The sequence below is a fragment of the Diceros bicornis genome, chromosome 35 (assembly GCF_020826845.1).
Source record: "Diceros bicornis minor isolate mBicDic1 chromosome 35, mDicBic1.mat.cur, whole genome shotgun sequence".
Classification (NCBI taxonomy): Eukaryota; Metazoa; Chordata; class Mammalia; order Perissodactyla; family Rhinocerotidae; genus Diceros; species Diceros bicornis.
The window spans coordinates 23,894,208-23,963,231 of record NC_080774.1 but is presented as its reverse complement, the minus strand read 5'-3'; the positions used below and the strand labels follow the sequence as shown (position 1 = coordinate 23,963,231).

The window sequence follows — 69,024 nt, the reverse complement described above, 5'->3', positions numbered from 1 at the left end:
GCTATCTATCTACAAATCAATGAAGTTGGACCCTTACATCACATCATATGCAAAACTTAACTAAAAATTGGTCAAACCCACATCTAACATCATATTCAACGGTGAAAGACTGAGAGGTTTTCCTCTAAACTCAGGAACACGATGAGGATGCCCTCTTTTGTCACGTCTATTCAACATAGTATTGGAAGTTCCAGCCAGAGCAATTAGTCAAGAAAAAGAGTAATAAAATGCATCCAAATTGGAAAGGAAGTAGTAAAATTATCTCTGTTCAGAGATGTAATGATCTTAAATGTAGAAAGCCCTAAAGATTCTACCAAACAAAGTTAGAATTAATGAATTCAGCAAAGTTGCAGAAAACAAAATCAACACACAAAAATCACCTGCATTTCTACACAGTAACAAAAATGAACAATCTGAAAAGGAAATTAAGAAAATAATTCCATTTACAATACCATCAAAAAATATTTAGGAATAAACTTAACCAAGGATGCAAAAGACTTGTAAAACATCTTTTCACAAGTCTGCAAAACTACAAACTACAAAACGTAGCTGAAAGAAATTAAAGAAGACATAAATAATTGGAAAGAAATTCCATGTTCAAGGATTGGAAGATGTAATATTGTTAGGCTGTCAATACCACCCAACAATATCTACAGATTCAATGTATTTTCTAACAAAATCCCAATGACTTTTATGTGGAAATAGAAAAAACCATCTTAAAATTTATGTGAAATCTCAAGGGATCTCAAATAGCCAAAACAATCTTGAAAAAGAAGAACAAAGTTGGAGGTCTCACAGTATCTATTGATAGATGAATGGATAAACAAAATGTGGTGTATATGTATATAATGGAATATTATTCAATCTTAAAAAGAAATGAAATTCTGATATGTGCTACAACATGGATGAACCCTGAAGACATTAAACCAAGTAAAATAAGCCAGACACAAATGGACAAATACTGTATGATTCCACTTATATAAGGTACCTAGAGTAGTCGAATTCATAAAGACAGAAAGCAGAACGGTGGTTGCCAGGGCCGGGGGAGGCGGAATGGGGAGTTTGTGTTTAATGGTACCGAGTTTCAGTTGTGGAAGATGAAAAAGTTCTGGAGATGTTTGGTGGTGATGGTTGCATAACAATGTGAATGTACTCAATGCCACTGAACTACATCGCTCTTAAAAATGGTTGAAATGGTAAATTTTGTTAAATATATTTTACCACAATAAAAAAAGTTAGATAAACAAACAAAAAAAGGATCAAAGACCTTAATATAAGAGTTAAAACCTTATATAAAATTCTTAGAAGAAAACATGGAGGTAAATCTTCATGACCTTGGATTTGGCAATGCTTTCTTAGAAATGACACCAAAAGCACAAGCAACAAAAGAAAAAGTAGATAAGTCAGACTTCATCAAAATTTAGAACTTTTGTGCATCAAAGGACACTAAAGAAAGTGAAAAGACAACCCACAGAATGGAAGAAAATATTTGCAAATTGTATAGTATCTGATAAGGGATTAACATCCAGAACATATAAAGAATTCTTACAGGTAACAATAAAAAGACAAAGAACCCAATTTAGAATTGAGTAGACATTTAAAATTTGAATAGACATTTCTCCACAGAAGATAGACAAATAGCCAATATGCACATGAAAAGATGTTTAACATCTTTAGCCATTAGAGAAATGCAATTCAAAACTGCAATGAGATACCACTTGACATCCACTAGGATGGCTATAATAATAAAAAAAAGGAAACAAGAAATAAATGTTGGTGAGGGTGTGAAGAAATTGGAACCCTCACACATAGCTAGCGGGAATGTAAAATGATGCAGCCAAGGAAAACAGTTTGGCGGTGCCTCAAAAGGTTAAATGTAGAATTACTATGTGATCCAGCAATCCCACTCCTAAGGATATACCCAAGAGAATTGAAAACATGTTTCCACAAAATCTTGTACAAAAAATGTTCATAGCACAGACATTTTTCCAAAGAAGATATACAGGTGGCCAACAGGCACATGAAAAGGTGTTCAACATCATCAGTTGTTAGGGGAATGCAAACCAAAACTGCAATAAGATACCACCTCACACCCATCAGAATGGCTATAATTAACAAGACAAGAAATAGCAAGAGTTGGAGAGGACGTGCAGAAAAGGGAACCCTCATATACTGCTGTGGGAATGCAAACTGGTGCAGCCACTATGGAAAACAACATGGAGATTCCTCAAAAAATAAAAATACCATATGACCCAGCTAACCCACTACTGGGTATTTATCTGAAGAGCACAAAATCAACAATTAAAAGAGATTTATGCATCCCTATCTTCATCACAGCATTATTCACAATAGCCAAGATGTGGAAGCAACCCAAGTGCCCGTCAATGGATGAATGGATAAAGAAGATGTGGTATATATATATACAATGGAATACTACTCAGCCATAAAAAAGATAGAATTGTGCCATTTGTGGCACCATCGATGGACCTTGAGGGTATTATGCTAAGCGAAATAAGTCAGACAGAGAAAGAGAAATAGCCTACAATTTCACTCATATGTGGAAGCTAAACAAACACACACATGGATAAGGAGAACAGATTAGTGGTTACCAGAGGAGAAGAGAGTGGGGGGAGGGCAAAAGGGGTAAAGGGGCACATACGTATGGTGACAGATAAAAACTAGACTATTGGTGGTGAACATGATGCAGTCTATACAGAAACTGAAACATAAGAATGTACACCTGAAATTTACACAATGTTATAAGCCAATATGACCTCAATAAAATAATTTAAAAAAAAATATGTACCAAGCAATCAAGAACACCATCTTGTCATTGACTTAGGGATAACTAGATACAGTTTTCAGTTGAAAGGATATTTTGCTTTATTAAAATCTTAATTATTAAAAAAAAATGTTCAGGAGCCCACCCTGATGGCCTAGCAGTTAAAGTTTGCGTGCTCCACTTCAGTGGCCCGGGTTCAGTTCCTGGGCGCAGAACCACACTGCTTGTCTCCAGTTGCCATGCTGTGGCAGTAGCTCACACAGAAGAACTAGAAGAATTTACAACTATACACAACTGTGTACTGGGGCTTTAGGGGGGAAAAAAAGGAAGAAAAAGGAGGAAAGTTGGCAACAGATGTTAGCTTAGGGTGAATCTTCCCCTGCAAAAAAAAAAAAAAATGTTCATAGCAGCATGATTCATAATAGCCAAAAAGTGGAAACACCAAATGTCCATCAACTGATGAATGGATAAACAAAACATAATATGTCCATACAAAATAATATTATTCAGCTATAAAAAAGAATGAAGTATGGACACACTACAACATGGATGGACCTTGAAAACATGCTGAGTGAAAGAAGCCCGTCACAAAGACCACACACCCACTGTATGATTCTCTTCATATGAAATATCCAGAATAAGGAAATCACAAGAAATGAGGGGAGACTGCTAATGGGTACAAGGAATTTGGGGGACAACGAAAATGTTCTGCAATTAGATGGTGGTGATGGTTGCACAACCTTGTGAATATACTAAAAATCACTGAATTGTACACCTTAAGAATGGTGAATTTATGGTATGTGAATTATATCACACTTGAAAAATATTTTTTTATTTTCAAAAAGGAGAGGAAACTGCCCAAGAGTAAAGATGGAAGCTAGACTGTCCCGGGGTGCTGCCCAGAGCACCACTGGGATTCTGGTGAGGCACCCCCAATTCCCTCTCCATCTCCCCTTGTTAGGCCACCCCATCTCACCTTACTGTGGTCTGCCCCCGCCCTTGTGTCTTCCCAGCAACGCTCACCCCATGGGGAGGTTCCTCCTGGGCCCCTCTGTACTCACCCGACTGGTTCTGGTAGGACCCATCCAGAGGAGGTGGACAGGAATGTGCCCGGCTTGGGGCCAGAGGGGCAGCCCTTTCACATTTCCTACTAACGGTCTAGAAGGAGGGGTTCCAGGGTGTGACGCAGGCGGCCCTGTTTACCCCCCTGAAGTTGTTTGCTTATGCCCTGGTTGTTGCCATGGTCCCCTGAGAGCTTGGCAAACTAGGAGACAAGCAGTCTGAGGACTTACTTGAAGAAGATGTGTGCTGTGGGTGGGGCTGGGGGTTCCACTTTGCCAGGGCCTTCGTTTCAAAGGAGGGAAGTTAATTCTGCTGGCCTCAAGACACCCTGCAGCCCAAGGGAAGTGGGTCCGGGCTTCCTAACGCACGATGATCATTTAGACCATTTATTCAGCACTTACTACATCCCAGGCACAATGTGAGGCCCTCCGAGAGAAGTCAGCGCTGGGATGTGGTTCTGGCGCAGGTTCCGGATGGGCCTGGGTTCAAGTCCTGCCTCCCCATTTCCTGGCTGTGTGACCTCAGAAAAGTTTCTCAAACTCTTTGACTTTCCATTTCTTTGACTGTAAGATGGGGCTACCTCTACCTACTTCCAAAAGGTTTGATAATGAAGTAAGGCTCTAGCACAGAGGAAATGCTCAACAGATGGGGGACTGTGAGCTCCGTGCAGGAGGGGACCTAATCCATCTTGTTTACTGTACTAGCCACACTCCCTCCGTGCACTTTTCACTGGCCCACCTCCACACCTTCGCCCATGCCATCCCCTCTGCTTGGGGTGCCATTTCCTCCACTAATTGACATCCTCTTTTTCTTGAAGGTCTGGCTCAAATGCCACCTGCGTCCCATTGGGGTCACTTCAGTGCCTTGGGCCTCTCCCTGATTACGGTGGAAGCTCCCAGAGCGGAGACCGTGGGATAGCCCAACCATGCAACAGCAATTACATGGGCTTACCTGCGGATTGGATACTTAACTTCTCTATACCTTAGTTTGCTTGTCTGTAAAATGGGCTTAATGATGGTACCCACCCCACAGGGGTGTTCTGAGGTTTAAATGAGGTAATGCACTTAGAATGGGACCTGGCATGTAATAACCCTTCAGTAAACGTAGTAGACTTGTTCAATACGGTAGACACATGAGGCAATTTAAAGTATGAATAATCAAAATTCAATTAAAGTAAAACTTGAGTTCCTCAGTCTCACCAACCACATTTCATATGTGATTAGTGGCTATCAAATATGTCCAACAGGACAGCCCAGATACAGAACATTTCCATCATCGCAGCAAGTTCTATTGGACGGCGCTATAGACGATGATATGTGCGCACAGTAGCCGCTCTGTGCCTGTTTGTGGTCTGTCAGGAAAAGTGCTTAGGGGTGTCTCTGAAGGCCCACAGCTCCTGGGAGGACCCCCAACCCCTCCCCCTGTCCCTCCCTGCCCAGCCTGTGATGTCTTCGGAAGTAGCTGGGGTGCCTCACATCAGAGGGATTAGGGCGAGAAAGGAGACTGGTGAGAAACGAGCAGGATTAGCGGCTAATGAGAGGGCCATGGAGGAACCCAATCTCCACATACCACCAGCCTGGCGGGAAGTGGGTGTGGATGGCAGCCGGGCCTTTGTAGAAAGAGGCCAGAATGTGAAGTGGGGCGGGACTGGGATGTGGAGAGTTACCTAACCGCTCCTGAGTGCCCGCGGCAGGCGCCCCAGGCGGAGGTAGAGGGCTAAAGATGGCCCCCCCTCCTCCTTCTGGACCCGATTCTATCAGGAGTGCAGAGCAAGGAAAGTGACAGCACTAATGCAGATCAGCAAGCCTAAAGAGGTCCCAAGATAGCCTAGGGAGGAGACCCAGGATTCCCTAGGGGTAGGGGACCTGGGAGAGCCCGGGGCAGAGTGGTTTGGGCTAGCCCAGCTGTTGGGGCCGAGGCTAACCCAAGGGTAGTTTCAGGCCGGGTGGACCTGCTCAAGGCCTAGAAGATGTGGCTGCATGGCTGTGCTGTGTTCTAGAGCAGATGCGTTCCTGGTTTCTTTACAGACAATCATTGACAGCGTGGCCTCTGCCTTCTCAGAGTTTCTGAGAACTGGAGGAGAATAATCCCTTAGACACGCTGACCTGAACAATCTACACATCTCATTAGATCTTCCTCCGACCTCGTAAGGAGGACAGGGCAAACATTGATGCCCCATTCTATAAATGAGACGAGTGACACTCCGAGACATCATCTTAAAAGAGAGGTCTTACGGGGGAGTCGGGAGCAGGGCTGAGCCCCGTAGGCACGTCTAATGGTGGAACATCAGGCAACATGACAGAAATCAAAGGACGGGGGAACCTTCTGGGTTCTCTCATCACCTCACATAGACGGTGGATGCCCCTCACTGATCAGGTGTTTAAAATTTCAGGAAACGCCCTCACCACTCCAAGGCCATCAGCATCCCCTGCCTCTCCCTTCGGGCCCAGGGGATGCAGGATCCTGGACAAGGCCCCTCGCGTCCTCATGACCTTGGTGATGGGAAGGGGGCCACAGGGAGATGATGCTCAGCCCTTCCCCACGTTGAAGGTGGAGGGCCAGCAATGCAAGGTAGAATTTGAAAGACAGGAAAGGTAGCGTTGGCCCTGTGGAAGAAACAGACCTTCGGCAAGGACAGCTTTTGAGTTCTGTTTTTCTGCCCCAGCCTGTCTCTTCTTGAGTAAGGACACTTGTTGCAAAAGGACGTGAGCCTCCCACCCGACAAAGTGAATGAACTGTTTACTAGACTGACCAGTCGCGGACTCCTACCTGTCAGGGCAGGGGGGGTACCTTTGAAGAACCGTAGGTGTGGGGTCTCTTCATTAGTGAGATGGGGAGACTGAAGCTCAGAGAGAAAGGGTGCCTGCAGGGAGCAGTCCTTACTTACCCTGAAGTCCCCCCTTCTCTGGAGGCCTGGGAGCACTGATGGGGATTCTACAGGCACTCAGTCTGGGCTCCCAGGCCATGGGAGGCCAGCCTCATTCCCTCCCAGCCTCTGGCGGCATGCCCTTCCGTGCCCACTTGCCCTCCAGACCTGTGCCAGAGCCAAACACGGGACCTCACTTAATCCCCATTATGTAACGTGCAATCCAACAGTTAGCCAAGGAGGAGGCACCTGAAGCCACGCCCAGGAGTAGGGGCAAAAGGCCCCGGCTAGGTCAGAGCTACAGACCAGGCTTGGCCTCTGCCTGCAGCGGCCCCCACTCCTCCAGCCTCACCCAGCGCCATGAGCGGCCGAGTCGGAGACCTGAGCCCCAAGCAGGCAGAGACCCTGGCCAAGGTGAGAGCCTGTCCCCTGGAGCCCCCGGCAGAGGGGGGGGTGGTGGCGGGAACCCTACCCCACTCCATTGGCTCAGTGTGTCCTTGACACTGTCTCTTTGGTATCACTTCTCCCAGATGTCAGGTCCCACAGTGCCCAGCGACATCAGCCCTGTCCAGGGCAAGGGTTGAGGGACACAGCACCACTTCCAGGCAATAGTGTGGGTGCCAGATCAAGCCTGCCTCCTTCTCATCCAGGAGCCACACCCAGAAAGCTTTATCTGACAGCCAGCCCCTCCCCACTCCCTCCCAGGCTCCTTAGGTGGGAGCTGAAGGATGCTGATGGTCTGCCCTCTGACTCTGTTCCCCCTCCCTCCCCGGGACCCTGAAAGATGAGCTGTCTGTAAGAGCAGGGTATGTTGTCATCCACACAGTCAATGGGGAAGAGGACACGTAATCATTAACTATGTTTTTGTAGAAAATGGGATAAAAAATGGCAGAAGCCTTGGTAGGCTAACACATGGAAAGAACTAAGAATACATCCATACTCCAAGCCGCTTACCCATTCACCCACCCATTTATCCTTTCTTCCATCCATCCTCCCACCCCTACCCACCCATGTATCCTCTCTTCTTCTATCCATTCACCCACCCATCTCTCCTTCTGTCCATCCACCCATTCATTGATTTCTCCTTCTCTTTTTTTTCCATCTATCTACCCACTCATTCATCCTTCCATTCATCCAACCATTCTTCTTACTATCCGTTTACTCACCCATCTATCCTTCCTTCCATTCACCTACCCATCCATCCACCTACCCATCCGATGATCTATATCTCCTTCTATCCATCTGCCCACCCATCCTTTCGTCACTGTGGGCCAGTCTGCATGTGGGAGAGAAGGGAGGATGATGAAAACAATCATTGAGACTGGGGGCCAAGGGTCAGTGTGAAAACCACTTTAACCAGCATCTCTCTTCCCAGTTCCGAGAAAATGTCCAGGACGTGTTGCCTGCCCTGCCCAACCCTGATGACTACTTCCTTCTGCGCTGGCTCCGAGGTGAGGGCAGAGGTAGGGGAGGTCAGGGTGAGGGGTCAGCGAGAGGGGCCTGGTCCCAACTGCTCCAGAACAACCCGTGGCTCTCAGGATCTGACCACATCATCTTGCTTCATGTGTTCAGGTCCAAGAGAGGGGAGGGGGCAGGGAAGGAAGGTCCCACCCAGGCCCCAAGTGCCCTCTGTAGTCCCCTCTGCCCAGGATCAGGACAAGGCAACTGCAAGACAGCCTCTTTCCCCCTCACACCTTTCTTCCGTCTTCCCGCAGCTCGGAATTTCGACCTGCAGAAATCGGAGGCTATGCTCCGCAAGGTGAGACCCATCCCCCCTGGAGATTTGGTGAGGGGCTTTGTGGGGGGCAATCCATGTCTCGAGCCCCTACCTCCATCCCCTCCTCAGGGGTGGTGCGAGCCCAGTGGGGCCTTACTACTACTCATCTCCCTTTCAGTACATGGAGTTCCGGAAGAACATGGACATTGACCACATCCTTGATTGGCAGCCCCCGGAGGTGAGCCAACACTCCCACACACCCCAGTCCTTTACAGACATACCTCCGAAGCAGCCTCTGGATCCCTGGGGTCCCTGAGGGAAAGGCAGCGAGCCTGAGCGGCCTGTGGACTCCCCTGGGCCCACAGGCACCTCTCCTGTAACAATTACGAATATTTTGGGGGGGCTTATGAAGTCCAAGCCTAAGTTAAGACTTGACCTGCCTGAGTTCATTTAATCATTAAGAGGTGGGTACTATTGTCCCCATTTTACAGGTGAGAACACTGAGGCCCAGCAAAGGCTAAGCAGCTTACCCAAAGTCCCACAGCCCCAGGGTGGAGCTGGGATTCAACCTCAGGCCTGTCTATCCCCTGAACCTGGGCTCTTAGCTTGTTCCTCTGAGCCTCACCCCAGGGCCTTGCTCAAAGCATCCCATCTGGGTGGGAAAGAAACTTAGTCCACCAAGGGGTTAGGAACAACAGTCCCACCACTGGCATCTTAGCAAAGCAATGGTCATAATTTCCTTTGTGGACCCTGAGCTCTGGGCCAGACACTGTGCTTTGCCCACATCATCTTGGGGAATTTCTCCAATAGTCCCGTGAGGGAGGGATTATCCAAACCATTTTACAGAAAAGGAGGGGGAATGGGGCTCAGAAAGGTGGCTTCACTTGCTCAAGGATGCACAGCAGGAAAGCAGCAGTGTCTGTATTTGAACCAGGTCTGTTGACCTTCAGCATCCATGTTTTCCATCACTAAGCATCTCTACAGAGAGGGACGTGGGGGACATTGGGGGCAGGACTAAAGAGCCCAGAGGCCTTGAGCCAGACTTTGAGGCCTGGCTTTGCTGTGTACTGCTGTGAGCAAGGCCTCCTCTGCAGGCCCCTCAGTTTTCTCAGCTGGACAATAGGGCCGCCCTCCTGGGGAGGGACAGTGCTTGTACTGTGGTGTGTGTGGGCATGGGCCACCCAGGTCAGCCTGGTGGGATCTCCAGGGAGACGCATGATGCCAAGTTCCGTGTGTCTTTCCACACCCAGGTGATCCAGAAGTACATGCCTGGCGGCCTGTGTGGCTATGACCGTGACGGCTGCCCTGTGTGGTACGACATCATAGGGCCACTTGACCCCAAGGGCCTGCTCTTCTCGGTCACCAAGCAGGACCTGCTCAAGACCAAGATGAGGGACTGCGAGCGCATCCTGCACGAGTGTGACCTGCAGACAGAGCGGGTGAGGCCCAGGCTGAGCGAGGTGGGCGGCCGGGGGCGGATGAGGCTGCCAGGCGACATGGTCCCAGGAACACACCTGTGCTCTCTACTGCCACAGTCAGAGGTTCTGGGGTCATACACCAGCTCCGCCACTTCCCACCTGTGCAACCTTGGAAAGTCACCTTACCTCTCTGAGTCTGTCTCCTCACCCACAAAACAGGGATAATAATAAATAATGGTTGCAAAGTTTAAATGAGATAATGCAAGTCTATGGCCCAGCACACAGGGCCTGATACATATTTCTCACCAGTGTTAATTATTGTTATTGTTATAACAACTCTCATATTGTTATGCTCCTGCTGTTCCTTCTGTCTGGGTAACCCTACCCCCAGCACACACACCTACCTCCCACACTTCCCTTGGCTCTCTCCTATCTGTCATTCAGGTCTCAAACTTAGATGTCACCTTCTCTGGGACCCCCGTCTGGGTTAATGTGTGTTCCCACAGCTCCTGTGCTGCCCCTTTGCAGCACTCCTCTCGGGACTGCGGGGACCTTGTGGCTTGTCAGTCTCCCCAGCCAGACTGTGAAGTCTTTGAGGACAAGAACTGTGGATTATTGAGCATTCCATGTTATGCTCCTAGTGTCTGGCATAAAATAGGTGCTTAATAAATATCAATTGGACAAATGGAGGGATAAATGGATGAATGAATGGATGAGTGAAGTGATGAATGGGTGGGTCAATTAATGGATAGATGGATGGATGGATGATGAATGGATAATGGGTGATGGATGGATCGTGGATGGTTGTTGTTAGTGCCATCAAGTTGATTCCAACTCCGACAGCAGAGTGGAACCCTGCCCAGTCTTTTTGGGCCATCCTCTCACCTTCCAGCGCTATATCAGACCATGCTCCACTGCTATTCATAGGGTTTTCATGGTTCGGAAGTGGGTGGCCAGGTCCTTCTTCCTAGTCTAAGTCTGGAAGCTCCACTGAAACCTGTCCACCATGAGTGACCCTGCTGGTGTTTGAAATACGGGTGGCATAGCTTTCAGCATCACAGCAACACACAGCCACCACAGTATGACAACTGACAGACAAGTGGTGTGGTTCCCTGACCAGGAAACGAACTCAGGCTGTGGCGGTGAGAGCGCCGAATCTTAACCACTAGACCACCAGGGCTGGCTATGGTGGATGGATGGGTGGGTAGAAGCATTCACCGTTTGGTCCGCTCATTTCCCTGAGGACAGTGTAGGGGGTGGGAGAAGCCCTGAGGGGTCATGTGTTACGGCCCCCATGTCCCAAGTTCTGATCCTTGCTCTCATCCTCACAGCTGGGGAGGAAGATTGAGACCATCGTGATGATATTTGACTGCGAGGGCCTGGGACTGAAGCACTTCTGGAAACCTGTGGTGGAAGTATACCAGGAGGTGAGGAGAAGGCCCCTGGTGCCCCCTGCTTGCTTTAAAGACTAGCTTGGCCTGCTGTCACCTGGCTGCTCATTCAGAGCCAAGATCTGGTAAAAGGTGGTGGCCTTCCCAGGCCCCATCACTGCAACTCAAGACCCAAAGATATGTTTTCTGGAAGATTCACAGAACAGGCCTCAGGGACAACACTACTGAGATCATAGGGGCCAGCTTCCACCAAACCCTTCCCAGCCCTGTTGTCTCCAGCTCTGTGACTCTGGCAAGTCACTTCCCCCCTCCGTGCTTTGGTTTCATCATCTACAAAATGGGGATGCTGATAGTCTGTATTTAAAAGCAATGTAGAGCTAATTCAGTGAGCTGGTATGTCAAGTGCATACACAGTGCTTAGCAAATAGTGAAGATTTAATAAACAGCAGTCATTATTATTACTATACCATCATTAGTATGACATTTACTCTAAAAATGATTATTATTATGTACTTATTATTAGGGTGTGGTTGCAATAGTCTAAGGTGAGAAGGTGCCCTCCAGGGAGACCAGGAGGTGATGGAAAGAAGGGAAACACTCCACAGCCCTCTGAACCCTGCAGAGGGGAGATTGCAAAGGCGATGGGGGTTGCAGAAGGTGAGGTGTGGGCTCTGACAGGGTCTTTCTTGGTTCCACAGTTCTTTGGCCTCCTTGAAGAGAATTATCCAGAGACCCTGAAGTTCATGCTCATTGTGAAAGGTGTGTGGCAAGTGACTTCACTTCTCTGTGCCTGTTTCCATATCTGGACCCTGGGGACAATAATAGTGCCTTCTTCCCTGGGTAGCAGGGAGGCAGGTGGTTGCTCGGTTGCATGCAAATCACTTAGAGTGCCTGCAACAGAGTAAGTGCTCCGTAAATGGTGACTTCTGAGGTTGGCCTGACTGCAAGAGGAGGCAGCTCCAACCCCAGCTCTTCCAGGAACCCTCTTACTTCTTCGCCACATTGATCTCTCCCTCCTCAAACTGCCTCTGGCACTGGCGTCTGGTGCAGCCCAGTCTGGCCTTTCTTGTCTGCTGCCTCCCGAGGCCCACCAGTGTCTTGTATCTGTTCGTCCTGTTTTCCTTGCTGAGTTATCTGCTCCTTGAAGCCTAGACCTCTGATTCTCCACTTCTGTTGTATCTCTCACAGGCCTGGGGCCGTGTGGGTGCTCAATGGGTATTTGGGTGGCTGTCGTTTGGGTGAGTGGGTAGGTGAATGAAAGGATGCATGTATGTTTGATGGTTGGCTGGTTGATTGGTTGGTTGGTTGATTCGTTGTTTGGTTGGTTGTCTAATTGACTGGCCAGTAGTTGGCTGTCTAGTTGACTGACTGGTGGTTGGTGGGATAATTGGTTCGTTTGTCGGATAGTTGTTAGCTTGATTGACTGATTGAGTGACTAGCTGGCATTTTGGTTGGTTGGGTGGGTGAGTGGCTAGTTGGCAGATTGGTTAGTTGGCTGGCTGGTTTGTTGTTTGGCTGAATCTTGGACAGTTGACTGCTGATTGTTGGAATGGTTGGATGGTTAGTTGTTTGAGTGGTTGACTGGCTAGAGAGGGCAGCTGGTTGGGCAGTTGGCTGGTTGTTTAATTGATTGACTGGTTTGCTGATTGGCTAATGTGTTGATTGGTTGTTGGACTATTTGGTAGGTTGGCTAATTGGTTGGTAGGCTGATTGATGAGCTGGTTAGAAAGTGAATTGATTGGCTACTTGTTGGCTGGTTTGTCAGCTGTTTGATAGATTAGGTGATTGATTGGATTGTTGGTTAGTTGGCTGCTTGTTGGTTGGTTTACCAGTTGGTTGGATGGTTTGTCAGGTGCAAGGCATTGGAATTTGCCAAGATAATTCATGATTCCTCCATATTGCTGGCTATGACTTATGGAGAGAGTGGCCCAATGGAATTATTTTCTCCCCGTTATACTTTCTTGTTTCTCTCCAGCCACCAAACTGTTCCCTGTGGGCTACAACCTCATGAAGCCCTTCCTGAGTGAGGACACTCGCAGAAAAATTGTAGTCTTGGGAAGTAAGTAGTTCCAGCTCCATCCCCTGAGCTCTGTGCATGAGCCAAAGGAATGAGGTTGGTCCATCACCCCATCCAGAGATCCACACATCATCTAGAGTCAGAGGCTCCTTCTCAAAAGTGAGGTGGGTCTTACACTATAGAATATACCCAGTTACATGTGCCCTATTCCCTGCCATAGCTCTTTGGTGACTAAGGCCTCCACGTCTTCCTCTCTATCAATATCAGTTTGGTTGCTAGTCAACCTCTGAGCTATGGGCCTCAGTTTCCTTTCAACACTCATCACTTCAGCGCTTCTAAAAGCAATTTGGGCTGAGGAGGATGAGGAAGAAGAGCAGGAAGATGAGACAGGCTTCAGAGAAGGGAGGCTCAACAAGAAGGGACTGGATAAGTAAATAACAATGCATCCATTTGATGAATTATTGGACAGCCATGAAAAATGATTTGATGTCTTGGGAAATGTCATCAAGTTAAAAAAAAAAAAGGTAGATTATAAAGTGGTGTGAATAGTATGATCATATATATTGTAAAAACAAAAATATATTTCTAGAAGGAAATACAACAAAATGTTGATTTGTGGATGGCAAGAAATCAGGTGGTTTTTAATTTTATTTTTTGCATTTTTCTGTATTTTCTGTTTTTATAATAAGATGTATTACTTTTATGCGTAGGAAAAAGTGTTATTTTTTAAAATGATAGGGAAAGAGAAAGACAGAGAGAAGAGAAATAGTTCTTAAATTCAAACCAATGACCCTGAACTTGGAGGATAACTTCTCACAGGCAGAATGGTCAGATCATCAAAGCAGGAGATCTGGGGATCTAGGGGGTGAATCTCACAAATCCCTGCTTTCTCTCTTCCTGATACCTGAGTTTCCGCCTCTGCCCAATTCCACTGGGATAGGGAGCTGGGTGGATCACAGGGTAGCCCCCCAAATCCTAGAACCACATGGGTAACTGCCACACTGCAGGCCCAAGTCCAGGCCTCTGCCCCACTTGGTGGTGCATGATGCTCTGTGCATTTGGCCCTGGTGTGCCAGGCATTGTGGTCTTTATTTTTATCCCACTGGTGGCAAGGAATCTCCCATGGCCACAGCGGTAGCGAGGGGGATAGCCTGGATTGGTCACAGGGCTGAGGCCATGGTGACACCCCAGGACCTAGAACACTTAGAGCTTTGCATAGGGCATGAAGAACAGTCATGGCATTATGGTTGTGGTGATTAAGCAGTGGAGAGTGAGAAGGTCCTTTCGAAGGCCCAGGGCTCTCCATCCCCCACCAAGAGGTCTGACTTGGGTAGTGCACTTACACACTGTGTGGGCCCCCAACAAGGTCCTTGACCTCATCAGGCTTTAAGTCTCCTTGAGGGCCGGCCCCGTGGCTTAGCGGTTAAGTGCACGTGCTCCGCTGCTGGCGGCCCGGGTTCAGATCCCATGCACGCACCGACGTACCGCTTCTCTGGCCATGCTGAGGCCGCGTCCCACATACAGCAACTAGAAGGATGTGCAGCTATGACATACAACTGTCTGCTGGGGCTTTGGGGGAAATAATAAATAAACAAATAAAATTAAAGTCTCCTTGAGACAATTAGACAACTCTTATCTTCACTACTCATGACTAAGAGACCCTCAACAATGTGTGAACCCATCAGCCAGGGGAAACATATTTCCATAGCAACATGATGCTGGAAGATACTTCCTGCAGTCCGAGGCCTGGGAGGCTGTAGAATTGGCCCTAGCCGCCTAGCTCCCATAGGGCTTCTCCCCAACTCAAGTCCTCCTGGTGGGAATGGGGGGCTGATGGATCCCCTCCATGCCCGATAACCACCCTTCAACCCTCTGCCACAGACAACTGGAAGGAAGGTTTGCTGAAACTCATCAGTCCTGAGGAACTGCCTGCCCAGTTTGGGGGAACCTTGACTGACCCAGACGGGAACCCCAAATGTTTAACTAAGGTATGAAGAGCCTCAGGGCAGGGGAGGAGAGAGGAATAGGGCTGGGTTCCTTTCTCACCCACTAATTCATTCCACAAATGTCTGTAGAGACCCCTGTGAGCCACGTGTTGGGCTAGGCTGTCCCAGCCCTGCTCTCACCAGGCTCTCAGCAGCTGTGCAGTCAGACAAGGCTTGAGGACATTTCGATCCAGAGGGATGAGCTGGAAAGGGAAGTTCCCAGAGGAGGCCCTGACCCCAGCAGGAAGGTCAGGGAAGTCTCTGCAGGAGGTAGGGAGAACAGAATGAGCAGGGTAGTTCCAGGAGATGGTGGAAGCGTCCCAGGCAGGAGACCAGCATGAACAATGCAACGGCAGGAAGAGGAGAGCAAGCCCTTCCCGCTCTCTGCCTGCAGATCAACTACGGTGGGGAGATCCCCAAGTCCATGTACGTGCGGGACCAGGTGAAGACTCAGTATGAGCACTCCGTGCAGATCAGCCGCGGCTCCTCACACCAGGTGGAGTACGAGATCCTGTTCCCAGGTTGTGTCCTCAGGTAAGGGACAGGCCCCCCACCCACCCACCCACCCCTGGCTGGGCCCTAGCCCCTGGGGGACCAGTCAGACTGAGTAGCAACCTGCCCCCCTCCCCCTACACAGGTGGCAGTTCTCATCTGACGGTGCCGACATCGGCTTCGGGGTTTTCCTGAAGACCAAGATAGGGGAGCGGCAGCGGGCGGGGGAGATGACAGAGGTGCTGCCCAGCCAGCGCTACAACGCCCACATGGTACCCGAGGATGGGAGCCTCACCTGCGCGGAAGCTGGCATCTGTAAGTCTGCCCTGCTGGGCCCCGGCTCTGGAAGTCTAGAGCCACCTGTCTCACGGTTTAGAGGAGGAAACAGAGGGGCAGTGACCGCCTCCCGAGGACACACAGCATAGGTTAGTGCCATTCATTCATACAGTCCCTCCTTCAGTCCACACTCGCATGCACCTACTGTGCGCCAAGAGCCAGAGACATGCAGGCCCTGAGGGGTTAAGAGCACTCGGGCCACAGGACACAGGCAAGGGACAATAGGGCAGGTGCAACTTTCCCCAGGAGGAAACTGGGGCTCAGAGAAGTAAACCAACCTCTCCAGAGCCACACAGCTAAGCGTGGTGCCAGGGTCCTGCTTCAGCCTCGGGGTCACTGCATAACCCTGGACAAAAGTCTCACCAATCTGGACCCTAGGTTTGCTCACCTGTGAAGCAGAGGTTACAACCCCTGCCTCTCGGGGCAGAGGGCGGTTGTGAGGAGGCAGAGGGCATGTGCAGGCCTGGCCCAGCACCTTGCTTCATCCAAAGGGGCTGGGAGGCCTCTGACATTCCCAGCTGCCCCCCTACCACCCCATCATGCAAGTGTCCAGGTATGGAGACAATGGGATGCAGTGACCATTGTTCTCATTGCCAGTTGGTGCAACTAAAGCCAGGCTGGGCATGCACCAGGAGGAGGTCAGTGTCTGTTTACAGGCCCTGCTCAGGGGTGGCAGTTCCCATGGGGAAGGGATCAGGAGTGGTGGGAACTCGGCCCAGCTTGGCACACACAGCAGGTGGTAACACAGCCTGTCCTCTCCCGTGGCCGGGGCAGGGATGCAGGGAGTGTGCAGCCAGGCCCAGCTACAGTCTGTCCGTCTGTCTCCCAGATGTCCTGCGCTTTGACAACACCTACAGCTTTGTCCACGCCAAGAAGGTCAGCTTCACAGTGGAGGTGCTGCTCCCGGACGAGGGCATGCAGAAATACGACAAGGAGCTCACCCCTGTCTAGGCAGCAACCCTACTTCTCAGAGACCCCTGGCCCTCTGCTTTCTCTATATATATCCTACCTTCCCTCCCCACCCTGCCCCCCAAGAAATTGATCATTAGTCCTCTTGACTCTGACATTAGTGAGTAAAGAAAGAGCTGCCTCGGGGAAGACTCATATGCTGTGGTCAGATCAGGAAAGGTATGAGAGGCACAACCTTGGAGGATGCCCAGGTTGCACAAGAGGAAGAAGCAAGGGTAAAAGCTAGAGGTGGGTGTTACTGAAACCCAAGAAATAGGAAAATGCATCCCCTAGCCTTTGGCCTCACTGCTCCTAAGGCATTTGTGCGTGCTTTAGCTCCTTCCCTATCAGGTATGAGCCATTTGCGTTGGAGAGGCATCTAAAGTTTTTACTTCTACCCCTCATATAGTAGATGCTCAGTGTACACTTGAGAAGTTGAATGGAGGTAGGAAGCAGGTGAGTGATGGGTGTGCATGACAAGGAGGAGTCTACCCGGGGCAGATTTCAACACCTTGGACAGGGACAGGGCCGTGGAGGGGATAGATTCTCCTGGAGACCCAGATGATCCAGCTCCCAGATTTCTGGCAGTGGCTGCCCCCTAGGGAGGTAGGAGACGCCTACATAAGGCTTTGTCTGACTGGGAGCCCACAGCTTCCCTAACCCATCCCTCCTACCCTCAACCCCTTCCCTCGGAACCCACAGCTTATGTTTCAAGCAATTAAAGGAACTTTCCTGGAGGCAAACGAAGTCACATCTGGCTCTCGCTGCTGCCCGGCAATAATAATAAAACCCCACAGCAGTCATTCGGGGAGTGCTCTCTGTGTACACAAACGGTGCCAAGTGCTTTATGAGTTGAGCTCACTTCACTCTCACGCCTTCCCTGAGGCCAGTTGTCATGGCCACCATATGGATACGGAAACAAAGGCTCAGAGAGGTGAAGTCATTCACTCAACACCATACAGCAACTAGTGGCAGATCCAACACCCAGGGTTTTTTTGCTTTTTCTTTACTCCAGAGACATTGCTCTTAATTGCCCCATAATACCACCTCCTAAGACCCTACTTTTACAAGGAAGGAGAGAAGGAATTTCTTGTTTGTCCTAGATCTTCCAGTAGAAGTGTCCTGGATGTCACCCCCTCCAATCCCGGTTTGTGAGCAGAGGATGTGTTATGCCCACGGGGCAGCTGGAGCAATGGAGACCCACGATGCTTAAGGAAACTCACAGTAGAGCCGCCAGGGCTTGTGCTTCAGGGGCCAGCATCCTGTCCGCTGCTCACATGGCCTCTGGAAAGCCCTTGACACCACCACGACCCACGTGACTGGGGGAGACGCCAGGGCCCCGAGATGCTCCTGCTCCAAGTCAGGGACACGGAGACACTGGCTTGAGCCCCAGGTCCCAACACAACTCTTGCCAGGAGTAGCCAAATTACCTGGAGGATGTGTGTGGGTAAGAACCAAAGGGCTTGGCTGGTGCTACGAGAGGCTCCTTGGGAACAAGCTGAGGGCCAGGCCTGCTGGGGTGAGCACACCCGTGGGCAGAATAGGAGGCCTGACTTCAAGACTAATCAAGTAAACGTTCAGCAGTGGCTAGGGCTTTCCGTCTGCACTTATGGGTGCGGGATCTTATCTCCGTTTTATAGATGGGAATAAGCTCCTAAAAGGCAGGGGCCTTGTTTCCTTCAGCCCGCGGGTGGCAGAAATAGGACTAGAGCTAAAGCTGCCCTCCTCGCCACCTGCTCATTCCCACCGCTAATTCACACTACTGTAGCAACTTGCCAGAACAGGACAAGACGTCAACTCTCTGAGCTTGATGTTGGGGGGCGGGGGGGGAGGAGCGAGGAGAAGAAGAAAGGGTTGTCAGATTTAGAAGGAAAAAAAGCAATATTTGGGAGAAACTTAAAATTTATTCATTGTTTACCTGAAATTCAAATTTAATTGGGCATCTTGTATTTTACCTGGCCACCCTACAAATGAGGGATGAGGGAGAGTTGGGGGGAGGCAGGGAAAAGGGGATGGGCTCACCCTCTTGGAACATGGTGGCAGCACCTGCAATTCGGGCCAAGGATGTCGTGGGATCCTTGGGAGAGGATGGCTCAGTGTTGGTGGGGCAGGGTAGAGGGACAGGGTGGTCTCACCCTCACCGACTGAGGGAAAGGCCCTCACACTGCAGCAGGGTTGGTGGACGAGGAGGTGGACGCTTTGCACCCTTGGGGCTAAGGCTGCTGTGAGCAGCGCTGTTGCATACCCACCCACATTTGTCTGAGCTCCTCTACTGCAGCTCACAGACCTCACTTTGAGCAGATGGGGGACTTGCTACCAGGAGGCAGGGGCAGCTCAGAAATCCTAGGCCAGGGCTGGAGCTGAGAAGCAGAAAGTGTCCCTTGGCATCTGCTGACGCCCAGCCCTGGCAAACCAGCTCCCACTCCTGTTGACCTTTAAAATAAAACAGCCAGTCATTTTACCAGCAAAATGGGTTTATTTGGGAATAGCAGAGGAATTGCAGTTCAGGACATGCAATCCATGGCAAACCACAGGCAAGTCCAAAGAACAAGGGAGAGAAATTTTTTTATACAGGAAAAAGGGAGGAATTGGGCAGCGCTGTTATAAAGAAAGAGTCCGTTGGAAGAAACTGGGAATTTAAAGTGTAGTGGCTTCTCATTGGCTGAGCTGTGACCATCTTTCATTGGCTGAGCTGTTGCTGAGCAAAGAGAAAACCTTCCTCCTGCTGGGTAGTGAAGTATGCTTCTTTCTGTTGGGGTCTGCAATTGATGAGAAGTGGTAAGGTGTGAGAGCTCCCCCTTCTGGCCTCCAGACTCCATTTTAAATGAGATTGCCTTTATTCAGTTTCACACTCCATATCCACAGCCAGCGGCAAGTAGCTCTCCTCAGCTCCCAGCCTTTAGGTCTCTAGTCTCCCTCAGGGGCCATCCATTTCTGAATGTCCAGGAGGAGGTGTGGGGGAAGGAAAGAGACCCCACTTTGTAGCCTTGGCCAATGGGCACCTGCATTCCAGCAATGGTCAGTGTACAGACAGGAAGACCAAGGCCTGCAGTGAGGCCTTCCCCACTGTGTGTGTGAAGCGAAGTTAAGTTCCAGTTCCCACAGCCCAGAAATGCTGGGGAGGGAAGGCCTCGGCTGCCTTGGGAGGCAAAGGTGGTAGCCGCAGGCTGTTTCCCATAAGAGGGGTCAAGTGTGGCAGCTGAGGCTGCAAGCCTGGGCCACTTACCGTGCAGATCCCAGGCCAGGGCAACCCATGGGTGGAGAATAAGCCAGCTCCATGCTGGTGCTAATTAGGCACCAGATCCCCTGCCTTCCCCCCACCATTGCAGCAGCCTCTCCAGAGAATCCACTTTCACATCACAGTTAAGACGTTCCCCAACACATTGTACCAACACACGAGTGCCAGAGAGAGTTAAGGCAAGACCACAGCACTAGAGAAACAGAAAACTTTATTGTACATATATAAAAAGGTTATTTAGTTTTCTGAAGGGCCCGCTGCCTCCCAGCTTTCCTCGATGGTAGACCGGGACGCTGAATCAATCTCCTCTGCAGACGAGAGTCTTTCCATCGCCCCAACCACTGGCCCCACCTCCTGGGCATCCAGATTGGCCAGGGCCTCCCTCGGCGTGTACCCCAGGCAGCCAGGAGGACAGCACAGCTGGAAGGCCTGGAGCACCTTCTTCAGGGTCAGCAGGAACAGGATCAGCAGCAGAGAGACACAGCGGAGGGCCAGCGGCACCGCTAGCAAGTCCCGTAGCCTCCTGCAGGGGGCTGGGAAGGACGGGCCCGGGAGACCCTCAGGACTGTCCAGAGGCGCTGCCGCCCAGCTAGAGCTGACAGCGAGCCCAGAGTTCTTCACCACGGTGGGAAAAGAGAAGCCAGGAGCACGTGGGGAAGCAGGGTGCGGCTGGGGACGGGACCGAGAACAAGTGTCCATGAGCCTGGACGGTGGTGGAGAAACCAGTTCTTTTAGGGCCTAGGCTGCATCCCAGCCCTGCACTTACCTTGCAACCATGACACCGGTAGCTTCTTGACCCTCAGCGGCCCCACAACCACCATATAGGTGTCCCCTTCCCCCAGGAACTCTATGGAGGGGAAGCTGTTAGCCCTGACGTCTTCCTCCCGCCTAGCTCCTGGCAGAGGCCCAGAGCTGGTTTACTCCCAGAGCTGGTGTGCATTCATCCTAAATGGGGGCAGGGGAAGTGAGGTGTCACCCAGCAGGGTTTAAGAAACAATAACTGAAGAACACAAAGATCCATCCACATAGTACTGGGATTCAATCCAATTCTAGTACCTCCATTCTGTTGATTGTTACACCATCGTAAATGTAAAAGAGAGATCTGACCTACAGAGCTGTCTGTAGCATATTATAGAAGCATGTTATAGAATATCAGAAAAACTGGACCCTTATATTCAGAGGTACAAATAACAAAAGCTGCCTGGATATGGCTACACTAAAATGTTAGTGAACGATAGTCTGAATTGTAGGATTATATCTTTTTGAAGAATCTGAATTGTCTAGGATAGTTATATATTTGCTTGGTAAAGGAGGGCAGGGGAATAAGTTATTAGCACCCCCATCATAGGACCTGGCACTGAGCAGAGCGAGCTTCCTCCTCAAAGCACCCATGGGACAGGAGAGGCAGCTGCAGGTCACCGGCCAGCCCACAGCTGACCCCATCCAAGCCACGATCATTTCATGGCCCCCGCCTCACAGCCCAGAGCCCAAGCCCATGGCAATTTCAGTGACATCTATCCACCCACACAAGCCAAAGGCCCCCAGCGGCCCCTGGACCTGGTCTCGCCCCACCTCACCGTGGTGCCGCCCTCTCTTTGGGTGGGAACAGCCGAAGTCACAGCAGTCACACACCGAGCTTTCCCATTTATCATCTACAAGCTGCCAGCTGCTGACAGTCCAGAGAGAAAGACATGCCCAGTCAGGAGGGCAAGGGGATGACAGTCTGCCCCAAATCCCAATCCCAGCATGGCCATGTTAGCTGTGTGACAGCGGGCAGTCATTTGGCCTCTCTGGACTTTCTTTTCCCTGGCTTGCCTGTACTAAAAAGAGGCCACCTACATTTCCAGGATAAGCACTATCCATGGTGTGGGTGAAGCATCCCGGGACAGAGCCAGCTGAAGCCTCTCACCTCTCCCCATTGCCCGGCTTACAGAACCCAGGACCCACAAGTCATGGTGGCCAATGCTTTCATTTCAGAAATGGGGGCCTCCAAGGCCCAAAATGGGGAAGGAGTTTGCCCAGTGTCCTACGCCTTGAAGCAGGGACTGCTCACCTGCTCGAGGATTTCCGGCCAGGCTCGAAGGGTCTCGGCCAACTCCAGACGCTCGTCCAGCAGATGATCTATACCTGAAAAGACAGACCAAGAGAGAGCCGGGGCCCCAGCCCCAGCTGAGAGGGCTCCTCTCGGGCTCCCATGGGCCCTGACACAGTCACCCGTGTTGAACTACATCAGGCCTCATTTATCCCCCCACCCACGCAGGGAGGAAGCCAGGCCAGCCTGTGACTGTCACAGCCCCAGCCCATAACAGGCCTTAGAGGGTGAGAAAATTCTGATTTTCCCTTATCCACGAGTATTTCCTCACTGCAGCCCTGGTTTAGAACAGGGACACATTGGAACTCTTGGGTAGTATCCTCAATGGGGCACCGGTTAGGTTACAACTTGGCCAGACAGCGGGGTTCTATGTAGCCGTTGACTTGCATAGGAAAATACAATTTCTCCTATGCAGAGAAATGTGGTTGATATAAAGTAAGGGGAAAACAAGTTCTATAATGACACACATAAGCCTATTTTATAAAACACTCACTTAGCATCTGTCAAGTATTGGTGATCTCAGGGTTTTAGGATTTTCATTTTCTGTTCTATATATGAATTAACAAGGAACATTGAGAACAGCTCTTAAAAGGAAGAAGAGTTAAGTGTAGAGTGTGGCTCCTATAAAGAGATATTCAGATTTAGGAAATTCTAGCGCCATCTTGGGACAATCTCCAAGCAGTGCTAGTTGTCTTTTGTACCTTGATATTTCCCGTGAGGACAGTATCTTACTGCAAAGAAAGGAAGCTTCAAGTAGCCCCAGGCTTTCAGCACCCAGAGGGACGGAGGCCATGGTGCCCAGGTTCCCCGACCCATAATCACATCCATCAAGATCTCTCTGGGGTGGGTGGGCCTTCCCAACCCCGCTGTGTGATCTTTGCGCCAGGCCTGATCCCAGGCTCGATCCTGCACATGGAAACATGAGACCCTGAGGGCCTCGCCTCTTGGTCAGAGCTCAGGCCAAACCCAGGGCTGTGGGTTCTGAGTCCCAGCTCCGGGTCTCTGATCCTACTGCCATTCTCAGAGGTTAGGGTTGCCAGATAAAATACAGGACACCCAGTTAAATCTTTAAAAATATAATGTGTCTCATACAATATTTTGGGACATATTTATACTAAAAAATTCATTGTTTATCTGAAATTCAAGTTTAACCGGAAATCCTGTATTTTTATTTGCTAAATCTGGAAGCCCTATCAGGGGATCCAGCACCCCTTTCCTGGGCTGACCCCTAACTCTGCCCAAAATAGCCCTGGGATGGGAAGCAGAGTAACAGGAAGAGAGTCCCCAGTCCTCCAGCTGGGCCTGGGCCTCGCCTCACCTCGTCCTCGTCCACATCGTCATTGAGCGTGACGGCCTCCACGCTGAACTGCAGCGTCTCATTATTCTGTCAGGACCAAGGGCCAGTACTGGGGCCTATTGAGAGGCACCTGGGGGATAGCCAAGAGGGCCAGAGGGACCATCAGCTCAGAGACTGACCAGGACAAGTTTCCTGGGAAGCCACAAAGAGGCTCACAGTACAGGACCTTCTTGTTCCTTAAAGCCACATTAAAGAACATTCGCCCCGTTACTAGAGTCTGGGGACAAATGTGTTTGGCCTGAGCAAAGCACAGAAGTTACAAAATCAGCTATGAGTGACAAGACTCTAAGGCCACTGCAGCCACTCAACAGCTTGCACCCTGGCTGGGAAGGACAGCCCGTCCTCTGCCAAGAGGCTCACAGCTCAGGTGGGCAGGTTCAGACCCAGGCAAGTTCAGACCAGGCACACAAAAAGGTTGGTCACCAACGACCAAGTGCAACAAAACAGACCTCTACACAAGATGACACCAGTGGCCTGGCTAAGTGAGACCCCAGGGTAGGGATGAGCCCTCTGCCCTCCTCTCCTACTCCGCCCACAGCCCATGGACCCTCGGTTGAAGACGAGGGGTATACATCTTCTGGGAGCGGTTCAGGTACTGGCTCTGGGAGCCCACACACTCATCCACGTAGAGCTTCATGGCCCAGTTTGACACAAGCCTTCCACATAGGGAGGTGGCAAGGCATCTGAGGGAAGAGGGTTATTCCTGGTAAGTGGTCACGGCCACCCTCTAACAAGCATCTACTGCCCGCCTGCTAGGTCGTAGCCATAATCCCATTTGCTCCTGAATGGTCCTGGAAGTGTTTATTATGCTCATTTTACAGATGGGGTGATGCAGGCTCAAAGAGATGGTAGACCTTGGGTTCTCTTGCCCTGGTCTCATCTACCAAATGGGTGCACACCTGTCCCACCAGGGGTGGAAGACTGAGGCCAGAAATAGGGTAGTGCATGTGGCCCACATTCTCGCTTCCTCCTTGGGCAGTCCTCCAGGGCCCGCCCTCAGGGGTCCACGCTTCATCTCCCTCCACCCACACACCAGTCCAAGACTCACCATGCAGTACCAGGAGGGCCACCTGCAGGGGCAGCGTGGTGGGGGGTGAGGGCTCCTTGGACGGATCCTTCAGAGGGCAAGGGGGGGTCTGTGAGGGGCTGTCTGCAGCAGAACTGTTTGCCTCCTGTCTCAGGAGCAGCCTGGGCTGGGGGGCTGCAGAGGAAGGGGCACCACAGGTCGAGGGGGTCCAGCGGGTCCCCACAGCCAGACTGGAGGACAGGTTCCCCCAGGGGAGGTAATGGGAGTGAGAGGGCCGGAGGGAAGTTGCTTGAATAAGCTTGACCAGCACTGAGTATCATCATAGCTGCCATGAGGGGCTATTCCACCCACCCTCTGAACTGCGCGACTGCCCCCATTTCACAGATGTACAAACTCGGGCTGGGAAGTCCTGCCACCATCTGCCCATGGTTACACACAGCTGCAGAACTCAGATTCAAACTCCCAAGCAAGGGCTTTTCCAGAAACATTTAAAGGTTGGAGGTGTTATACGGCAAGATTCAGATAATACCAAGCAGTATTAACAGGAAAGCTGAGTTTACTTTTCCCCGCTCCCTACCAGTACCTGCTGTCTGTCCCTGTGAGCAACCGGCCTGTGTGTAGCAGACTCACCCCTGCATGGTCCCCAGCTAATTCTTTTTACCGTTCGGGCTCCTGACTGCCTTGCATGCTGCCTCTAAGAGGGATTATCCTGACCCAGAGGGCCTAGGGCAGACCAAGGACCGGAAAGCAGTTTGGACTTTTTTTAAAAAGGACAAGAATTTAAGGTATTTGTTTAGTGTTTGCTGAACATCTACTGCATGCCAGGCTCTGCCCTAGAGGCCAGGGGTGTAGGGTGGGGGTGGGCCCCTGCCCCCGAGCTTGGCCTGGCTGGGGAGCCCAAACCTCGAGAAGTAGGACTGCCCTGGACTCCAGAGGGTCCTGCTCAGCCTGGGACGAGGCTGAAAGGTTCCCTGGATGCAGGGTGAGGGTCTGGGAAGAGGGACGGGTGACCCAGGGTTCTGGTGTCCTCAGCTCTCAGTGAGGGAAGCAGCAAGGGACTCCAGGGGCAGGGGGCATTGGGAAGCGGGGCTGAGTGTTGGAGGGCACAGGGCAGAGTGACTCACGGGCCATCAGGAAGGAAGTCCCCTCCTCCCAGAATCCCCATGATGCCAAGTCCCACTCCTGTGGTGGCCCAGCTTGGGCGTGGTGGGACGAGTTATCCTCGAGGGGCTCACTGGGTGCACAGCTGGCAGGGGGAGGCTCAGCTCAGGGGCAGAGAGGACAGGAGGAGGACCCCCACCTGCCACCCTACCTCCCAAGGGAACCCCTTGCCCAGACCTTACCTAGCAGCAAGACCAGAGCAACCGGCAGAAGCCCCCTGGATGTGGCCATAATGAAAAGAAACATTCCCTGCCCCCCACAAGCCTTCTTAAATTGGCCCAGAGGCAGCTGGGGAAGGAACAAGCCTCACCTGGAGCCCACAGATGAGTCTAGGGCCTGGCTGAGCAGGGCCAGGCCAAATACCATCCCCTCACCTATGCCCCCCACCTGCCCCCACAATCCCCTCCTGATTTTAGAAAAGGCTCCAAGTCCTCCTCCCACACGTAGGACTGAATGAGGATAGTAAGAGTTAAGGCTTGCTGCACAGTGACTTCAGTTTCTCATCTGTAGGATGATTATGGTGGCACCCACTGCACAGGCCCTTATGGAGGTTACATAACAGAATGTTAGCGCAGCGCCTGGCACATGGTAAGAGCTCCATCTGTGTTCTCTGTGGGTGTCGTTATGAAACCCACATTATGAAACTCTTGTCCAAGGGGAGGGAGGAACGCGATGATGCGGCATGCTGTACGGCGGGATGATTCTGTCTGGGGAAAGGAGCCAAGAACGGTTCATGGAGTGGGTACCATGAGAGATGGACCTTGAAGGCTAGGAACAGAGGGAAATGGAGGCAGGGAGGGCGTTCCTGGCAGATGGCATGGCACAGAGGCTAGATGTGCAGGGCACGCCCAGGGAATGGCAAGGAGTCAACAGAGGTAAGAACATAGGTGCGGGGATGTGCTGTGGTGAGAGATGAGACTGCCAGGGCCTGGAGGCTCTGAATGCCAGGCTGAGGCTCGGACTGGAGTCATGGAAGGTATTAGAACAGAGGAGGCACTAGGGGAGATTCAGCCAGCGTGACCAGATCAGAGAATGCTCCTTTATCACTGAGCAGTTAAGGAGTGCCCAAGATTTGAGTTCGTACAAATAAGACCATGACGATCACTCTCAGACTCACATCTTTGGACAATCATCCAATTATTTCCTCTGAATAAATTCTTAGGATTGGAATCCCTGAACCATATAATTGGCATACTTTATATCTGGGTTGGTCATCAGATGGAACAAGTCAATTATTTGCCCTTGAAGTGGATGTCTCTTGCCACATTAATAATAGCCAATATTTGTGGAGCTGTCTCTGTAAGCCCTGCTCTGGCTGAATGCGTTGTGAGCCATATCTCCTGTAATCCTCGCAGCAGCTTCAGGAGGTCATTACGGAGAATTGTACAGTGAGGAGACCAAGGCTCAGAGAGGTTAGGTAATTTGCCTATGGTCACACAGCCTGTGAGTCAGCTCTGTCCCTGACTGTGTAGAGAGCCATGGGCTGAAAGGCGGTAGGCATGGAATCAGTACTAGGCTGGGGGGAGGGGAATTGGAGAAGTGGGAAGGTAGGGGTAGGGAAGTGGGGGAAGGTCAGGGAATGTAGGGGGTGCTGTGTGAGCTTGGGCCAATGACTCCAACTCCAGGAAACAGGAACCTAACCTTCATGTGGTTGTAAAGGGTAAATGAGGCGCATCACAGGAAGCACTTAGCACAGGACCTGGGGCGCACTAGTAGCGGTTCACTAACAGATATTGTCCTCAGTAACCCTGGAAGCAGTTGGAACCAGCCAACATGGGCACACTGGGAGGTGCTGCCTTCTTGTGGTGATGCTGAGCATTGCGTAAAGGTGGCCACTGGGGGACCCAACTCCCAGCATGCTCTAGGATATAGGCCTAGGGGTGGGAACAGACACCTCCCCCCAATCCCAGCAGGGGTCTGCCCCACCCTCTCAGGTGATGGAGGAAGTGTTGGGCTGAGGAAGAGGGAGCCCAGAGAAGGCTCTCAAGCCAGCCCTACGGGGTCAGAGGCAACTTTGCAGGGGAGGGGGTAGTGAACTGAGGGAGGACTGGCCTGAAGTCAGGGGAGGGTGGGTGGCCTGCAGGAAGGGGTTGGGGAAAGGCTGGAACAGAGTGTCCCAATTGGAGGGAACAGTGTATGAGAAAGCCCAGTCAAGAGAAATGCCAGAACCAAGGAACCAAAATGGACAGAATGGCTGAAATAAAGATTTGGGGTGGGGGAAAGGGTGGGGTCATCCAGATCATGCAGGGCTCTGGAGCCACGGCAAGGAGTCTGGGCTGTGTTCTGAACATTTTAAGAAGTGGTTGGCCAGATAAAAAAGCTTGGAGCGGGGCAAGCCAGAGGCTGCTGCCCCATTTAGGCCTGGAAGGGACAGATAGGAGATGTGGTAGCAGAGGATTGGGGACAGAAGCTACGGGAGTGAGAGGGAGCAGCCAGAGAGCAGAGGGAAGGGCCTGAGCCCCAGCATCAGCTGCTGGGGCAGCAGCCAGAGAGGTGGGAGGGAACCTGGAGCGAGGGCTCCGGACAAGCAGGGGCCACCTTCCCTTCTCCCTACCTGGCTGTTTTGGGAGAGGGAAGAGCAGACCAGGGTTGAGTCTTACCTGTGACCCTACAGGCTGTGAGGCCTCTGCCAGGTCACTTGCCCTCTCTGATCCTTAGAATGTGGGTCTGGAAAGGGGGATGGTGCCAGGGCAGTAGCCTGCTGGTAAATGTCTAACCACTGGCTCCCCGGGCCAGTGATTTGTTGATTTCCATGATGTAAATCTCCCATCATGGCCTATTTCAAGCTACCCAAGTGAAGTCACTGAACACAGAGTTGAGAAGCAATGTGCAATGGTAACACACTATAATAGGGTATATCCACCAAACAGATATGAGAGATGTAAATAACCTTGGCAGCATAGATAATAGTAAAGTCTAGCAAAATAATTAGGAAGCAGTAAGCTTTCAGTATTTACTACCTGGTTTTTTTGCCTGTTTGTTTTTCATTGAGATATAATTGACATATAACACTATATTAGTTTCAGGTATACAACATGAATTGATTCAATATTTGTATGTATTGCAAAATAATCACATAAGTCTAGTTAATATCTGTCGCTATACAGTTACAAATTTTTTTTCTTGTGATGAGAATTTTTTACTACCTTTATTTTCAATATAATGTATTTAAATCTGATTTATCATTTAATTAATTAATTTTTTAATTTTTTTGCTGAGGAAGATTGGCCCTGAGCTAACATCTGCGCCCATCTTCCTCAATTTTGTATGTGGGATGCTGCCACAGCATGGCTTGATAAGTGGTGCACCCAGTCTGTGCCTGGGATTTGAACCTGCAAACCCCGGGCCGCCAAAGTGGAATACGTGAACTTAACCACTATGCCACCAGGCTGGCCCCTATATTGTTTAATTTTTAATCATGGCTGTGTTTAACCACCAGTTCACAAAATTCCTGAAAAGTTAACAAATTGGTTCTAGCCCCTATGAGCGGCTCTCGCACAGCATTCATTGGCCCACAGCAAGCGGATGTGCAACGTAACCCTCCAGATGCGCCCAGGTCTCAGGCATCCAGAAGAGGCCCAGACTCTGCGCTAAGGGGCTGCTGGGCCCCTGAGCAAACATTAAAGGAACAGAAGGAGAGGCCCCCTGAGCCCAGCGCCCCCAGGCAGGCCACAGGTTTGCCCGCCACCCCACACTCCTGCCCAAGTCCACACGGGGCAGGCACAGGCCCTGCTCAGGCCCAGGGCCGTCACCTCACAGGAGGTCTATCACCAGCCCCTGTTCTGGAGGCCTCGTAGCCCCAGCCCCGCCTCAGGAAAATCATGAGCGCTAAAGTTGATGCCGAACATCTCTTTATCAGGAAACTCTGGTAGGCGTTGGGCGCTCCTTAGACCCTGCTGCCTGGGCCTGCAGCTAGACGTGCTGCAAGGCTCTGGGCCTGAGCCAGCAGCAGTGGGTGAAGATGCAGAAGCCCATGCCCAGGGTGGCCGTCAACACCCCCCTGAGCAGAGTCCCTGTCATCAGGGTCAGCGAACTGCAGAGGCTTCCTGGTACAAGAGACAGAGCTGGTCAGGGCCCAGAGAGACAGGAAGTACCCCAGCAGGGACAGGGAAGGGTCTGGGTGATGGCTCCCGCCTCCCAGACCGTGCTGTTGATGTGGGAGAGAGGACAGGAGTACTGGATTCAATGTGTGCCTACGTGACCTCAAGCCTCAGTTTCTTCATCTACAAAATGGAACTGATTGTGTCTACAGCATAGGATTATTGGGAAAATTAGACCAGGTCATCAGAGGCTCCAGAAATGAAGGGACCCGTAAAGGGTTCTTGCTCCCCTGACCTACAGAGGACCACCTAACAACAACTCCCAGAGGGTACCATCTGGGCATCTTTCCCTTCTAGTCCTGGAAAGGCTCTCAGCTCCTGTCCCAGCCTTGCCAGAGACACTACCCATCAAATAGCACCATCCTACCCTGTCCCCGTTCCCTTGGCCCCATGATGCCTGATGAGGCTGTACCGCTCAGAGGCTACTTCCAGATGCTGGCTGGGGCTGGTTACACACTCGTCCACGTACAGCTGGAGGGCTGATGGAAAATTCCACAGGGAGCTCAGAGCCCAGGAAAACAGTGCTGGTGCTGGTGGGGTCTGGAGCCTCCAGCACGGCCCCAGCCTGGGCTGGAAAGAAAACCAGATGGGGAGGACACAAGGCCAAGACATTGAAGGGCTTGCCTTAGGCCACACAGCAAGAGGGGAAGCAGGCAAAGCCAGGTCGCCAGAAGCCCAGTGCCCTTCCTGCCTGCCACCTTGCCCTGCCTCTCTTCCTGCTCTCCCCAGAGGTGGTCCAGCTCAGAACTGGAGGCACAGGAGCCCCTGAGCCAGGGGCCCTTCCCCTTGAGTCACCGTATCTGTTCAGCCCATGTCCCCCATCTGTAGAAAGGGACGACCAGGCCAAAGTCTGGCTGAAGTCCAGACGTCCAACCCCAGCCAGGGAGCCAGTCACCAAGAAGGCAGGGGGCAAGGTGGGGGCTTCCCAGCTGGCAGGGACACAGGAGGGGTTAACGTGAGTCTGGCATGCAAGGGCCCCAGAAAACACACACTGAAGGCCCATGACAAGTCCCTGAGGCAGCCCAGGCAGGCAAGAGGCCAGGAGAATCCAGAGATTCCAAATTCTGACTCGCAGGTGAGGACACCCAGCTCTGTCTCAGGCTCACACCAGGGGGTTCATGGGGCCAGGGCCTGCTGCCCCGCTTGCTGGAGGGGCAGCCCACCCTTCCTCCTCCTGCGGAACCTCCAGGTGGCAGGGCCCAAGGCAGTGCTCACCACTTGGCTGTACAACTGACTCAACGGCGGAAAGCAGCAATGGGGGCTGCTCAGAGCGTCTAGGTGGGGGTGCATTGACCAGGTCGGCCAAGAATTCCACCTTCTTCCCCGAGATCTGGGGGGACACCAGCTCCTTAAGAAGGAGCAGGAAGCCAAGGCAGTACATCCCCAGCTTGGCCCCCACCTCACTGTCGCTCGCCCTCTCTGGGCCTTGGTTTCCTGTCTCGGTCTTGTTCAAGGTCCCTGCCTTGCTCAAAAGCCTGTTTTGCTTTTGAAGAATGATGTGCTAAACTGCACCTGGTGGTAGACAGTGCGGCCTTCCCTTCCGTGAACCTCAGTTTCCTTATCTGGAAAACGGGGGTGACAGTTCTACCTCCTCATGGGGCTGCTGAGGATTCAAGGAACAAACACAAGTCGAGGGCACGTGTAAATACACAGATGATAAACAGAAGTCTGCACCATACCCTCGCCTACCCATTCTGTAGCAGTCCAGGCCTCTGCTGCTTTTAGAGAAACTGAGGCTCAGAGAGGCTGTGACTTGCCCAAGGCAACAGAGCAAGTCAGTATGATCTGAGCGTACCCCTTTCTCCAGCCCAGACACCTCAGCTCTGCCCCATGCCCCCAGAATCTCCCAGGTACCGCCAGGCTCCTGGCAGCCTTGTCCCCATGAGCCTCACCAGCCGGACGAAGCCACAAGCTCTGAATGGGGCAATAAAAACCACACAGCCAGGCATGCCAAGGAGGGCATGCAGGTGCCAAGACACAGGTGGCCGGCATCAAGCTGGGGCTCCCCCTCACTGCCAGGAGAATGTCCCTCTGATTACATTCCTGCAGGAGGCTGTCCCCTGGCAGTGTGGCCTAGGCTGACGTAGCCAGAGAACAGCCTCAGAGAGGACATGGCCAGCAGAGCCTGCCCAGAAACCTCCCCCAACACGCGCCCTTCAACCACTGCATCTCCAGAATGGAGCAGGGAGCGGGGTAAGGTGTGTGTTGGAGGTGAGGGGGTCTCTCCCCACCCAGACAGGCTGTCCACAGACCTTATCCCCACCAGCCTGACCTGAGAATGCCTGTGAGCCCCTCATGGGAGCACCTACTACGTACCGGACATCTGCAAAGGTGCACCCCAGTGCTTCTTCACAAGGCAGGGCCACCAGTGGGGCAGCCAAGGCCAGAGGGGGCCCACAGCAGGGCAGAGCCGAGGGGCAACAACCGAGGGGCACTGGGGCTGGCTGTCCAAGATGCTCAGTGTTAGCCAAGAGGAAAAGGATTTTCAAGGGGGGCCGTGCTTGGAGGCACAGGAGGGTAGGTGAAGGGGAGGGTCACAAGGCTGGGGCAGGGCCAAGAGCTTGGACTGTTTCTGAGAGCACAGAAGCCCAACTCTGGCCTGGGCAGCTCCCAGCTTTAGGGGGAACCTGGAGGGTGGAAGGTGGAGAGCAAGTGAGCAAGGAATTGGTAGCAGAACTCAGATGTCCTAGGGAGGCAGGGGAGGGTGTGGCCAGGCCTCGCTGTGACACTGGGGGGAAATGGGAAGGTGCTGGAGATGGGTGTGGGAGGGGGCCGTGAGAGGGCTGGAGAGTTGAGGGGGGCTCAGAGCATTTCAGGGAGCCGAAAGGAGCGGCAGGAGACTGGGCAGAGGTCATGGGGGGCTTGGGCAAGGGACCCTGCCAGTGAGGGATGAGAAGGGCGGCAGAGAAAGGCCCACCTCTCCCCTCAGGAACCCCCAGCTCTGGGGCAGGCCATCAGACTCATCCTGCAGCTGCAGACACCCCCAGAGCAGGAGCCACAACCCCAGCGCCTCCATTCTGTCTCACTACCAGCCCTGCTCCTCCCGCGGCAGCTACACACCGGGTCCGGAGGCGGGCGGTCTCAAGGGGCGGGGTTAGGCGGCCCCTGGGCTGCGAGGGGCGGGGCCGGGATCTCGGCCGGAACTGAGTTGCGGTTTGGGGCAGGGCTGAGCGCTGGGGCCCCAGGTCCGCTTTTGCCCTGCGCTTCACACCCGCCACGCCTTCCCGCCTCCACCCTCCGGGCTGTTGGCTGCCAAAGAAAGAGGCTTGCCCAGAATCAAGGAGGAATGGTCTCCTTCAGTGCTCCCAGGCCCAGCAGCTCAGGGGAAGCCACCAGGAGAACCGGTCACGCCCTTGGGGGGGGGGAGGCAGGGAAATAGGGTGGGAGACAGCCCTTGGGTCACTGCCCAACAGGCTCTCCTCCCAGAAGTGTGGGTGCTTTAGGAGGCTTACAGAAAGAGGGCAAGGCCTACCCCAAAGGAGGCTGGCAGCCTCGAGGTGGAATCCCAGGCATCTGCAGGGGGCTTTGGTGGGTGTGAAGGTAGCAGACAGGCCCAGCACTAGCTGCTATGAGTGGTATGGCTGGAGAAGTCAGCCTCCACCTCTGAGGGTCTCCAGCCCTGCTCCCCCCTACCTCCCTGTTCCTCCCCAACAGAAAAGAAAAGAAAACTCAATTTCTTGAGGATTTATTGGGCTGGGGGCTCTCCTGCCTTCCAGCCAGGCCCCAGCAGCCCCTGCCCCAGGGACGGGCTGGTGGGAGAATCAGTCCTCAGGATAGTGCCTGCTGCTCCTCTGTCCAGCCACGCTGCCATGGGGTGACACGGCCGAGCTTCTGGGGGTCCTGGGTCCCCAGCTTGCCAAGTGATCTTGGTCATGTTCCTTGCCCTCTCGGGTCCTCAGTCTCCTTATCCTCCATGAGAGGATGTTACTTCCCTGAGAAAAGACAGAGCGGGGCCCACCTGGGGTCCACTCCCACTCAGGATCATGGATTCTGTGGAAGCAGACAGGGTGCAGGTCCCACCCTTGACTGTGATGCATTGTGGCTGCCGCTCCTTGAGGCCTTTGTCTCTCAGTTGCTGTCCAGCTCAAACCCACTCAGATGCCACAGCCTCGGACCCCAGGGCGCCTGGCATCCGCATCCCCCAGCAGGAGGAGGAGGTTGGAACAGAGCAGGGAGTGGGCCAACGCACAGGACAGGTACCAGGGTGGGGTCAGGAGGAGCTGGGCTTCTCCACTGAGGGGTAGAGCTTGCGCAGGCTGGAGTCCAGGAGGAAGTCCACTGACCTGTGGGGCAGTGAAGGGTGATGAGCAGGTGACCAAGGGGTGCTAATGGGGCAATGGGAGGCAAGAGGTCAGGGCTAGGGAAGGGACTCCTGGATGCAGGACACAGTGCCATCCAGGTGGCAGCCATCATCCTCTTCTTTATTCGGTTGGGGAAACTGAGGCACAGAGAGGGTAAAAGACTCACTCAGGGCCTCAGGGTCAGCTATGTTCCCTTGGAAGACTCCTCCCACTCTGTTGTTGGTCTGGTTGAGTTGACCCTATCTCTGGTTCTAAGAGCAGGCACATGACCCAAGCCTGGCTAATCAGAAAAGGGAAACCAGTTCGGGGGTGGGCACCCAGTCCAAGATGGACCAATGACAGCCTTCCTTGGGATTTTTGCTGTCATTAAGATGCATCCTATGGGGCTTGCTAAACTGGTGGGATGGAAGCTGGGAGCTGCTGGGGCCATCTCTACTCCCACAAGGGAAAAGCGAGTGAAGCCAACACAGGGCGGGGTGGGGAGAAAGGCAGCAGGATAGGGAGACCCAGACCCCTAATGACATCATTTAGGTGCCTAGATCCTGCCATGCCTGAAAGCAGTATCATCTGGACTTCTCAGTTTCATGAAACAATTAATTCCTATTTTACTTAACCCAGTTTCAGTTGAGTTTCTATCACTAAAACCTCCCCACACCCATCCCCTCCAGCTTGCACCTGTATCCTGAATGACTCTGGTTGTTTTGTAACACTAGATTTTCTTTCTGGGGATTTACTTGTCCTGTGTCCCATACCCTCCAGGCACCCCCTTACCTTTACTGATCATACAGATCATACAACAAGGGCATAGACTGTCCTTTCTACCTTAGGAGCCCTGAGTGCCAGCCCCGCCTCTGCTGCTATTGTTCTGTGCAAAGTGGGCACACCCACACCTCTCAGAGCTTATCTCCAACTGTAGAGTGGATGATCTTGAGGCCGGGAGGGGCACCCACCTGTCAATGGGGTGGATGATGATGGGGATGACCAGCAGCCCCAGAGCGGTGGTGGTCCACTTCCGGACAGCCAGAGGCCAGCGGGTGGCAGTGCCCAGGACATAGAGAGAGGTAGCACACACGCGGTTGATGGTGAAGCCTGGGATGGCCACAGAGGCCAGAGCCTGCCACACAAAGGTGTCCACCACGGCCACGGTCACCCTGGCGCTGCGGCCCGCTTCAGGGCTTGGCACCTGGTGGGCACAAGAGACACTTAATCCAGCAGGGGCAGAGGTGGGAAACCCTGTGGACAGGAGGCATGAGGCTGGACCAGGTGGAGGGAAATGGCCAGGGCGGGGCAGGGTCAGAACCACACTGGTGTTGGGTTGTGCATTGTACCACATTTAGGGCTGGGGGTGGACTGGGGTATAAACCATGTCACGTGCAGGGCTGGGGCCAATGTACACTATCCTACAAACAGAACTGGGGTATGGACTGCACCAGGAGATGTTATGGGGACCAGACTGTTCCACAAGGGACTTTACCACATGCAAGGCTGAATCAAGGGGGAGTGGACTGGGGTGAGGGGTTGAGGGCTAACACTCACCTTTCCCGCCTTCTTGCCTTTGTCAATGGCATCGGCCAGCACGTAGGAGCTGGCCACACCATAGCTCAACCACACCACAGCTGCTGGCACCAGGGAGCGGAAGGCCTCCCCCACCTCATTGGCATAGCCTGGTGGGGAGAGGATGTTTAATTCCCGAGCCCATGGATTATTCCACAAGTGAGCTGATTCTAATCCCAGCCTGCTAAGCAGTAGCTGGGTGACCTTAGACAAGTGATTTCACCTCTCTGAGCTTCAGTTTCCTGGCCTATAACAGCACCCACGATGCCCACCACTCTAGGGCCATTGTGGGAGAGCTGAATACAGTCACCGTTATCATCACTCACTTGCCTTCCCAGCCTGGGTTCTAGAAGCATCTGCACTAACAGGGGAACAGGCAGCAAGAGAGACTGACCAATGGCAGCCCCCCTGACTGGGCAGTCACCATGTGCCAGGCGTTTCTGTGCCTTATCCCATTCTACCCTTACAACTACAACCGGATGAGACAGACCCTGCGTTCATCCCTTTTTGCCCAGGAGGAAACTGAGGCTCCGGCAGAGCCAGTGAGTGAGAAGCGGAGATGGGGTCCAGAGCCTTGATTTCACGGCCAGTGCTGGGGCATGCCAGAGATGGCAGCGTGCGCACTGTGTTCCTCCTAGCCAGGTCCGAGCTTCCACCTGGGACACGGAGCAGCATAGACCCCGAGGACAGGGCTGGGCTGACCAGAGCTGTGTGACCTTGGGCACGTCCCTAGCCCTCTCTGAGCCCAGTCTCAGACCCAGGAAGAATGAGAATTAAGATCCTCCCACTTTCTCCCTGACCGGCGTCTGGCGACCCCTGCTTGCCTAGCCACGTGGTGGTAGTGGTGGGGGGGTCGTCATGTGCTCACCCAGGTACCGCACCCACGTGTCCCGGAAAAGGTCGCGCTCGGCACCCCGCGAGGACGGCTCGGACATGGCGCTTCCGCCTCGGCCCCAGCCTCTGCAGCCGGTCCAGCCGCAACAGCCACCTCGGCTTCCACTAGCGCTCCTGTAGGCGGCGGCGGGACCAGCTAAATGTCCCTAACAGAAGGACAGGTCGTGCTGTCCCCGCCAGAAGCAGGGAGCGTCTGCAAATTCCCCCACGCACCGAAGCCCCTCTCCCAGGCTTCGGGTTTTGGTTTTCAGGTTTTTTCCTAAAAGTTAGGAAATCGGATGTTTATTTTTGCCCCCCACCCCCACCCCCACCCCCCAGGCTTCGGTTTTACAGATTAATTTTCTTCACGTTTTCTCTGGGGTTGGGCTCTTAGCGCGATCCCCTCGTCCAGGACTGATTGTAGTTCCGGAGCCAAAGAGACTGGGGTTCAAATGCAGGATGCTACACTTCCTAGCTGCGCTTCCTAGCTGTGTGACCTCAGGCAGGAGTCGGTACTTCTCTGAGCCTCACTTTGTTCATTTGTTAAAAGGAGAACACTACCGCGTTCACTCCAAGGACGATGGCGAGGATTAATTACATCAGTCATCATTTCTTGAGTTTACTACCAGCCAGACAAGGTTAGCTAAAGACTCTAAGACGGATTGCTCCCTTAAACCCTCCCACCAGCCTAGGACCCCCATTTTACAGATGAGGAAATAGAGGCACAGAATATGGGTCCCTTTCAGGTCATACAGCCCCTAAGCGGTTACGCCGGGATTTGAACCCAGCCCGAGTGGCTCCAGATCCCCGTGCTCTTAGGTGAGCTCAGTAAATGAGGCTGGGGGAGTGAACGGTCGGCACCCCCGAGAGGTGGATGCTCGGACTCTAGAGGCCCTTCTTGGCAGGTGCCATGTTCATCTATCAAGCACTGGGGTGTAACTGGATCGTGTGCCCACTGACCGATCCTCTTGGGGGCAGGACATTGAATGAATGAATGGTTGGGGTACAAGACTTAAGGAAAATGAGAACACAATGGGGGGACCTCAGGTTACCCGTGTGAGCAATAAGCGCACTTCACGAAAGCTCTGTGAATCTTTTGGGACTATCAGCGAGCAAAGGCACAGCCATTAAAGACAGGCGGTCCTGGGTTCAAATCCCAGTTCTGCCGCCTATTAGCTGCTAGCCACCTGTAAAAACTGAGAGTAGCCAATATTTACTGAGCGCTCACTTGTACCAGGCTCTCTCCTAAGGGCATTGCACGTATTATTTCCTTGAATCTTTGCAACAACCCAAGGCGGTAAGCACAGGGGTGTTGCGTGGTCCCCAGTAGTTGCTCATTAAAGAATTAGCTTTCATTATTGGCAAATAAAGATGGGGAAAATGAAGACCCCTGACTCCCTATTGAGGGCCTGGGCGTCTCTGTCATTGTAGGGTCGTGTAGGGCAGCCCGGTCAGGGGGGACTTCGCAGGAATCTGGGCTCAGGGCGCAAAGCGATCCCCAGCCCCCGAAACACCAGCAGTGCTGGCGGGGAATTAGGAGACGGTCCCTAATACCACGTGATTGTCGCTCCTCTGCCTCCCTCCCAATCAGGGCCCACTGCCGGCGCAGCGCGCGCCCGCCAGACCCGCACTTGTCGGCGCGCAAGACCATCCGGGGCGCAGAGAAGCCCGAGGGGGCGGGGCCTCCGCCCTGACAGCGACGGCGGCCGCGAGCACTCTTAGTGCCCTCAGTAAAGATGGCGATCAGGAGGCAAGCTGGCAGTTAGGCCCCAAAGGAAAGTGCACGCAAGAGGCGAGTAGCGGGTGGCTTCTGCGCATGCGCCCCGGCTATCCGAGGGTAGCTACTACTAGGCTCCTGAGGCCGAAATTTGGGGCTGAGTGAGGGGCAGCGAGGGGCGAAGCGGTGGGCATTGACTTCCTGTGCACTGAACGTTGCTTTATTCATTGGTTAATTTTCCTAAAAGAGCGTTGTAAACCGAGGTTGGGATGTCCTCCTGGGGGTCTGGCTGGGGCCCGTGCAGCCTCGGGCCCCGTCCCGTCAGCGCAGGCCCTGCCCCTACTCTTGCTCCCTCAGCTTCGCCAGACCAGCTTCCCAGGCTGGGCCAGGGCCTGGGTTTCTGAGGGACAGGACTTCCTGCGAGGGCCCAGGCGGGGCGCCTTCCCGCGGTCTGTGCAGCCCAGGACCTGGTGTTCGTTTGCAGGACGAGGAATTGGGTTTAAGTGCTGTGGTTGCTGCAGAGTTGGTGCCCTCCAGCCCCTGGTCGCTGAGCGTCCGCGGCCATCCCAGCTTGTTACCGTGGACAGAGGGGCTTGGAGCTATTTGTGTTGCTCTCAGCCCCTGGGTCTGCCAGATGAGGCCCAGTCTGTGGTCCCCTGCCCGGGCAGCGTCCCCAACAGGCACCAGGAACCCGCTAGACCCACCCTCCGCCTCCCAGAGACAGGACTGCCAAGGCCTTGCTCAAGTCAGTCAGGAAGCAGGTTGGCGGACACCACGGGAGACTCAGACTGGGAAATGCCCTGACTGAGGTATACTACCTTGATCCCACTTGTCATTTTGTGGGGGTGCTCAAATGGAGTTACTTGATGTGGGGCTGGTGGCACTAAAAAGGCGAGTGGAAGCCTCAGGACTCACACACACACCCAGCCCTCCTGGCCCTCCGTGGAGCTGGGACCCTGGAGGTAATTTTCCTGTGCTTTGTTTGCACTGGAGGACAGTGGCTGAGTACCAAAGCTCACTGTCCCAGGAACCTCTGAGTCACTGACAATCGTTAGTAATTAGAGGCAGCCAGTGGGAGGGCCCCCGGAGTTGCTGAAGTTCTCAAGGTGAGGGAGAGGCTTGCCTGGCTACCCCTGAGTGGGAGGATCTATGCTGACTCTGGGCCACCTCCTGAAATCTGGGAAAAGCCAAAAGATCCAAGCCCCGGTGACAGAAAATTTACAAGAGCCTCTGACTCCCACCATTACTCTAGAAACCAGCTACCTTGCTACTCCTCAGTATGATCTAGATTTACATGTTCCTTTGGGAGCAAGTTCCTCCCCTGCTGCTGGCTTCCCTCAAGTGTTAGGTTTCAATCTCTCCCCCTTTTCCTAATGTCTTCCCTGCTGCCACCTCCCGGCGCCCCCTTTCTGTCTCAGCTGTCACTGGTAGGTGAAGTTGGCACAGCTTACTGGACAGACGGATCCTATCACGGTGCCCAGCCCCTGGGTACTCCTTAGTAATTTGAGAGGCAAGGAGACCTACTCCTCTACTCGCCCTCTTCCTAATTCGGAAACGAAAACTCCCAGATCCAGCCCGAGGTCCTTCTTCTAGCCCAGTTTCTCGGGGCATCAGGGTGCTGGAAAAATGATGGCTACAAGGAATAGAAACTGAGACACTGAGGGAGCCAGGCCTGCTGTCAGAGGAGGCGTTATTTTGGGGTGACTGCCCCCAGCTGTTTCATCTTCTCTTCTGAGGCTTTGTCTGGAAGCAGGACCTCCACAGTGAAACTGACCTTCTTGGCGTGAATGAAGCTGTAGGTGTTGTCAAACCGCAGGACATCTGAGGGGAGGCAGAAAACCAGACATTCAGGCAATTCTGACGACCACGGGCTTGGGGACAGTGATTTTTGTTGGCTGAACGAGGGAGTGTGGTAGGTAATGATGACAAAGGTGGCATAAGCAATGGTCCTTCACCTTCTGAAACAGTCTAGCTGGGTTGACAAGATGTTCACGGAGAGAAAAAAATATGACAGAACATACCAGATGCCAGATGAGTGAGAGAGACAACCAGGTCCATAATAGCTTGGAAGGAGAGGGCCCTATAGACTGAAATCATGTGAAAGGCTTTTTAGAGGAGTTAGAGCTTGAAGTGGGACCTGGGCCTTGAAAGGCAGGAGTAGAATTAGTAGCAGCATACACAATGATAATAGTAATGGTAATGATGGCTATGTATGTGTCTGAGCACTGGGCTGGTAATCTATATAAGATATTCCACTCTTCCTTACAGTAACTCTGAGTTCAGCATTAGTCCTGTTTTATAGAAAAAGGAGGTCACTGTGTCACACACTGAGGAAGTGATGGAGCTGGAATTTCCCTCGGTCCACGCTGCTTCTGACTTGCGCCCTGGAAAGCCCTGCCCTGTTCAGTTTCTGACAAAAGTTAAAATGTGCAAACTTTCTGAGCCAGGAATTTATCCCACAGAAAGATAAATGGACAAGGATGCTCACTGCACTCCTGTTGGAAATAATAAAAGATTGGGAAAACTCAACTGTTCAAAGGCGAATTGCTTAAAAGGTTTATATTGCAATCCATAGGATGAAATACTATTCTGATATCAAAGAGGTTAGCTTCGTAAGACATGACTGGGGAAACTGTCCACAATATATTGTTAGGCCAAAAAAGTAAGTTGCAGAACAATTTATAAATAGTTTGTAACATTTTTGTTAATATATATGTAAAAAATTTTTTTGGCTTTGCTACTTGGTCTACTTACATTCCCAAGTTCTCTTTGATGATATTACTTAGGTGCTTGTTCTAAAGGGAAATTTTTCTTAAATCCTGTGATGAGTTTTATACTTTCAAAATTCCTTCAAACATACACTGAATGACAGATATAATTCCTGTGAATCTATATGTGTGTGTGTACATGTCCTGTATATTCTGGGAACATGTCATGCTGCTAAAGGGATGGAAAATACTTGATAGGACAATAGACAAGACCTGTTAGCAGTGGTTTCCTCTGGGAAGAGAACATGGGCATGCAGTTAGCAGAGAAGCCTTCCAGGCCTTGGCCAAGGAACAGACTGCTTTTAGCCTAACCCTTCTTTGTTTGAGAAGCTGTTCCATTTCAGTCAAACACCCCTTCAAGAGAACGGAATGTGAAAATGAAAACACTAGCTCTGCCCCTTCCCTATCCCAGTCTTCTCTCACTTTTCCCAGCAAAAAAAAAGTGTATTTAATCCCGAGACTTAACCTTTCCACTTTCCTGCCCCTGGATAACATGCATAGTTTAGAGCGAGGGTAGACACACCACCCACTTTCTCCATCATGTGAAGTGAGCATTAGTCATCGATTTTCTCTCTGCGCCAGAGCTCTTTCAGGACCAATGGTTCCTCTGGAAAAAGGGAAGCTTCCTCTCTGCCCTGGATGACAGAGCCGTAGCAACCAGAGTCAGTCCTGCTGGAGAAGTCTTTGAGCAACTTGGACCAAGCACTGGGATTGAGACGGCCCTGCCTAGCGTGATATTCTGCCCAAGAAACAAGGAAGGGGCTGTTCTGAGGCCCAGGCCCGAGGGAAGTGGAGTTCATGAACTGCATGGTTCATTCTGACACTGATCATGTACTCACAGACTCATAGAGCCCCCAGAGATCCTCCAGGCTAGGGCTCCTTAACTTTTGTTGGGGAACTGACCCTCTTGAGAGTCTGATGAAAGCAGGCAATTTCAGATCCTCTGGAGCCCATTGTGGACCCTCTGGGGCGATGGTTCCCACTGGGCAAGGGACCACTCTGAAGAGAGGGGGTGCGTGGGTATAACTGTGCCCTCTCATTTATGTATTGAAAAATATATATTCTAAGTTAGCTTCCTTTTATTTCTCCAGATAGGAGATTATATTGATTTTTTAATTATGTGTGTAAGTGAGTTATATTCTCTACGCATTTCATTTCAGAATAGTGAAGGGGACATTAGACACTATTATAAAAGGGAGGTGGTTTGGTCTTTTAAGATTTATAATCACTGCTCTAGAGAGTCCATGAACTCCAAACTAAGATCTCCTGCTCTAGTCCACTCCTCTTGTTTTAAGGAGAAGGAAAACAAAACCTAATTACAGTCACGCCCTGAATAACGACGTTTCGGTGAACGACGGACTGCACATACGACAGTGGTCCCATAAGATTAGTACCATATAGCCTAGGTGTGTAGCAGGCTATACCATCAAGGTTTGTGAAAGTATACTCTGTGATGTTTGCACAACAAAGAAATTGCCCAACAACACATTTCTCAGAACATCCCCAATGCTTGCCTGTATTTAGAGACACTTGCTCAAAATACTAGCTGGACTCAGAAACCAGGTCCCCTGGTGCCCGGCTGGGCTCTCTTCACCTCGGCTCTGCTGGCAGTGCTGTTTAATCTTCATGCAGTGTTTCAGGTCTTCTAGACCACACTGGCATGCCTGGCAGACAAAATCCAGATCTTTTTTTCTGAAATTTTTCTTTCCTAGTAGAGTATTCTATACTCAGTAGGCCCTTAGGAAATAGTTGAGAGAAAAAGTGGAATCAAATCAGACTTGGGGTTTCTTCCAGTGTAACTGAATACATTTGGGCACGGACCAGAGCAGCCTGGGGAGGGTTAATGTGCTCTTGCCGTTGGAGGCTGGCAGAGTTTTAATTTCTCCACTGGGTGATTATGTTCTACCTTGCAGGGGGTCACCTGGTTCTCCAAGGGCATTGCCCTCCCACAGGTGAGCTTGTAACCTAACACTGGGTTCTCTCCGGGCTCAGGTCTAACCTGAGCCGTGGCCCCAAACAGCTGATCCCACGCCATTGTCTTTATACCTGGGAAGAGGGCATGGCTGCTGTGGCCTGCCTCTGCTCCTCCTGGGAATGGACAATGAGCGGCTCCCAGTCAAGGCCCCACAGGCGGACAACCGTTCCATCCGGGAGTGTATCCAAGAGAAGCTAAAATAAATTTGGGATTTGCCAACCTAAGTCTGATTATGTTAAAAGGTTCCTGGTCCTTTCTCAGGCTGTGTCCTTCAGATACTATTGAGGGGAATCGGCAATGCTGGAAAATGGGTTGGGCTCTGTGACTGGCTGCATGATCTTGGGTAAATCACCTCCCTGGTCTGGGACTCCACCCTCTCCTGGGTCACATCACGGGTAGACCTGATCATCTCTAGTATAGTCTATGGCCAAGAGATCCTGGACCAGGACTCTAGGATTCTCTGGTGTCTTCTGTCTTTTGGTGTCTATGCAAGCTACTTTGTGGGAGAGAGAACGTCCCTTCTCTATACCTCAGCTTCCCTAGAAAAAGAAATTCAAGCTTGTGTGTAAGGAGTGCTTTATGCTCCATGGATGACAGTATCTGGGCTGGTGCTAAGCCTTGTTCTTGTCGATGCACACAGTACACGCCTTCTCCCCCAGGACCTGCTGCTCACTAACAAGAATACTCCTCCCCAGGGAGCCATACCACAGAGCATCTGTGAGGAGGGGGCGGAGAGACTCAAGGTTGCCTAGGAAGTGGGGGAGGACACAGAATTTGAGGTTGGGGTGATGGTGTGGACAAGTACAGAGGCCGAGACATCTGTGGGCCTAGTTCAGATGTCCTGGCGGTGCTGCTATAGAAATGGGGCAGAGGGCTTCTCCTATCTCTAGCACCATCTCCAGGACAGCCCTTCTCCCCCAGGTCTCACCCTAATCAGAGTAATGGTGGATACAAGGTGTTGAGTGCTTGCTGTGTGCCAGGCACTATGCTCAGTGCTGCGCAGACCTTATCACATTTAATCATCACGTGTCCCAGGGCCGGCCCTGTGGCTTAGCAGTTAAGTGCACGCGCTCCGCTAGTGGCGGCCCGGGTGTGGATCCCGGGCGCACACCGACACACCGCTTGTCCGGCCATGCTGAGGCAGCATCCCACATACAGCAACTAGCAGGATGTGCAACTATGACATACAACTATCTACTGGGGCTTTGGGGAGAAAAAGGGGAAAAAAGGAGGAGGATTGGCAATAGATGTTAGCTCAGGGCTGATCTTCCTGACAAAAAACAAAAAATCATCATGTGTCCCTGTGAGGTAGAGAATTTGATCCCCATTGTAGCAATCAGCAAACTAAGCCCAGGGAGGCTAAGTCACATGCCTAAGGACTAGTCAGCAGTCAAGTCCAACTCGGCTGGACGATAAAGCCCTTGTTGTCACTGATTGTCCACACCTGGCCCACTGGCTCTAACAGAAAGGAAGCTGGAGAGTTGATAGGGGTTTTTTGGTGTGTGTATGTGGTTTTTCAGCTTATAAACATAGTACATGGTCATTGTAAAATAAATTGTATTTGCAGAACTAGTGTAAAAAATGAAAGCCCTCTACAAGCTTCCTACCACCCCAGAGATAACCACCATTGGAGTTAGCATAGATTCCCCAGAATACTTTTCTATGTACACACTTTTTTTAACCAAAGTGAGTATACACCATATATACCATATTTCATGCTTTATTTTTTAAGATGTATCAGACGTCTTATATGTTAATTTATTTTCCTTAATGGGTATATTGTATTCTATTGTATGGATGGACCACAATTTATTTAACAAGACCTTATTAAGGCAATTTAGTTTATTGCCAGTTTCCCAGGCGGCTAGGAACATCCTTGTACCTATATCTTTGTGCAAATATTTCTGTAGGATAAATGTCCAGAAGTAGAACTGCTGAGTCAAAGGAAATTTTAATCGATATTGCAGAGCTGAGTGAGGTTAAACACCTTTCAAATGCCTAGCTGCCCTTCTTATTCCTCTCCAGTGAACTTCCTGTTCACATTCTGTGCCCATTTTTTGATCAACCTGGAGATGAGTGAAGCTCAGAGGGGTCAGGGCTGGGCTTTCCAGCAATCTGCTCACCCTCTGATCTCTACACCCACCCAGCCAGTTCTGCCTCTCTGACGTCTGGGGAAGGAGCATCGCCAAGAAATGTCTGGTCATGGTCACGGACCCAGTTAGACCTGGATCAGAGAGCTGATGCTCTGAACCCTTGTGATCACCTCGAACCGTGACTCATCTCTACCTGGGAGGATCAGGTCAGAGTCCTGCCCTGCTGTTAAGCAGCTGGGTCACCCTGAGCAAGTCATTCACCTCTCCAAGCCTAGGTTTCCGTGTCTATGCAAGGAGAGGGTTAAGCTGATGGAGACCCACGTCTAGCTCTAACAGTCTGAGAGCCTAAATCCATGGAGAAAGAGGGACCTCACGGGCAGACAGCTAGGGCAGGGGCTTCAAGCCAAGACACGGACACTTACAGATGCCAGGATCGCTGCAGGTGAGGGTCCCATCCTCAGGGACCAGGTGGGCGTTGTACCTCTGGCTGGGCAGCACCTCCGTCATCTCCCCTGCCCGCTGCCGCTCCCCCACCTTGGTCTTCAAGAAAATCCCAAAACCGATGTCCGAACCATCTGACATGAACTGCCACCTGTGGGGACATCCACCCATTTAGACATGATTCCATCTGTGTGCACCCCTCTCTGGGGTCCTGCCACCAAGGCTTCTCAACCCCAGCCTACAGACCGGCATCTACAGCTGAAAGGCTCAGGTCTCCTGGAAGGGTCCAGAACCCTACCTGAGGACGCAGCCAGGGAAGAGGATCTCATACTCCACTTGGTGGGAGGAGCCCCGGGAAATTTGCACGCTGTGTTCATACTGCTGTTTCACCTGGTCTCGCACATAATACTTCTTGGGGATGTCACCCCCATAGTTGATCTAGAAGCGGAGCATGGAGTGAGCTGGAAAGTGCACTTGAGCCAGCCTTCCCTGGTCACCTCCAGCCCCCGGCAGCCCATACCTTGGATTTGCACTTGGGGTTTCCATCAGGGTCAGTCATGGTGCCCCCATACTCCACAGGCAGCTGGTCAGGGCTGACATATTTCAGTAAAACCTCCTTCCAGTTTGCTGGCAAGTGAGGGAGGGAAGGAGAAAGAAGGGTCACCACTAGGCAAGATTCCATCACAGCTCTGGCAGTGTAGACAAAAGAGGCAGAAAAGAAAAAACTCATCCGCCCCCACACACGATGCATTAGCAGCATGTGATGTGTGCACAGCTCTGCAGGGGGTTCAGGAGCCACCACTCACAGCACTGCCCTGCCCTCCACCAGGAATCAGGAGACCTGGGGTCCTGTCCCCATTGCCTCTGGCCAGCTGAGGCAAATCACTTCATTCTGAGCCTAGCTGCTCCTGCCCTGCAAGGTTACAGTGGGAGTGAAGGGCACTAAGTACTTGAGACGGTGTTATAAACTGTAGAGTGCCCTACACGTATGAGAGTGTATTATCACTCCCAGGAAGGTGATACAAACATCTGAAGTGCAAGCAGGAGGGAACAAAGAAAAGAGGGAAGGGCATTCTACACAGAGGCAACAGCATGTGCAGCAGGCAGGAGGGCCTGAATCAACATGACCTATGCTGGTCAGACTGAACCCCATGAGGACATAGCCATGTGTCTCATCTCCCACTGTCGCCTATACATCATCAAGCTCAATCGTGACATTCTGAATGAATGCATCACTGTAGTGTGACTCCTTAAATGGGTTCCTTTGGCTTTACCCCAGCCACCATTTCACTTCCACTCCTATTGTTTTGGGCTGTTTAGCTGCCAGTGATTTAGCTCATTTCTTTTATAACCAAGCCCTTTCCTGACTAGGAGAGTTTGACTCTAGTGCAACCAATGCTGAGGACCACTTCTCCACCATTCCAAACTCCTAAACAAATATCAGCCAAGTACAACATTTTGATACTGGAAACCATATACAGGCAGCAGCTTCGTGTCAGGGGGTGCAGCCCAGCGTCCTCTGCCGCTGGTGCTGGCTGGAAACCCGGAGATGGTCCAGGGTCTCCCAACCCTCAGATTTCTAGGGACCCGAGCGCATGCAACTCCTGCAACACAGTGTGTGTGGTCGCCGGGTGAGTTAATCTGTGCTGCTCAGCTCTGTGACCAGCCCAGAGTGAATTTCTTCCCTCCTCTTTTGAAGATCCTGTACCTTCTCAGCCTCAGGCGGGTTTGGTGGAAAGGGTTTCAGGCGTGGGTGGGAAAACAGACTGAACGTCCCCCACAGCTCTGCTGCCAGGAAACCTGTCTCATGCTCATGGTGGGTGGTAGCAGCAGCAAAGCCAAAAATCATCCGGGCTTTTGCTCAGATTTTGTATTTCTTCCCCCAGCTCAGCTGGAGAGTTGGAACAAGGCCAGGAGGACTCTTCCCATCTTATAGAGAGAGGAACTGAGGCAACGAGAAGCAGAACTCATGGCTGCTAGAGCTGGGAATAGAACCCAGAAGTCCTGTACTTTCCAGACGGCCTCAGTCCACTCCTGGGGCTCACTGGCACACATCTGGAAAATCTCCATTTTCCATGTGTTGCCTAAAGGTGAACATGCAGAAACCTTCAGAATCCCTATTACCTGCCCGTGAGTTCACCTCCATAGGTGGCATCAAGCCTTCCATGAGCCAGTCCCAATCTACCTATCTAGCCTTTTCTCCCCCTACTCCACTTAATTTCCCAGCAAAACTCGACTCCTGTCTGTCCCCGGCTGGCTTGATTCCTGTGCATCTTCCTTGCCAGCCTTCCCTTGTGCCCCGATGTCCTCTCTGCACGTCCAATCCCTGTCGACCTGCTTCTTTCCCAGCCTCATCAGTCACTTCTTCGTCTCCCTGGTGGGCTCCTCTTTCTCTGCCTACCCTTGAGCTTGGATATTTCCCAGGGTTCAGCCTCTGTTCAGTCTTATCTATTATCAGGGTTTTAGCTGCTGCCTGTATTTGATAACTCCCAAATCTCCAGATTGGAGTTGTCTCCCAAGCTCCCAGGCTCAAGTGTCCCCAGCATTTGCATATCTCACAGACTCCTCAAACTCAACTTCAAGCTTATTCTTCTGGTTGTATTCTCCAGTTGAACTAATTGCATCAGAGTGACTGCAATACTCAGTCACTCACGCCGGACACTAGGGAGTCATTCTAGATTCCTCTTCCTCCTTTCCTACATCGAGTCATTTGAGTTCTGCCATTTTACTTCCTCAATAAGTCTTAAATCCATGCTCTCCTCTGTCTCTTCTGCCACTGCCCCGGCTCAGGCCTGCAACATAGACTGTGGCCGTAGTGTGCAAACTGGTGTCTGTCCTTCACAATCTTGCCAGTACAATGGGTCTCAGTTGAAAATCTGATCCTGATACTCCCCTGCTCAGAACTCATCTCTGATTCCCAGTGGCCTGTGGAGTCATGTCCTAGCTTCTTAGCACGGTGCCCTGGATTCTCTGGGACCTGGCTCCTGGCTCCCTCTCTAGCCGCATCTCTTGCCATGCCCAGCCTGCGTCTACAACAACTATAACCATGGTGCGTACGGTCTTTGCTCAATGCTGTTCCTTCTGCCTTGCCTCATCTGGCGGCCTCTTACTCATTCCATAGTACTCAGCGGAGGAAGGCACCACGTCCTCCCTCGGTCAGGTGGGATGAGTGCCCCTGCTCAGTGTTCCCACGCGCTTTTCCATCCCCCTCTTTTATATTTAACATATCATGCTGATAGACATCTGCTTGTGTCTCCCTTCCCCGAGAGGCCAAGAGCTCTTCAAGGGACTCTGTCTTATTCATCCTTGTAGCCTTGGCACCTAGTCCAGTGGCTGGCACACAGTAGGTGCTCATTAAGGAAGCCATTCCTAGTTGCCCCCAACTGAAAGCAACCCCTGCTCCTGTGACCTCCTTGGTACCTTCTCTATGCTGTTCCTAGTACCTTTTCTAGTTTGTATCAGAGCTTCCTTTCTAGAGGTCTTCTCTCTCCTGTTACGCTGTAAGCTCCTTGAGGGCAAGGACTGGCGTTTCACTCATCTTTGAGCCCAGTACTTTCTTCTAGAATGTCTGAGAGAAAGAATTCTTATGAAAAGAGACAGGAAGACTCTAGCCCAGGCCCAGCTTGCTCCTGGGTCCCACTGCTACCAAATCAGCAGAGGGAGCCTTCACCCTGGTGGCTACGGCCATACCTCTAAAGCCAGCCCCACTGGGGGCCACAGACCATCCTGTGGAGTAGAGAAGAGTCTGGCCTACTCACCCCCCAGGACCATGATCTTCTTACGAGTGTCCTCACTCAGGAAGGGTTTGATGAGGTTATAGGCCACAGGAAACAGCTTGGGGGCTAGAACAGAGACCAGATGATGTGAGACTGGGAGCAGTGCCCACTCTGTCCCTAACAGTGTCCTCCACAGCCCCTGGTGTCGGGCCACACATCCCCTAGTTCCCAGGGTGTGAGGCTTGGCATGGGCACCTCCTTGAGTCCCAGCTGCCCCGTCTGTCCAGGGGGTACAGCCAAATAGGTACGGTCTTCCTGCCTCCCCGGGCTGGGTGGGTCAAAGGAGGTAATAAATCCAAAAAGCGTTGTAAATTATAGGGCAGTCTGCGTATGTCCAGGCCGGTCTTCTGAACTTGGCCTTTGAGCCCTCCTTTGGCTCACTCTGTTTCACTGTCCTGAATCTGTCCCAGTGACATTTTTGGCCCCTCTTTCCCATCTGGCTTCATCACAGGTACTTCCCAACGTACCTTTGACAACAAAAAGACGCTTCAGTGTTTCAGGATAATTTTCCTCGAACATACAGAGAAACTGTGGGAACAAAATCAGCGTCCAGCTGGCTCAGACCTCTGTGCCAGGGAGAGAGGCCCTGCCTCCTCCAGGCTAGACTCCGCCCCCATCGCCTCAGCCATCCCACAGGGCACCAGAGCAGAGGGTCCCCCTCCCACCCCGCCTCCCCAGCCCTGCTGCTCACCTCTCCATAGGCCTCCACCGCAGGCTTCCAGAGATGCTTGAGGCCAAGCCCCTCGCAGTCATAAATCAGGGTGATGGTCTCCACCTTTTTCCCTAGCTGCAGAAGACAGAGGAGCAGAGTCACATCAGGTTGCCCCACTGCAGGAGCCCACCCCGATCCAGGGCAAACGCTGATTACATCATGTGCCCATAGTGCAACCAGATCTGGGCAGGGCTGTACCTAGGGTTTTCCAAATCCAGATAATCACCCTGGGGCTGGAATTATGGCCCAGGCAAGTCACTCTTCCTGCCTAGGGCTCGGTGTCCTCATCCAGTAAATGACTGGGTGGATCTAGATTACATCTGAGGTCCCTTCTGTTCTCAGTTTGACGTGGTGGCCTCCCTCTTCCTCTGTGTGCAGCACCCAGGTAGTGCTCAGCCGGTAGGGGCCTGTGTGGCCACTTCTCTCGTAGGCACAGATGCTCTCATCCAACCTAAGCCCTTAAGGGTACATCCCATCTAATGCTTCTCTGTACCCCCAGCCCTGCAGGGTCTCTGCACACACTAGGCTCTCAGTGAATGTTTGTGGATGACAGTATTGAAATGCTCCCAAACATATCACATCATTTCCCTGGATCTTTTCAACTGCTGAAGAGGAAACAAAGAAGATCGTGGTGGCAGCTCCAGCTTGCTCGTCCGTCTTTTTCTCAGTAAGGGAATCAGCTGTCCTTATCTTTCTTTGAATACAGAGTTCGAGAAGCACAGACTCTGAGCTCATCAACACCAGCAGGACCCAAACACTTGTCCAAGGATACGGTGGTCCATGACAAAGATTTCACGTGCCCAGATAAATGAGAAAAATAACAATAATGTCGTAAATTCTTTGTGAAGCTAAATTTATTCAATTTAAAGGACTGCCCTTTATTGCGAGATTACGCCATTCCTATAGTTTTGGGGGTTAATTACGGTAAAAGTAGCTGGTAAATATTTTTAAGTCGTTACTCGGAAAAATAAAAATTTGGCAACATATGTCAGTTTCCAAAACTTTGAAATTTCACTGTCTCTGAAATCCAAACGTCTGGGCCTCAGCCCTGAGGCTGTGCTTACATCCCTGTGTGACATCCCTGCTTCTGCTCGAACACCTCTACCGTGATTAACTCATTTTCAACTGTGCTGGTCCACTCGCCTTTTCCGTCTGGCGGGCACACTCACGCAGAAGCAGCTCGCAGTCCCGCATCTTGGTCTTGAGCAAGTCTTGTTTGCTGGCTGAGAGGAGCAGACCCTTGGTGTCCAGAGGTCCAATGACATCATACCAGACGGGGCAGCCATCCAGGTCATAGCCACACATGCCCCCTGACAGATACTGTTGGATCACCTGGGCAAAGACACAGAGGCGGCACCTGCTCAGCAAGCCCAGGGCGGCCACATCTTCCCTATATCCCAGAGCCTTCCTCTGGGTTCGTCAATCTCATTCTCCAAAGCCCTCCCCTGGTGCCAACAGATACCCATTCTGGGAACCATTAGGGCTCACTTGGCATTGTCAGACCTTTCCTCTGAGGGTCCCAGTCCAGTAGACCCAAGACGCAGATTGTGGGTCCAACAGACCTAATATAGGGGTGAGGCAGGATCATTCGTCCTCACCTCTGGAGGCTGCCAGCTCACGATGTTGTCAATGTCCTTTTGTTTTCGGAACTCCACATGCTGCAAACACACAATCAGGGCTTTAAAAAAGCAGGGGCAAGGGGACCCCTTAAGAAGCATCTAGCAATAGGTGACAGCATGAACAGACCACCAGACCACAGGTTAGTCACGAGAAGGCAACCGGCAGGAATGAAAAGAAGGCACTGCCTGTTTTAGAGGTCTGGGCTGAACGGATTATAATTCTTGGCTGGCCCAGAGCTATGAAAGCTCTGTGTTTCCAGGGGAAGGAATGCACTTTGTCCCAGAGGGATCAGGCAGTAGTGGTCGGCTATGACTCAGATATGTTACACAAGCCACAGGCTGTGATCGAGTGGGTGGGGGTAAGCAAAAGAAATCCAAGCACTGTGTGATTCTGATGGGCAGAGACAGAGGCAACAGTGGGATTCAGGGCCAAATAGATCTCACCTTCCGGAGCATGGCCTCGGACTTCTGCAGGTCGAAGCTTCTTGCTATAACAGAGAAACGTGGTCAGGGTTAGGGCAGCAGACTGGGCATCCAATAATGGAGAGGTTTCCCTAGTCCCATACTGGGGCTGGCTCCTCCCCGTCATGGCCCCAGGGGACCCGCAGATCACCCTGCATGCAGAAGCTAATATGCCGACCTCCACTGAGGGCTTCTGGAGCACCATAGCTCTGGTGGGGGCAGCACTGCAACTTCAGGGGCAAAAGAGTTTTCCCCTAGTGGATGCCATCAGGTGAAGGGTCTCATCTCCTCTCAGGGAAAGCAAACCCTGGACTCCCTTATCATTTAACCTTCCCCTTACACAAAGGTAATCTCCTCCACAGTCTAACATCCAGTCCTGAGAACTTGACCAGCAGTTCAAGGATGAACATAGCTGCCTGTAATCTGGGGCGGTGCTGGCGGAACATCCCAGTAGGATGGAAGGGTTGATGAGCCTCAGTCAACCTTGACAGGTCCTCAAAGGACCCACACAGACGCCAATGGGACACAGAGGGCCCTCCTCCCAGGGTTCCTGGAAAGTTTCAGAATTAGAGTTCACCTAGGCCAGCTCTTTATTTTATGCACGAACACCACAAGCCATCTTGCTCAAGCTTGAACACGAAGACCTCACTGCCCCCAAGGCCACCTGCTCCCAGATAACCCGAACTGCCATTGGCACTCAGTCTTCACTGTTATACTGAGCGGAGATCCACTCCAGAGACACTCAGAGAATAGGGTGGCTTCCTCAGCCACGTGACAACCTTTCCAATACTGGCATATTCTGTGCTGCCACCCTGAGTGCCCCTGATGTCAGGCTGCCCATCCATGGATCCTTTAACTATTCCTCACAGCTTGGTTTCAAGTCCACCCAAATAACTTTCCTTTGGCTGTTTTCCAGTACCCCTCTTAAAGTGTGCTGTCCACCCTTCTCCAATAAAGCCTAAGAACCTTCTTGGCAACGGTCACACCCTTAACTCAGGTGAAGCTTACAGTCAACTGAAACCCCCAAATCCTTCCCACCTGTGCTGCTGCTAAGCCTCTATACCCTATGTTGTGGCGTGGTTTTCTGGATCCATCACTATCAGATTTCATCTCGGGAAAGTCAGCTTCATTTCATCCTTTAAAGAGCTTTTGAGATCCGGATTCTGACCAGTTTTGCGGTCTGACCTATGAACTGTCCCTCCCAGCTGTATGTCCCCTGTAGATTGGATCAACATCAAGATCTGCTGACAGCCCTGAACCTGGGCCAGACAGGCTGCCCTCTGGACTATCTCTGGTCCCGTAATCACTGCTCTCTGGGAGTGGCCGAGCACATTCCCTGACTCTGCTGTCGTGAAATCCAGTCCATTCTCCTGCACCCAAAGGGTGCGTCAAGAGATCTGACCGATGCCACACCCATCATCGGTGCTGGACACACATATGCAGACCTGAACAGCTTCACTGGGGAAGTTCCTCCCGACTGCGACCCTTCTTGTGCCATCGTGGCGGGAGGGGGCAGCTTGTAGAGGAATATAATCTGGGTTTGCATCTCAGCCCTTCCATCTTCTCCCTGTTTGACCTTGGACAAGATACTGTACATCTCTGACTGAATCATCCAATGAGCTAGAAACACTTAGAGAATGCAAGGCAACAAGCTCTCATGATGAGGGAGCATGGCTGGACTGTGAAAGCAGGAATCCTTCCTAGGAAGGACACCCCTACTGTGAGGAGAGCCCGTATCTTCCTAGGGAACAGGAGTGGTGGTGAACTGTGAGCCCCCATATCTCAGGGAGGCTCTCCAGGGAACCCTATTCTGTCAGAGCCCAACATCAGGGTCTTCTCCGGGGGCCCTCCCCAAGTTGCCACTTGCCCCTGGCAGTACCCCGCCTGGTGCCTCCCCATGCCTGCTGAGGCAGGCCTCCCCAGGGCTCCACCGGCCCCACTCAGGGGTAGCTCAAAGCATGGCATGGGGCATCTGTCCCGGGTTCATATTTGACCACTTTCTAGTCCTGGAAAACGAGAGGACTCAGACCTGCTCTGCCCGCCTCACAGGGTTCCCACCACCTCCTTGTTTTTATCTTGCCATCTGACCCTCCTTGTTGGGCCGCCCAGAGCTCAGCTCCAGTTCGGGGAGGCAGTGGAGATGTGTGTGCCTGCTTTCAGGGCCTGGGGGCCAGCAGAAGCCGGGAAGCGTGGGACCCCAGCTCACACCTAGGTTAGAGAAAGACACTCTGCTGTGTGCCTTGCAAATGTTTCCTTTAAAATCGAAGGGAGAAAGAGAAAAGCTTTCTTAAAAAAAAAGGCAACAAAAAGTCTAATTGAAATTCATAGTAGAGTCTACCAGGCCTGAGCTCCTGCCTGGGAAATGCAAGGCACAAATAAAGTGCAGAGGGGACACTCCTCTATTTGAAGAGGCAGAGCTTGGCTTCAGAAGGCAGCTGTGGCTTATGGAGAGGAGGATGGCCCAGGAATCTGGGGCCCTCGGTTTCTGCACTGATTCTGCTTCGCATTAGTTGTGTGCCTTCAGGTAAGTGCCTTCCCCTCTCTGAGCCTCAGTTTTCTCATCTCGCAAATGAGGATGACCCCACTCTTTGGTATTCCTGCAAAAAGAATGGTTATCCCAGGACTGGGGAACTGGGGGTGCCTGGGAACCCAGCTGCCAGAAGCTCAGGCTGGCCTCTTCTTAGATAAGAGAGAGCTGCGTTGCTGTTCAACAGCTCTCTGAAACCACACTTCTCCACCTCACAGCGGCTCAGTAGTTTGTTTGATCATCTTGCAGCCGGCCCTTTAAGGCAGCACCATCTTCCCACTCTCCCCACCCACCCACTTCTAGCTACAGCCCTTGAGCTGGGCCAAAATATCCTCCAGCCCTGGAATGAAGCCACTGCCGCCCCTGCGCTGCCCCTCCACCTTCTCTGGGTGACTGGGGGGATGGGTCGGTTTGCAGCTTTTTGGGGGAAAATAGCAAGTGGCACTTCCAGAGGCACACAGGACCCCATGTGGCTCTCCTGGCTCCACCTGCCCTGGGGTGCCTGCTGGCTGTCCCTCAGAGCGTGCCAGCTTGAGTCAATTTCTGGACAGGAAAATACACCTCTTCACCTCTCCCAAGACTCCTGGGGTATGTATATGTGTTTCTATGTCTATAAATAAATAATTGGGTATGATTTGTACTTTAATATTTTGGGCTATGATTCTATGCCACAACTTAATCTCTGCCAGTCTAACACAATGGAATTTTCTCCATTATTTCTATGTCTGGTAATAAAGTTTCTAAAAAGGAAAAAAAGTATGTCACAAGAACCAGAGAGGGTGGTACGTGACTTGAATCAAAGGAGAGAAGAGGGAAAAGAATGGAAGGATTTCAGGAGTTGAGTCGCGGGGCTGAGTTTGAGCCTGATGCTGGTAGAAACGTGTACATTTCATCACCACGTGCAGAGCTCCGTTGTGTCGCATCCCGCAACAGGCAGGGCACCCTGGCTTGTCCTGCTCTCCCAGAGAGGAGCCTAGGGCAGATGTTCGCCAGGGCAGTGACAGAACTTGAACTCGGGGCTCTGGAGCCTGGCAGTGGCGTGAGGGGAGTCTTGTCATCCTAGGTCAGGCTGAGCCCCCGTGTTCCCCATGCACTCTGCCCCTCCTTCAAGCTGCCTAAATGGCTGGCAGCAGGTGGCCTGCCATCCTAACAGGCCACAGAGGGGGCCAGCCTTTCCCAGGGGCCAGGACTCTCGTGTTAAACTTGGCTCTGCCTCCAACTTCCCACATGGCTAGGGTCTTTCTCCACTTTTCCTCAACTCGTTTCCCCAAGTCCATCAGCAAAGTGGATTTATCGAGTGGCTAGAAAGGGCATTGGGCTGAGAGTGAGCCTACCTTGGCTCTAGTCCTCTGTCTGCCTGCAGCTCAAGCACTGTGTGACTTGAGGCAAGTTACTTCACCTCTCTGAGCTTCAGTGTCCATTATCTACCCAATAGGAGGGTTGGGGTTAAGTAATTGCCAAGGGCCCTTTTGGTTCTAAAGGTTGAATATTCTAGATCCCCAGATTGCTAGGGGCAGGGTTTCCAGAGGGTGCCATTCTGTTACCCGGAACGAACCCCTGCCCCAGCCTCCCATAGCCCCTCTTCCCTCACCTCGGAGCCAGCGCAGGAGAAAATAGTCATCTGGATTCGGCAGGGTGGGCAGCACATCCTGGACATTCTCCCGAAACTGTAGGGAGAGGCAGCTGGGTGAGTGGCAGGTCCCACCCTGACCACCCTCTGCCCGGGACTCTCCGTAGGGGCTTTGCTGGACCCTTCTTCACCACGGGTCAACTCTGCAGACACTGGCTGAGCACTTGGGCTGCACGGGGCACTCTGTCTGTCGTGCCGGTGGGAGCCAGGTAGCAGGGATGAGGTGGGAAGGGAGTAAGACACTGCCCCGGCCTGGCTGCACGCACTTACACACTCCCGTGTGGCGGGCAGGCAGACATGTTCCCAGCTAACTGTGATAGTAGACACTCTGGGATGTGCCACAGGAAAAGCTGTCAGTTTACCAACCATTCTCCATGTGCCCAGCACTGAACGTGGCACTCATCTTATTCATGCCTCACTCAGAGTCCCCAGAGGTATGACTGTCCCCATTTTACAGATAAAGGAATGAGAGCTCAGAGAGGCTAAGTAACACGCCCAAGGTCAAACAGCTGGTAATTGGCAGAGCTGGGAAGCAAACCCGGGTCTGGGGAGGCCAGAGCATGCACTCTCTCTGCCCGCTCCGTAACGGAATGGTGAGCAATGGGCTAGGGGAGCAGGGGGGAAGGCAGACTTTGATTCTGAATGGGGCCAGGAAGACAGTGGTCTCATATGACTTCATATAAAAAATGGCATTTGCTGGGCTTGAAGGACTTCAAAGGCAGCAGGAGGAGGGAGGAGGGCAATCCAGGTGGAGAGAACAGTTCCAGTGAGAAGCCGTGAAGAGAGAAAGTGCAGGCAGTGCCACACAAGGGAGGTGGACAGTGACCACAAGGGATGGCCACACCCACCTCCAAGCGCTCACTGTCCTGTAGGGGAGCACGCCCCCACGCACCCTCACCAGGCCTCCTCCTCCCAGCCATTCACCTTTCCCTAGCCACTGACCTACAGAGCAGCCACAGACGGGACCAATGAGGACCTGCCACCTCTGCCCCTTGCCCAGGTCAGCCAGGGACTCAGACCATCCTATCCCCCAAACAGCTCCCAGACTCCCAAGGAAACTGCTCATCCAGGGCCCAGGCATGAAGCGAAGCTACTCCTTACCAAGGACCCTCCCCAGCCCCTGGTTTCCAGTCTAATCACCACCTAATCCCTTCTCTGCCTGACTTCCCCTGCAGGTCAGCAGTAAAATCTGAAACCTCCCCTTTCAGCCTCCCCAGGATGGGGGACGCCCAGCCTGGGTCAAAGCCTTCATGGGGTTGGTGCCTTGGCCTCCCTGTCATGGCAGGAAATATCTGCCCCCACCTCCTTTTCCCAGCAATGGAACACTGCCCAGCTGTGGAGCTCCCAAACCTTGAGACTGGATCCCATTGGCTCTGGCTCCAAAAACAGCCAACTTCCCCTTTCCCCAAGGGCGACAGAGATTCAGTTGGCAGGGAGGGTGGGGTCCAGCCCTGGAACTGTTGCCCCCTCCTCTACCCAGGTGCCAAAGCAAAACCAGGCTTACCTCCCTGCCCTCTGAAGAGCAGCAGCCCAGGTCCCAGCCAGGGAGGGGCCTGGGTTGCAGGATGAGGAGGGCTGGTCTCAGCTCAAACTAACCCCAACCCAGTAAGTCACTGCAGGATCCCAGACTTCACACAGAAGATGCTGCTTTCAACATCATCGGGTCCAACCTGCTCATTTCATCAAGCAGCAGAGAAGGGCAGGTTGTGCCCAAGGTCGCAGAGCGACTTGATGCCAGAGCAGGGGCTATGCAAGTCTCCTAAGGCGCTGTCCGGACCCCTGGCCATCCTGCCACTGCCCCCGCAAGAGGAAAACCTCCCGGAAATGGGAGGAAACCAGGGGCCCTGCCCCTGCCCCCAGGGCCCCGCTGCCAATCCCCAGAATGAATGTTGCCTTTGTGCCCTCAGCTGCCTCCGAGAGCTTCCAAGCAAACACTTCTTCCCAGGTGGCACCGCCGAGGGCTCGCAGAGGGCTGGGGCTGGGGTGGTCAAACTTCCCGGGCCCCCCGGGCCAGCGGAGGGAGGAGGGGCAGGCCGCGCGGCGCGGGGCGCCAGGTGCCGCCTGCTGCCGCTCTCCCCGCAGCCCGCCCGCCGTGCATGGTCGCTCGCCCCCCACCAGCCCCTTCTCAGCTCGCTGCCGCAGAGAGCGAGGGCCACGGCCCGGGGCGGGGGCCGGGCCAGGCTAAGGGCTCACCTTGGCCAGCGCCTCCTTCTGCTTGGGGCTCAGGTCGCCGACCCGGCCGCTCATCGTGGCTCGGGCTCGGGCGCGGCGGTTGCGGCAGCCGATGGAGCACGGACTCGTTCTCCGCCGCCGGAGTAAAGTCCCAGCCTTTTGCTCGGGCCGCGGGGCTGGCGGCCAAGCCCCGCCTCTTAAAGGATCCTGAGGGGCGGAGTAGGGAGAGATGCGCTGGGCGCAGGAGCCTCTGACGCGTGCCCCCTGCGCCCTCCCGAAGTCAGAGACCTGGGCAGGAGGCCAGCGGGAGTGCCCACCAGGGCCGAAGCCAGTGGATATCAGAAGAGCAGAAAGTCTGGGTTCTAGTCCCAAATTTACCCTTAGCTCACAGTGTGACCTTGGATGAGACACCTGAGCTCTTTGGGCCTCAGTTTCCCCATCTAAGGTGCTGTCTTATGAGCTCTTCTAAGGTTAGGCCCCCATGGTGCAGGACCTCTCCCCACTCCAAGATGGTAGGGAGCTTGCCTGGTGCCGCTGTGGGGGGCCAGGTCCCCTAAACCTAGCTATTGGCCTGCCTCGGGGAACTGTGGTATTGGACATTTCTTTCTGGGGCCCTTGCCATCCTGTTCTGTCATCGGTTTGGGACTACTGCTGCCAATCCCAGCTTGGGACTTTGCAGCATTGACAGCCTTTCGCTCTGCCTCTGGGGCAGGCAGGCCGAAGTGGCAAGGAAGCACAGACCCCATCTCCCCACCATCTGCTTCTGACCTTCTCAGCTCTCTGAGAGCCGCTCCTAAGATGCTCACACCCTCAACCGGCATGGGAAAGTGCTTCCTTTCTGGGAATTAGAAGACCTGGGTTTGAATTCTAAATCCTGCACTTCTTTCTAGAAGACCAGCAAGGGACTTCATCTCTCTGAATCCAAGCTTCTTCATCCACTGAGTGGAGGGGGGTGATCTGGACAGCAGGAGAGGAGAAAGGGAACGAATGTACATAATTCACTCCGTGCAGGGCCTAATGCAGGGTTCGCCTCTCCGACCGCTCCCTAGTCCACCCTGCACAGCCTCCCTGTGCTGCCTGCCTGGCCAGGCTTCAGCCTCTGGGTGGGGATACAGCATGGATGTGGAGGAAGCCACAGTTAAAGCCAAGTGGAGGAAGGCCTAACGAAAGCAGGCCTGCTCTCAGCTTATCTGCCCCCAGGCCCAGGGGCCAGAGCCATGGGTTCCCCATGTAGCTGCAAGTCTGACTTGTGGGATGGACCCCCAGCAGCTGCAGCCCAGCAGCCTCCTGTGCCATCTGACTGTCCTGCCGTGCCCCAGTCACAGCCCCTTCCCCATCCAATGCAGCCATTTCCTCCTTTCTAAGCTCAACAGCCTTCCCCCTCTGCCTGGGTTCCCCCCCACTCTAATCCTACTTCCATGGCAGCAGCCGGTCACATGCCTTGGGTCATTCTTTCTTCCTACCAGGCGCCAGGCCCTAGGCACTGTTCTGGGGACACCGAAATAAATCAGACACCATCTTCCCTCCCAAAGACAAGACACAGGCACCATCAACTAGAAAACAAGAGTGAGACAAAAGCCCCAAGGAGAGGCAGCAAGTGCCTGGGAGCTTAAAAAGGGGAGAATTTGCTTTGGGCTGGAAGAATCCTAGAAGGCTTCACAGAGGGAGTGGCATTGGAGCTGGGCCTTAAAATGTGGAGTGGGAAGGAATTGGCAAGGCGATTCATTCATTCCATGCTGGCACAAGGGCATGAGCAAAGTTCCGGTGGTTGGTAGGAAGCGTGGCTGCAACCGGAGAGGAGGGGAGAGAAGTAGGCAGGATGACCCGCAGAACCTTGATGTGGCCCTGCTTAGCAACATCTGACCTGCTAGACCGTGAGGTCCTTGGGCACAGGGCCCTGTTTTACTCACCTCTGAATCCTTGCAAGCTCCCTAGACCCAGCACAGCATCCTGCACACAGGGGCCCTTCAGTGACTGTGTGCCAAATGAATGAATGCAAGAAACGCTCCAATAGGCACAAAGCCAGGTGCTGGAGGAGCCCTGGGAAGCAGACATAAATATAGATCATGCAGGGATCAGGCAGCTCACGCATTTAACAGCTGTGGAAACTGAGGCTCACGGAGGGCTTGGCTTGCCCAAAGTCGTTAGTAGTGTGACAGATGTGGAGAGCTTTGCCCCGTGCCTGGCACACAGAAGGCATTCAGTTGCGCTCTTCCCTTACTGCCTGGAATTCACACAGAGCTAGGCCCAGGAGCGTGTGGGCATCCCACCTCCCAGAGCAGGCCGCCAGCCACCTCCACTCTCAGGTCTCCAGGACAGTAGAAAGCAGAACACCTCCCGGGCTCTCTGGGTTAGAAGGCAGAGGCAGGCTACAGCAGGCCCGTTAAAGAGGCTTGGGAGGACTTTGCTCTGCACCTGGCGTGGCCCCCACCATGGCGGTCTGCTGCAGGGCAGAGTGAGGGTCTCAGGTCCAGCCCTGTGGCTGTGAGGCCCCCAACCCCCACCTCTGGGAAGAGTGTTCAGGCAATCCCAGCCTCCTGCCCTAGTTAGAGACTCATCGGCTTCTGGTTAGGGCAGCGCAGGGCTGCCTTCCTTGCTGCATGTGTGGCTGAGATCTTTATTTAAGACCCTTCCAAGGCAAGATGTTCTTTTCAGTCCAGGGCCAAAAGAAAATAGAAGAACGTGTTGGTTCAGCACTTTACAGTTTATAAGGCGCTTTCAGATCTAGCTTTCCATTTAAGCCCAGGGCGACCCTCTGAGGTAGGCAGGTCAGGTGATTTATTGAGGAACCTGAGGGAGAGAGTCTCGTGAGAGTGCCTGCAGAGTTGGGACTGAAACCCATCTCTGGCTTCTGTGTCAAATGCTCCCAGGGGCCCGTGCACTGGGGTGTGGACTCGCCTGGGAGCTGCCTACAGAGGCTGCCCAGGAAAGCACAAGGAAAACGTTCACCCAGCTGGAGCCCCAACCAAGCCCCCCATCCCCTAGGAGTCTGGAGTTACCCACAGTAAAGGCCTAAGTAAAGTACCCTTCCTCCAGTCTGCCCCTCCCAGGTCCTGTGGCTGCCTGCCTCTCCTTCCTCCTATGACACTTACCTATCTCCGGCCCACTGTGGAACAGCTAGTTAATCTGATAATATAAATCCTGGAATAATAATCTGGTAAACGCCTCTGAGCTGGTTACTAAGAGGGAGTGCCTCCTCCCCATCCCCACCTTTTCTCTGTCTCCCAACTCGTCTCTAGCAATTCTCCCTCCCTGCTAGGTATGTTACTCCCCTGCTCAAGAATCTGCAATGGCTCCCTAGTTCCCTCAGGAGTCAGCCCCATCTCACTGACTTGCATTCGGGCCTACCCTCATCTCTTCCTAGCATCCCTTGTGGCTCAACTGCTGCTCCTCCCCTCCACACACTTTCATTTCAGTCAGGGAAGCTCTGTGCCGTCCATCAGACACGCCTCTGCCCTCCTGCCAGGTCTTCCCCAGCCTTCGAAGCCCTGGTCAAATGCTGTTTTCAGGAACCTCTCCCTGATCTACCCAACCTAGCATGACCTCTGCCAACCAGTAACCCCTCTAGCCTGACCTTGACACTGACTACTCTGTATTGTAGTGGCGAGTATCAGGCCACACCTGGCCCAACAGGAAGATCCCAGCCTCCCAGGTCACCTGGGCCCGAGGTGGATCCAGGCCCTGTCACGTGTCAGCTCCATGACAGGTGCACTGTCCTTGGTACACCTTGCTGGACAAGGCGGTGTGAGCAGCTGAAATAAGGCTGCTGGAGCACAGAGATCTAGGAGGAGCGTGGGGTAATGGTTCTAGTCTCGGAAGTTAGTGCCCTGGGGTTGAGATTCCCCTGAGAGGTGGCTCCGGGCACCAGCAGGAGCACTGCACTAGGAGTCCAGAGCCTGGGCTTTAGACTGAGTTCTTGAGTGAATACGCTGCAGTGACTGTTCAGCAGTGATCACTGTGGGGGCCTCCTCGGGCTGTCCGTCCTTGACTTCTGGGCCTCTGGGCCCTGAATGCCTCTTCTCCAAAACAAGGGCACTGACCTCCAGATCAGAGGCCTCCAGGTGCCCCGTCCTCCGATTCTGTGGTGCCAGTGGGAAATGGGTGGTGCGATGATTGGCACAGCGATCTGAGAGTCAGAGAGACAGTCTTTTAAATCCTTCAACAAATATTTGTGGAACACTCTACTTCCACAGGGCCAGGACAGCAAAAACTCTCTGGAAAGCCCTTGTACTTGTGGGCGGCTGTGCAGAGAGGCCCTGGCTAGAGCCTCTTCGCCTCCTCCCCTCCTCCCAGCCCTGCCCTGCGGGGCTGCACATGCCTCAAGTCCTTTTCCAACAAGGTGGGAAAGGAATGAAGAAATCCGCAAGACCTGGGACTACGTGCCCCAACAGCAGAGGTGACAGCAGCAGAATGAGGAAGCAGTGGTGACGGATTCACTCCTGTACCTGCCCGCACCCCACTCCAGGAGGCCCAGGCTTCAGCTCCTGCCTGGGGCTGGGAGCCGGAGCACCTGTCATTCCTTCACTCCACAAGTATTTAGGCAGCGGGCATGGCCCCAGGCATGGGGACACCTCAGAGAATGAGGGCACCCAGGCCCTGCCTTCAAGGAGTTCCCAGTCCTCAGGGAGACAGCCAAGGCAACAGGTCACCAGGTACAGTTAGCCAGTGCCGCCAGTGCGGGTAGACAGGAGGATCCCCACAGTCAGTGATGGGGGCATCCCAGGTTCCCCAAGAACCCGATGGCTGAGCAGGAGTCTGCCAGATCGGAGGGGGCAGTAGGCCTGGAGACCACTCATTCATTTATTCATACATTCATTCATTCAATACGTATTTAACTGAGCACCATGCTAATCATGGAGTAAAAAAACCACCCTCGTGGGACTTACAGTATTGGTAGTGGGGGGCACACCCAGACTAAGACTGGGCTGTGGAGAAGTGAGGGGGGGAGTGGGGGCCAGATAAAGAATTAGGGCTTGGGAGTACATGGATGTAGGAAGGGCCGTGTCAGGAAGGACTTTTGAGCAGTGGGAAATGGCTATTCTGAGATCCTCGAGCTGGGGCTGCTCATGGGGACTCGGGCAGGGGTCTTTCTCCTTTTTGGGGTGCCGGCACCCTCAGTGTTGAACAAGACTCAAACATCTGCCAAGGTAAATTCAGACTGTGGACAGAGAGTGCCTTTGAAGGTTGAAGGGCCGCAAATGGATCTCTCCTGGGGAGGTGTAGAGGGGGCCCGGGATAAGGATCCCCCTTTGCAGGCCCCTCGGGATCCAGCCCCAGCCCTGCCCGGCTGCCCAGAACTCAGGATGGAAGCCCCTCTCTTCCCCGACTACTCGTTCTCCCTCCTGCTTTCCCTCCTCCCCCACCCCCAATGAGGACTCCCTGAAGACGGGCAGCCTGTGTTCCCCACGACTTCTGCTGCAGCTTCGTGGCCCTGCTCTCGCCTCTCCTCCTGCACTAAAGCTCTGAGAGCAGAGGAAGCAGCCCTGGACCAGGAGCCAGGGGGCCTGGAGCCAAACCCCAGCTCCTTCAGTGGCAAAGTCACCTGCCTTCTCTGGGTGCCCGTAACCGGGGGAGAATAATCCTTGCCTCTCTCCCAGTGCCACTGTGAGAATTCCCAGTGAAATAATGGCTGGAAAAGTGCTGGGCGCACAAAGTGAGGGATTATTAGTACTATCATGTGTTATTTCTGAAGGCACAACAGAACGTGAGAAACAGCTCGCTTCCTCCTCACTTCCGCAGTCCACCGTGGCTTTGTGAAGACGCAAATCCCCTCCCCGCCCCACTTCCCACACCCGAACCCCCCTAATTAAGTCCCTTACCTTCCCGGGTATCATTGTTTAATCCCTAAGCCCTTTCTCACCAGTCTCCAGTTGTCTCGGGGACTCAAATCCCTTTAGAATGAGGTGGCCCAGTTAGCTGTGAACCGCGAGGCTGGGGGCAGGGAGCAGGGACTTCAGGACTCCAGGGAGGGCAGGGCAGGGCAGGAGGGGTGCGGGGGACCCTGCCCTGGCTCTGCCACTAGCTTGCATGAGCCTGGACACTTCCCTTCGGAAGAGTGGGTTGTCATTTCTACCCCCACTCTCTGCATCCAAGATAGAATCCAGAATCTACAGCCAGACTTGTTCATTCCACGCCAAGGCCTTTGTGAAGAAGAAGGGCAGGGAGGGAGCTCACCGACTCCGCAGCCAGACTACCTGGGTTCAGGTCCTGGTTCTATCACCTACCTACGTACCTCGGTTTCCCTTCTGTAAGATGGCAATGATAATCTTACTACCTCGTGCGGTTGTGATGACATTTAAATGAGCTAATTCAAGCAAAGAACCTAGAACAGTGCCTGGAACACATAAATTTCAGCTGTTTTTACTTGTACTAGCTGTTTCTTCCCCCAGATATTCTCGCCATGCTGGTCTCAACCCACACACCTCTCAAAGAGACCTTCCTTCCTCTGGTACCAAAGCCAAAGCAGCCCCCAGCCCCCAGTCACTCTCTAATGCTATTTTTTCTCCTTCCCATGGCACTTTCCATGCTCTGAAATGATCTTGCTGTGTACGTGGTTATGGTTTGCTATCTATTCTCAAGGGCAGGAGCCGTTGCTGGTCAATGGTCCCTGCCCCATGTCCAGTGCCCGGAACCCAGCAGGCGCTCCACATCCATTGGCGGCCATGACCCCACACTCATCCTGCCCGCCACGGGCTGGACCCAGGGAAGGAGCAGGTGCCTGACCACCCTCCATTTTCTGGCCTTTCCTCCCCCACACCACAGTTACACTGCTGCTGCCCCACAATGGCCCTGTGTTATCTTAGGAGAGTCATCACCCCTCTCTGGGAGGCTGGGTGAGTGGAGGGAGGTGCTGATGGAACTAGGCAACCAAGGCCCAGGCTAAGATTTTTCTAAGACAATTTGTTATATGTCCTGAGGCTCCTGCCTATAAAATGAAGAGATCTCAGGGACCTCTGAGTTCTGGAAATACTGCCCCCCCTCCCCAGGCTAGCCCTCTCTTGTCACCACTGGGCCTGAAGCCCCCATGGGAGGTGCATTCCTGTGAGCTAGGCATTGCCTTCCTCAAGGCCCCTTTGTAAAAACAGCAGAGAAAAACACTAGGCCCCAGTGTGGCCCCGTTCCCCAGGAACTAGCCTGTCACCTGGCAGCTTTATTACATTGGCCTTCTCCCATTGTGCAGGGTTCTCACTGGAGCAGACACATATTCTGAATATGGATTTGCCTTCCCTGCCCTTCATCCTTCAGCACCACCAGCACCACCATCCATGGACTCACAGAATGCGTCGTCCATTTTTATGCACAGCCTGGCATCACACTGAAGAAGTCATTTCGGGGCCGGCCCCATGGCTTAGGGGTTAAGTGTGCTCGCTCCGCTACTGGCGGCCAGGGGTTCGGATCCCAGGCACACACCAATGCACTGCTTGTCCGGCCATGCTGAGGCCGCGTCCCACATACAGCAATTAGAAGGATGTGCAACTATGACATACAAGTATCCACTGGGGTCTTGGGGAGAAAAAGGGAAAAAAAGGAGGAGGATTGGCAATAGATGTTAGCTCAGGGCCGGTCTTCCTCAGCAAAAAGAGGAGGATTGGCTTGGATGTTAGCTCGGGGCTGATCTTCCTCAAAAAAAAAAGAAAGAAAGAAAGAAAAAAAAGTCATTTCACAGCAGAGAAGGAGCAGCGGTGGGCTTGTATCCATTGAATTCACTGGCCTTACCACACACTCCAGTTCCGGTACCAATTCGAAAACATATCAGTGCCCCAACCCCGTTCCACTTGGGGGCACACATGCTATGCTTTACACTTGCATTAACAGCTTCATTTCTTCCTATTTCCCTCTGCAACTTGAGAGGGTGAAGAAAGAATGGGGGGCATTGGGGGCCTCCTCCACACAGCTCACAGCCCAGCCCAGGGCTAGGAAACCTTGTATTCCAAGACACGAGCCACTTGGAATCACAGCATGTCTGACGAAAGGCCTCCCCCAACCCCTCCACCCCCGAATCATTTCATTCCACTCACATTTTACAGCTGGGGACACAGGAAACGGAAGTGGCTTGCCTCGAGGTATATGGTGAGAGAGTGACAGCCCTGTCCCTGCCAGCAGCCCACCCTGCTCCAGAAATGAAGCAAGCTGGCAGCTGGGGCCTTGGCTCCTCAGGAGGGGCCCTCAGGGCTGAGCATCCCGTCTGTCCATCCCTGGGAGCAGGGTGGATGGAGGTTTGGCATTAGGCCCAGTGGCCTGTCTCCTCTCCCAGCTGGAATCCCTTCCTTCCGTCAACCTACAAAAACAGAAACCAGTTTAAGAGGCAAAGCATTTATTTGGGATCAAAGAACGGCAATTCTGGGAGCACAGATTCAGGTAGACTCCCAAATAGTGTCCTGATTACAGGAGAGGGGCTCAGGGTTTTTATGGGAAAAAGGGAGGAAGATGAGGTGAGTTGTATTAAAGGAGAGTTCATTGATACTAGATGACGTAAAGCTAGGTTTGTGCTTCATAGATCGGTTTGAGATTCGGTCATCAGGCAAAAGGCCAGACTTGTATTTCATGGATTGGTTAGCAATCCGGTCATCGGCATAGTCTAATTTCATCACTCCTTACAGACAGGATATTCTTGTTCTTACTGACTTCTTGGAATGTTCGTGGTTGGGTCCAGTTGGGAAGATAAAGAAAACAAGAGAGGGGCCAGCCCCATGGCTTGGCGGTTAAGTGCTTGCGCTTCGCTGCTGGCGGCCCGGGTTCGGATCTCGGGCGCGCACCAACGCACTGCTTCTCCGGCCATGCTGAGGCGGCGTCCCACGTACAACAACTAGAAGGATGTGCAGCTATGACACACAACTATCTACTGGGGCTTTGGGGGAAAAAATAAATAAATAAAATTTAAAAAAATAAGAAAACAAGACAGACAAGGAAATTCCTCTGAAATGGCTGCTGTGGCTCTATTTTAATATGGCTCCACTCATGTTATCTTTCTCACTTCCCCGTGGGGTCCTCCACTCTCCTCCTCCTCAGATGCTCTGCTCCAAGCAGGGCCTCTCCAGGCACTCAATCTCCCATCCTTTGCTGCCCTGTTCCTGGGCTTCTACTCCCTCCAGCAGCAGCTCGATCTTCACTGCTCCTCCACCTGCACCCAACCCTGCCCCCACCACGCAACAGCAGGAGAGCCCAGGGAGGGCTGGGCTGGGCTACATCCTCCCACATTGAGACTACATCCCCAAGGGCTGGTCTCTTCCAGGATAACCATGGGTTATCCCGCGGGAGGACAGACCACAGGGTGGCTCTGATGACTCACCAAGTTTACAGTGGTGGTCCGCCTCCCACTGATGGAAGGCTAGGATTTGAATATTTGTGGGGAAGCAGAAACGCACTCTAGGTTGGGGACAGGTGTGAGCAAGGATATGAGTCTGGTTGGTGTGTGTGTGTGTTGGGAGGGCAGCGAGGACTCCTTGCCTGGGTGGGCGGGATGGGGGATAGGGAGCAAGTAGCGGAAATTGGGAGGGAGACAGCTGATTACATGGTGTGTCCTCGCAACCTTGTCATCGGGGCTGACAATGGGCTGGGACATTCATAGAATCAGAGAAGCAAGATTCTCCACGGACAACAAGGGCCCTCCACAGTGCATTTTGCAACTTATAAAAAGTGATTTCTTACATACAAAAGAATGTTAGTAACTTACACAAAGAATAAAGAATGATACAATGAACGCTCGTGTGACTTAGAAGCAGAACGCCACCAATACCATTGGCACCCCTGGGTGCCCCTCCCCGATTACATCCCACTCTGGTGAACTGAACTTTTATTTCTCATTCCTTTGATCTTCTTTGTAGTTTTATTACAAATGAATGCATCCTTAAAAATATAGTCAGTCCTGCATGTTTTTTCCCCTTGAGGTGAAATTCACATAACATAAAATTAACCGTTTTAAAGTAAAAAATTCAGTGGTATTTAGTACATTCACAATGTTGTGCAACTAGCACCTCTATCTAGTTCCAAAACAATTTCCTCACCCCAAAAGGAAACTCTGTACCCATTAAGCGGTCACTACCATTTCCCCTTCCCCACAGCCACCAATCTGCTTTCTGTCTCTACAGATTTACCTATTCTGGATATATCATACAGTAATATGTGGCCTTTTGTGTCTGGGTTATTTCACTCGGCATAATGTGTTCAAGGTTTGCCCATGTTGTAGCATGTGTCAGTGCTTCATTCACATTTATGGCTTACATAATATTCCATCATATGGACTTATCCGTCATCCATTGACGGGCATTTCGGTTGTCTCTACCTTTGGCTATTGTGCATAATGCTGCTAGGAACATTGGTGTACAAATATCTGTTCAAGTCCCTGCTTTCAGTTCTTTTGGGTATATACCCAGAAGCGGAATTGCTGGATCATATGGTAATTCTACGTTTAATTT

At 52.6% G+C, this 69,024-nt stretch overlaps 3 protein-coding genes across 6 annotated transcripts; 1 reads left to right on the top strand and 2 right to left on the bottom strand.

Annotated features, from left to right (window-relative positions):
- The first annotated feature begins 7,070 nt into the window (after positions 1-7,070).
- LOC131398663 (SEC14-like protein 3) lies at positions 7,071-17,017 on the top strand. 2 transcript variants are annotated; one of them, XM_058532294.1, is made up of 12 exons: positions 7,071-7,124; positions 8,086-8,161; positions 8,426-8,469; positions 8,606-8,665; positions 9,678-9,866; positions 11,177-11,272; positions 11,935-11,995; positions 13,212-13,295; positions 15,135-15,241; positions 15,633-15,772; positions 15,876-16,045; positions 16,896-17,017. In XM_058532294.1, exons 1-12 carry the CDS (start codon positions 7,071-7,073, stop codon positions 17,015-17,017), a joined length of 1,203 nt encoding a protein of 400 aa, XP_058388277.1. The 2 variants fall into 2 exon arrangements, with proteins under 2 accessions (XP_058388277.1, XP_058388278.1); XM_058532295.1 differs by lacking the exons at positions 7,071-7,124; positions 8,086-8,161; positions 15,876-16,045 and having other exon boundaries at positions 8,458-8,469; positions 16,896-16,911.
- Positions 17,018-33,658: 16,641 nt separating this feature from the next.
- Positions 33,659-36,896, bottom strand: MTFP1 (mitochondrial fission process 1). The gene is made up of 4 exons (XM_058531773.1): positions 36,713-36,896; positions 35,827-35,954; positions 35,241-35,473; positions 33,659-34,272 (listed from the first exon to the last, which is right to left on the bottom strand). The coding sequence occupies exons 1-4, from the start codon at positions 36,777-36,779 to the stop codon at positions 34,200-34,202; spliced, it is 501 nt and encodes a 166-aa protein (XP_058387756.1). The 5' UTR covers positions 36,780-36,896; the 3' UTR covers positions 33,659-34,199.
- Positions 36,897-38,334: 1,438 nt separating this feature from the next.
- LOC131398335 (SEC14-like protein 2) lies at positions 38,335-66,882 on the bottom strand. 3 transcript variants are annotated; one of them, XM_058531768.1, is made up of 15 exons: positions 66,628-66,882; positions 62,650-62,735; positions 60,520-60,649; positions 58,631-58,816; positions 56,399-56,474; positions 52,263-52,306; positions 51,798-51,857; positions 51,343-51,531; positions 50,179-50,274; positions 49,955-50,015; positions 49,470-49,553; positions 46,232-46,338; positions 46,010-46,149; positions 45,693-45,862; positions 38,336-40,255 (listed from the first exon to the last, which is right to left on the bottom strand). In XM_058531768.1, exons 4-15 carry the CDS (start codon positions 58,682-58,684, stop codon positions 40,125-40,127), a joined length of 1,212 nt encoding a protein of 403 aa, XP_058387751.1. In that variant the 5' UTR covers positions 58,685-58,816; positions 60,520-60,649; positions 62,650-62,735; positions 66,628-66,882; the 3' UTR covers positions 38,336-40,124. The 3 variants fall into 3 exon arrangements, with proteins under 3 accessions (XP_058387754.1, XP_058387751.1, XP_058387753.1); XM_058531770.1 differs by lacking the exons at positions 60,520-60,649; positions 62,650-62,735; positions 66,628-66,882 and having other exon boundaries at positions 58,631-58,886; XM_058531771.1 differs by lacking the exons at positions 56,399-56,474; positions 60,520-60,649; positions 62,650-62,735; positions 66,628-66,882 and having other exon boundaries at positions 38,335-40,255; positions 58,631-58,688.
- Between the last annotated feature and the right edge of the window lie 2,142 nt (positions 66,883-69,024).

Excerpts from the sequence above, each read along its gene's own strand:
- MTFP1 (XM_058531773.1), bottom strand. The coding sequence starts at position 36,779 with ATGTCCGAGCCGTCCTCGCGGGGTGCCGAGCGCGACCTTTTCCGGGAC. Across the intron at positions 35,474-35,826 it reads AAGGCAAGAAGGCGGGAAAG|GTGCCAAGCCCTGAAGCGGG; the intron begins GTGAGTGTTAGC and ends TGTGCCCACCAG. Across the intron at positions 34,273-35,240 it reads ATCATCCACCCCATTGACAG|GTCAGTGGACTTCCTCCTGG; the intron begins GTGGGTGCCCCT and ends ACTGCCCCACAG.
- LOC131398335 (XM_058531768.1), bottom strand. The coding sequence starts at position 58,684 with ATGAGCGGCCGGGTCGGCGACCTGAGCCCCAAGCAGAAGGAGGCGCTG. Across the intron at positions 51,858-52,262 it reads CCGAGGCCATGCTCCGGAAG|CATGTGGAGTTCCGAAAACA; the intron begins GTGAGATCTATT and ends GTGTGTTTGCAG. Across the intron at positions 50,016-50,178 it reads CGGTGGAGGCCTATGGAGAG|TTTCTCTGTATGTTCGAGGA; the intron begins GTGAGCAGCAGG and ends TTGTTCCCACAG.
- LOC131398663 (XM_058532294.1), top strand. The coding sequence starts at position 7,071 with ATGAGCGGCCGAGTCGGAGACCTGAGCCCCAAGCAGGCAGAGACCCTG. Across the intron at positions 7,125-8,085 it reads AGGCAGAGACCCTGGCCAAG|TTCCGAGAAAATGTCCAGGA; the intron begins GTGAGAGCCTGT and ends CTCTCTTCCCAG. Across the intron at positions 15,242-15,632 it reads ACCCCAAATGTTTAACTAAG|ATCAACTACGGTGGGGAGAT; the intron begins GTATGAAGAGCC and ends CTCTGCCTGCAG.